This window comes from Condylostylus longicornis, unplaced genomic scaffold (assembly GCF_029603195.1).
Source record: "Condylostylus longicornis isolate FDR11 unplaced genomic scaffold, ASM2960319v2 ptg000031l, whole genome shotgun sequence".
NCBI lineage: Eukaryota > Metazoa > Arthropoda > Insecta > Diptera > Dolichopodidae > Condylostylus > Condylostylus longicornis.
Genome location: NW_026578000.1, coordinates 2,738,304 through 2,810,392, shown reverse-complemented (window position 1 = coordinate 2,810,392; position 72,089 = coordinate 2,738,304). Strand labels below are relative to the sequence as shown.

General features: G+C 25.6%; 5 protein-coding genes across 8 annotated transcripts in view; 1 reads left to right on the top strand and 4 right to left on the bottom strand.

Annotated features, from left to right (window-relative positions):
• Positions 1–15,547, top strand: part of LOC129608385 (uncharacterized) — a 15,772-nt gene extending 225 nt beyond the window's left edge. Inside the window, exons 2-12 of the mRNA XM_055519869.1 lie at positions 1–185; positions 285–415; positions 477–817; positions 906–1,318; positions 1,395–1,589; positions 2,324–2,447; positions 13,851–14,083; positions 14,142–14,272; positions 14,331–14,668; positions 14,738–15,150; positions 15,278–15,547. The exon at positions 1–185 is cut by the window's left edge and continues 48 nt beyond it. Of these exons, the coding sequence (XP_055375844.1) occupies positions 1–185; positions 285–415; positions 477–817; positions 906–1,318; positions 1,395–1,589; positions 2,324–2,447; positions 13,851–14,083; positions 14,142–14,272; positions 14,331–14,668; positions 14,738–15,150; positions 15,278–15,490 (2,717 nt within the window). The 3' untranslated portion in view covers positions 15,491–15,547. The remainder of the gene's footprint in view (positions 186–284; positions 416–476; positions 818–905; positions 1,319–1,394; positions 1,590–2,323; positions 2,448–13,850; positions 14,084–14,141; positions 14,273–14,330; positions 14,669–14,737; positions 15,151–15,277) is intronic.
• Positions 15,548–16,977: 1,430 nt separating this feature from the next.
• Positions 16,978–19,375, bottom strand: LOC129608274 (facilitated trehalose transporter Tret1-like). Its single transcript, XM_055519673.1, has 6 exons — positions 19,177–19,375; positions 18,880–19,109; positions 18,689–18,819; positions 18,287–18,627; positions 17,473–17,885; positions 16,978–17,411 (listed from the first exon to the last, which is right to left on the bottom strand). Exons 1-6 carry the CDS (start codon positions 19,229–19,231, stop codon positions 17,181–17,183), a joined length of 1,401 nt encoding a protein of 466 aa, XP_055375648.1. The 5' UTR covers positions 19,232–19,375; the 3' UTR covers positions 16,978–17,180.
• A 3,054-nt stretch (positions 19,376–22,429) lies between these two features.
• LOC129608384 (uncharacterized) lies at positions 22,430–35,545 on the bottom strand. The gene is made up of 20 exons (XM_055519867.1): positions 35,313–35,545; positions 34,469–34,701; positions 32,446–32,576; positions 32,174–32,366; positions 31,939–32,110; positions 31,640–31,854; positions 31,309–31,575; positions 31,090–31,234; positions 28,490–28,722; positions 28,112–28,242; positions 27,974–28,052; positions 27,638–27,713; positions 27,359–27,573; positions 27,008–27,277; positions 26,835–26,952; positions 23,918–24,147; positions 23,721–23,851; positions 23,317–23,660; positions 22,763–23,175; positions 22,430–22,708 (listed from the first exon to the last, which is right to left on the bottom strand). The coding sequence occupies exons 1-20, from the start codon at positions 35,356–35,358 to the stop codon at positions 22,478–22,480; spliced, it is 3,873 nt and encodes a 1,290-aa protein (XP_055375842.1). The 5' UTR covers positions 35,359–35,545; the 3' UTR covers positions 22,430–22,477.
• LOC129608275 (facilitated trehalose transporter Tret1-like) lies at positions 26,592–28,945 on the bottom strand. Its single transcript, XM_055519675.1, has 8 exons — positions 28,787–28,945; positions 28,490–28,722; positions 28,112–28,242; positions 27,860–28,052; positions 27,638–27,797; positions 27,359–27,573; positions 27,008–27,277; positions 26,592–26,952 (listed from the first exon to the last, which is right to left on the bottom strand). The coding sequence occupies exons 1-8, from the start codon at positions 28,830–28,832 to the stop codon at positions 26,803–26,805; spliced, it is 1,398 nt and encodes a 465-aa protein (XP_055375650.1). The 5' UTR covers positions 28,833–28,945; the 3' UTR covers positions 26,592–26,802.
• A 5,171-nt stretch (positions 35,546–40,716) lies between the features above and the next one.
• On the bottom strand, positions 40,717–65,939 carry LOC129608498 (facilitated trehalose transporter Tret1-like). 4 transcript variants are annotated; one of them, XM_055520028.1, is made up of 9 exons: positions 65,917–65,939; positions 46,986–47,353; positions 46,690–46,922; positions 45,963–46,093; positions 45,578–45,770; positions 44,687–44,861; positions 44,280–44,494; positions 42,807–43,073; positions 40,717–41,267 (listed from the first exon to the last, which is right to left on the bottom strand). In XM_055520028.1, exons 2-9 carry the CDS (start codon positions 47,032–47,034, stop codon positions 41,115–41,117), a joined length of 1,416 nt encoding a protein of 471 aa, XP_055376003.1. In that variant the 5' UTR covers positions 47,035–47,353; positions 65,917–65,939; the 3' UTR covers positions 40,717–41,114. The 4 variants fall into 4 exon arrangements, with proteins under 4 accessions (XP_055376003.1, XP_055376001.1, XP_055376004.1 ...); XM_055520026.1 differs by lacking the exon at positions 65,917–65,939 and adding an exon at positions 65,491–65,804; XM_055520029.1 differs by lacking the exon at positions 65,917–65,939 and adding an exon at positions 51,411–51,431.
• Between the last annotated feature and the right edge of the window lie 6,150 nt (positions 65,940–72,089).

The window sequence follows — 72,089 nt, the reverse complement described above, 5'->3', positions numbered from 1 at the left end:
CATCATTAAATTTTCTTCAATCCAATAATTCACCATTAAATGGTGGCCCAGTAACAATAACTGAAGGATCATGGATTGGTTCAACATTTAGTATTGGAAGTTGTTTTGGTGTATTATTTTTTGGTTATATATTTGAAAGAATTGGTAGAAAATGGACCATTTATATGTTATCCTTACCACATTTGGTATAAAAAAAAAAAAAATTTTTTTAAAGTTATCAAGTGAAACAATTTGGTGTAATAAAATTTAATATTATAATTTATTTATAATTTTTTTTACTATAGTCATTCTGGTTTACAGTGTTTTATGCTTATGACGTAAATTATTTATATGTTGCAAGATTTTTTGCTGGATTTGCTGGTGGCGGATCTTTTATAACAGTACCAATTTTTGTCGCTGAAATTGTTGATAACAAGTAAATTCATTTTATTATAACAATAATTTTTGAATTTTACGAAAATTTTAATTCACTATAGCATTAGAGGACGACTGGCATCCTTTTTCCAAATGATTTTGAATTCAGGAATTGTTATTGGTTACGTTTTAGCATCATATTTACCATATAGAATTGTACCAATTATTGGAATAATATGTCCATTAGTATTTATGGCAACAATGATATTTATGCCGGAAACACCATATTATTTAATAAAAAAACATAAAGATAAAGAAGCTGAAAAATCAATAAAATTTTATCGTTGTCTAACAAGTAAATCAGTTAGAGAAGAACTTGAAATTCGACAATATTTATTAGATCTGAAATTAACAATACATGGAGAGGAACAAAATCGTACAAAAATTACCAAAGATGATTTATGTAAGATGAATAATTTTTAATCTCTAATTGTAAAATTTTTTTTTTTTTTAATTATTTTTCAAATATTTTTTTTATTTTATTATTATAGTTAATCGAAATACAATAAAAACCATTTGTATTGGACTTTTTCTATTAATGTTAAATCAATTTAGTGGAGCATTCGCTATTATTAATTATGGAACAAATATTTTTGAAGCAACTGGTTCAACATTTGATAAAAATATAAGTACGATATTAGTTGGTATTACACAAGCTATTGGAACAATATTATCAGCTGTTTTTATTGATCAATATGGACGTAAAGTACTTCTATTACTATCAACGGGTACAATGTGTTTAGGTTTATTTACAGCTGGAACATATTCTTATATTGCAACATTAAATGACTTAAGTGATTATAGTTGGGTACCAGTAACAAGTATATGTTTAGTAATATTTGTAGCTTCAATTGGTGTTACACCAGTACCTTTTGTTATTTTAGTTGAAATTTTACCAGCTAAAGTAAGTCAAACTAACGTATATGTATGTACAATGGTAAAAAATTTATTAAACATTTTTCTTCCTTTAAATAATATAGATTCGTTCGGTTGGCTCTGTATTTTGTTTAGTTTGTTTAAATATAATGGCATTTATAGTGTTAAAATCATTTCCGCCACTGGTACAATTAATTAATATATCGGGTGTTCTCTGGTGTTGCGGAATTTTTTGTGGTATATCAACTTTTATAATTTATTTAATTGTACCGGAAACAAAAGGAAAACAATTGGAAAAGGCTGATCAAAATCAAATTTAAATACCTATTATAAAAATAAATAATTTTGTATAAAATTTTATTTTTTGTTGTTTTAATTTTAATGTTCATAAAATGGGTCATTTTTCATTATTATGGTAATTTTCATTCTTTCTATACAAAATGAAAATGTCACCATGTGAAATATCACCTAATATTTAACAATTTTAGGGCTAAAAGATTATGTAGAACAAGAATTTTAAAATAAAATTAATGTTAAATATTTAATAGTCGTAGAAATTGTCTAGTGTTATCTTTAATTACTATACAAGTGTGTAATTTAATGTAAAATATAAATAATTTTAAAAAAATTAGCGACAATACTTCAGGCCTACAGAACTAAAGTACATAAAAACAAAAAAAGACTTAATGATAGTCTTAAAGTTTTAAAGTTTTGCAAAAGATTTTTTTAAATATCTCCAAAAATATTTTTGCTACAGCCTATTATCATACATTGGCGGACTCTGTGGATTCCCAGTGATCACAAGAAACACTTAACCCTCCTTTATACCTTGTGTAGAAACCTACACAAAAAGTTTTTTATTTATGAATTTTGCGGCAACTATTGTCACCAAAATCAAGAAACTTCATGACTTTGTTAGTTTCTCTATTTAATACCAGAAACACATAATTTTAAAGACTTTAAGGTAGATGTCACTGCTTAATTTAAAAATATCTCTTTTTGTCCCGTGTGTGTAGATTTCTACACATATGAGATTTTTGGTTATTTGATGTCATCATCACCGCTTCAAAATATAACAGAACAGGATTCTGATTTTGAAAACGAAGCCCCAGCTTTAAAACGCCTAAAAACCATTCCAGAACAGCTCAAAGGAAGAGGTAAATGCCACATTTGCTACGAAGAAGATTCAAAGAAAAAAAATAACGTACATGAGACAATCTGCTGTTGTTGCAAAAAACCATGTTGTAAAGCGGAGCACAATAGATATGTTTGCACAAAATGTTTTTCAAATAAATTAATTTAATATATTTTCACCTTTTTCTACATTTTCATTTGAATAAAGTATAAAACAAGTAAAAACGTTTCAGTCGGTATAAACCGATTGAATTATACCCTGCACCTTTCGTTATTGTGTAGCTGTTACTCGAACCTGTGAAGTCATTCTATAGAAACTTCACGGATATGGCTGACCTATAATTGGGCATCCGACTGCCAAGTTTCATGAATCTGACTTTATAATTTTTCCAAATATTTAAAATTAGCTTTTGGAGTTGTATGGCAAGTCCCCGAACTTGTCAAGCAATTCCACTAAAACTTCACAAATATATCTGATCTATAATCGGACACACAACTGCCAAGTTTCATGGATCTGACTTTATTATTTTTCCAAATATTAAGAATAAGCTTTAAGACTTGTATGGGAGCTACTCGAACCTGTCAAGCAATCCCATTAAAACTTTAGAAATATGTCTTACCTATAATTGGACACACGACTGCCAAGTCTCATGAATCTGACTTTATTATTTTTCCAAATTTTTAAAATAAGCTTTTAGACTTGTATGAGAGCTACTCGAACCTGTCAAGCAATACCACTAAAACTTCAGAAATATATCTAACCTATAACTCGACACAAAACTGCCAAATTTCATGAATCTGACTTTATTATTTTTCCAAATATTTAAAATTAGCTTCTGGAGTTGTATGGCAGGTACCCGAACCTGTCAAGCAATTCCTCTAAAACTTCAAAAATATATCTGATCTATAATCGGACATCCAACTGCCAAGTTTCATGAATCTGACTTTATTATTTTCCCAAATATTTAAAATTAGCTTCTGGAGTTGTATGGCAGGTACCCGAACCTGTAAAGCAATTCCTCTAAAACTTCAGAAGTATATTTGACCTATAATTGGACACATGACTGCCAAGTTTCATGAATCTGACTTTATTATTTTGCCGAATATAAAAAATTTGCTGTTGGAGTTGTATGGCAGCCACCCGAACCGGTGCAGCTATCCCATTATAATTCTTAGAGCATATGTAGAATATAATTGGACACACGTATACAAAATTTTATATTTACAGCTTTATTAGTTTTTGAAATATTTAAAATAAACTCTTTGAGTTGTATGGCAGCTACCCGAACCCGTTGTCCGAATTAGTCCAATAACAATAGGGCTCGTCCTTGGCACAAAAGAAAAAACTTGTGAAAGTTTGGTGTCGATTGCATTATTCGTTTTTGAGTTATCGTGCGATCGGACGGACGGACGGACGGACGGACGGACGGACGGACGGACGGACGGACGGACGGACGGACGGACGGACGGACGGACGGACAGACGGACATGTCTAAATCGACGCAGAATTTTACGCTGAGCAAGAATATATATATATGTCCATACCGCAGATGACTCCTTCAAGTAGTTACAAACTCCATACCAAAGTTAATATACCCTTCACGAAGTGCAGGGTATAAAAATAATAGATATTTCATATGTGTAGAAATCTACACATGAAGTATAAAAAAATAGTTTTTTTATACCCTGCACTTCGCGAAGGGTATATTAACTTTGGTATGGAGTTTGTAACTACTTGAAGGAGTCATCTGCGGTATGGACATATATATATATTCTTGCTCAGCGTAAAATTCTGCGTCGATTTAGACATGTCCGTCTGTCCGTCCGTCCGTCCGTCCGTCCGTCCGTCCGTCCGTTCGCACGATAACTCAAAAACGAATAATGCAATCGACACCAAACTTTCACAAGTTTTTTCGTTTGTGCCAAGGACGAGCCCTATTGTTATTGGACTAATTCAGACAACGGGTTCGGGTAGCTGCCATACAACTCAAAGAGTTTATTTTAAATATTTCAAAAACTACTAAAGCTATAAATATAAAACTTTGTATACATGTGTCCAATTATATTCTACACATGCTCTAAAAATTATAACGGGATAGCTGCACCGGTTCGGGTGGCTGCTATACAACTTCAACAGCAAATTTTTTATATTCGACAAAATAATAAAGTCAGATTCATGAAACTTGGCAGTCATGTGTCCAATTATAGGTAAAATATACTTCTGAAGTTTTAGAGGAATTGCTTTACAGGTTCGGGTACCTGCCATACAACTCCAGAAGCTAATTTTAAATATTTGGAAAAATAATAAAGTCAGATTGATGAAACTTGGCAGTTGTGTGTCCAATTATAGGTCAGACATATTTCTAAAGTTTTAATGGTATTGCTTGACAGATTCGAGTAGCTCCCATACAAGTCTTAAAGCTTATTCTTAATATTTGGAAAAATAATAAAGTCAGATCCATGAAACTTCGCAGTTGTGTGTCCGATTATAGATCATATATATTTGTGAAGTTTTAGTGGAATTGCTTGACAGGTTCGGGGACTTGCCAAACAACTCCAAAAGCATATTTTAATTATTTGGAAAAATAATAAAGTCAGATTCATGATACTTGGCAGTTGTGTGTCCGATTGTAGATCAGATATATTTGTGAAGTTTTGATGGAATTGTTTGACAGGTTCAGGTACTTGCCATACAACTCCAAAAGCTAATTTTAAATATTTGGAAAAATTATAAAGTCAGATTGATGAAACTTGGCAGTCGGATGTCCAATTATAGGTCAGACATATCCGTGAAGTTTCTATAGAATGACTTCACAGATTCGAGTAATTGCTACACAATAACGAAAGGTGCAGGGTATTATTCAATCGGTTTATACCGACTGAAACGTTTTTACTTGTTTTAAGAACAAAGGAGGGTTAAAATCGCTCTATTTCTTCTAGTTTAGCCAGAAAACGCGTTTAAAGTTTTGCAAAAGATTTTTTTAAATATCTCCAAAACTATTTTTGCTACAGCCTATTATCATATATTGGCGGACTCTGTGGATTCCCCGTGATCACAAAAAACACTTAGAATCGCTCTATCTCTTCTAGTTTAGTCAGAAAACGCGTTTAAAGTTTTGCAAAAGATTTTTTAAATATTTCTAAAAATATTTTTCCTACAGCCTATTATCATATATTGGCGGACTCTGTGGATTCCCCGTGATCACAAAAAACACTTAAAATCGCTCTATCTCTTCTAGTTTAGCCAGAAAACGCGTTTAAAGTTTTGCAAACGATTTTTTTAAATATCTCCAAAAATATTTTTGCTACAGCCTATTATCATATATTAGCGGACTCTGTGGATTCCCCGTGATCACACTTAAAATCGCGATATCTCTTCTAGTTTAGCCAGAAAACGCGTTTAAAGTTTTGCAAACGATTTTTTTAAATATCTCCAAAAATATTTTTGCTACAGCCTATTATCATATATTAGCGGACTCTGTGGATTCCCCGTGATCACACTTAAAATCGCGATATCTCTTCTAGTTTAGCCAGAAAACGCGTTTAAAGTTTTGCAAAAGATTTTTTAAATATTTCTAAAAATATTTTTCCTACAGCCTATTATCATATATTGGCGGACTCTGTGGATTCCCCGTGATCACAAAAAACACTTAGAATCGCTCTATCTCTTCTAGTTTAGTCAGAAAACGCGTTTAAAGTTTTGCAAAAGATTTTTTAAATATTTCTAAAAATATTTTTCCTACAGCCTATTATCATATATTGGCGGACTCTGTGGATTCCCCGTGATCACAAAAAACACTTAGAATCGCTCTATCTCTTCTAGTTTAGTCAGAAAACGCGTTTAAAGTTTTGCAAAAGATTTTTTAAATATTTCTAAAAATATTTTTCCTACAGCCTATTATCATATATTGGCGGACTCTGTGGATTCCCCGTGATCACAAAAAACACTTAAAATCGCTCTATCTCTTCTAGTTTAGTCAGAAAACGCGTTTAAAGTTTTGCAAAAGATTTTTTAAATATTTCTAAAAATATTTTTCCTACAGCCTATTATCATATATTGGCGGACTCTGTGGATTCCCCGTGATCACAAAAAACACTTAAAATCGCTCTATCTTTTCTAGTTTAGCCAGAAAACGCGTTTAAAGTTTTGCAAAAGATTTTTTTAAATATCTCCAAAACCATTTTTGCTACAGAATATTATCATATATTGGCGGACTCTGTGGATTCCCCGTGATCACAAAAAACACTTAAAATCGCTCTATCTCTTCTAGTTTAGCCAGAAAACGCGGTTAAAATTTTGCAAAAGATTTTTTTAAATATCTCCAAAACCATTTTTGCTACAGAATATTATCATATATTGGCGGACTCTGTGGATTCCCCGTGATCACAAAAAACACTTAAAATCGCTCTATCTCTTCTAGTTTAGCCAGAAAACGCGTTTAAAATTTTGCAAAAGATTTTTTTAAATATCTCCAAAACTATTTTTTCTACAGCCTATTATCATATATTGGCGGACTCTGTGGATTCCCCGTGATCACAAAAAACACTTAAAATCGCTCTATCTCTTCTAGTTTAACCAGAAAACGCGTTTAAAATTTTGCAAAAGATTTTTTTAAATATCTCCAAAACCATTTTTGCTACAGAATATTATCATATATTGGCGGACTCTGTGGATTCCCCGTGATCACAAAAAACACTTAAAATCGCTCTATCTCTTCTAGTTTAGCCAGAAAACGCGTTTAAAATTTTGCAAAAGATTTTTTTAAATATCTCCAAAACTATTTTTTCTACAGCCTATTATCATATATTGGCGGACTCTGTGGATTCCCCGTGATCACAAAAAACACTTAAAATCGCTCTATCTCTTCTAGTTTAGCCAGAAAACGCGTTTAAAGTTTTGCAAAAGATTTTTTTAAATATCTCCAAAAATATTTTTGCTACAGCCTATTATCATATATTTGCGGACTCTGTGCATTCCCCGTGATCACAAAAAACACTTAAAATTGCTCTATCTCTTCTAGTTTAGCCAGAAAATGCGTTTAAAGTTTTGCAAAAGATTTTTTTAAATATCTCCAAAACTATTTTTGCTACAACCTATTATCATATATTGGCGGACTCTGTGCACTCCCCGTGATCACAAAAAATACTTAAAATCGCTCTATCTCTTCTAGTTTAACCAGAAAATGCGTTTAAAGTTTTGCAAAAGATTTTTTTAAATATCTCTAAAACTATTTTTGGTACAGCCTATTATCATATATTGGCGGACTCTGTGCACTCCCCGTGATTACAAAAAACACTTAAAATCGCTCTATCTCTTCTAGTTTAGCCAGAAAATGCGTTTAAAGTTGTGCAAAAGATTTTTTTAAATATCTCCAAAACTATTTTTGCTACAGCCTATTATCATATATTGGCGGACTCTGTGGATTCCCCGTCATCACAAAAAACACTTAAAATCGCTCTATCTCTTCTAGTTTAGCCAGAAAATGCGTTTAAAGTTTTACAAAAGATTTTTTTAAATATCTCCAAAAATATTTTTGCTACAACCTATTATCATATATTGGCGGACTCTGTGCACTCCCCGTGATCACAAAAAATACTTAAAATCGCTCTATCTCTTCTAGTTTAGCCAGAAAATGCGTTTAAAGTTTTGCAAAAGATTTTTTTAAATATCTCCAAAACTATTTTTGCTACAGCCTATTATCATATATTGGCGGACTCTGTGCACTCCCCGTGATCACAAAAAATACTTAAAATCGCTCTATCTCTGCTAGTTTAGGCAGAAAATGCGTTTAAAGTTGTGCAAAAGATTTTTTTAAATATCTCCAAAACTATTTTTGCTACAACCTATTATCATATATTGGCGGACTCTGTGCACTCCCCGTGATCACAAAAAATACTTAAAATCGCTCTATCTCTTCTAGTTTAGGCAGAAAATGCGTTTAAAGTTTTGCAAAAGATTTTTTTAAATATCTCCAAAACTATTTTTGCTACAGCCTATTATCATATATTGGCGGACTCTGTGGATTCCCCGTGATCACAAAAAACACTTAAAATCGCTCTATCTCTTCTAGTTTAGCCAGAAAACGCGTTAAAAATTTTGCAAAAAATTTTTTTAAATATCTCCAAAACTATTTTTGCTACAGCCTATTATCATATATTTGCGGACTCTGTGCATTCCCCGTGATCACAAAAAACACTTAAAATCGCTCTTTCTCTTCTAGTTTAGCCAGAAAATGCGTTTAAAGTTGTGCAAAAGATTTTTTTAAATATCTCCAAAACTATTTTTGCTACAACCTATTATCATATATTGGCGGACTCTGTGCACTCCCCGTGATCACAAAAAATACTTAAAATCGCTCTATCTCTTCTAGTTTAGGCAGAAAATGCGTTTAAAGTTTTGAAAAAGATTTTTTTAAATATCTCCAAAACTATTTTTGCTACAACCTATTATCATATATTTGCGGACTCTGTGCATTCCCCGTGATCACAAAAACCACTTAAAATCGCTCTATCTCTTCTAGTTTAGCCAGAAAACGCGTTTAAAGTTTTGCAAAAGATTTTTTTAAATATCTCCAAAACTATTTTTGCTACAGCCTATTATCGTATATTGGCGGACTCTGTGGATTCCCCGTGATCACAAAAAACACTTAAAATCGCTCTATCTCTTCTAGTTTAGCCAAAAAACGCGTTTAAAGTTTTGCAAAAGATTTTTTTAAATATCTCCAAAACTATTTTTGCTAAAGAATATTATCATATATTGGCGGACTATGTTAATTCCCCGTGATCACAAAAAACACTTAAAATCGCTCTATCTCTTCTAGTTTAGCCAGAAAACGCGTTTAAAGTTTTGCAAAAGATTTTTTTAAATATCTCCAAAAATATTTTTGCTACAGCCTATTACATATATTTGCGGACTCTGTGGATTCCCCGTGACACAAGAAACACTTAAAATCGCTCTATCTCTTCTAGTTTAGCCAGAAAACGCGTTTAAAGTTTTGCAAAAGATTTTTTTAAATATCTCCGAAACTATTTTTACTATTTTTATTATCATATATTGGCGGACTCTGTGGATTCCCCGTGACACAAGAAACACTTAAAATTGCTTTATCTCTTCTAGTTTAGCCAGAAAATGCGTTTAAAGTTTTGCAAAAGATTTTTTTAAATATCTCCGAAATTATTTTTACTACAGCCTATTATCATATATTGGCGGACTCTGTGGATTCCCCGTGACACAAGAAACACTTAAAATCGCTCTATCTCTTCTAGTTTAGCCACAAAACGCGTTTAAAGTTTTGCAAAAGATTTTTTTAAATATCTCCAAAAATATTTTTGCTACAGCCTATTACATATATTTGCGGACTCTGTGGATTCCCCGTGACACAAGAAACACTTAAAATCGCTCTATCTCTTCTAGTTTAGCCAGAAAACGCTTTTAAAGTTTTGCAAAAGATTTTTTTAAATATCTCCGAAACTATTTTTACTATTTTTATTATCATATATTGGCGGACTATGTTAATTCCCCGTGATCACAAAAAACACTTAAAATCGCTCTATCTCTTCTAGTTTAGCCAGAAAACGCGTTTAAAGTTTTGCAAAAGATTTTTTTAAATATCTCCAAAAATATTTTTGCTACAGCCTATTATCATATATTTGCGGACTCTGTGCATTCCCCGTGATCACAAAAAACACTTAAAATTGCTCTATCTCTTCTAGTTTAGCCAGAAAACGCGTTTAAAGTTTTGCAAAAGATTTTTTTAAATATCTCCGAAACTATTTTTACTACAGCCTATTATCATATATTGGCGGACTCTGTGGATTCCCCGTGACACAAGAAACACTTAAAATCGCGATATCTCTTCTAGTTTAGCCAGAAAATCCAAAACTATTTTTGCTACAGCCTATTATCATATATTGGCGGACTCTGTTAATTCCCCGTGATCACAAAAAACACTTAAAATCGCTCTATCTCTTTTAGTTTAGCCAGAAAACGCGTTTAAAGTTTTGCAAAAGATTTTTTTAAATATCTCCAAAAATATTTTTACTACAGCCTATTATCATATATTGGCGGACTCTGTGGATTCCCCGTGATCACAAAAAACACTTAAAATCGCTCTATCTCTTCTAGTTTAGCCAGAAAACGCATTTAAAGTTTTGCAAAAGATTTTTTTAAATATCTCCAAAACTATTTTTGCTACAGAATATTATCATATATTGGCCGACTATGTTAATTCCCCGTGATCACAAAAAACACTTAAAATCGCTCTATCTCTTCTAGTTTAGCCAGAAAACGCGTTTAAAGTTTTGCAAAAGATTTTTTTAAATATCTCCAAAAATATTTTTACTACAGCCTATTATCATATATTGGCGGACTCTGTGGATTCCCCGTGATCACAAAAAAACACTTAAAATCGCTCTATCTCTTCTAGTTTAGCCAGAAAACGCGTTTAAAGTTTTGCAAAAGATTTTTTTAAATATCTCCAAAAATATTTTTGCTACAGCCTATTACATATATTGGTGGACTCTGTGGATTCCCCGTGACACAAGAAACACTTAAAATCGCTCTATCTCTTCTAGTTTAGCCAGAAAACGCTTTTAAAGTTTTGCAAAAGATTTTTTTAAATATCTCCGAAACTATTTTTACTACAGCCTATTATTATATATTGGCGGACTCTGTGGATTCCCCATGACACAAGAAACACTTAAAATCGCTCTATCTCTTCTAGTTTAGCCAGAAAACGCGTTTAAAGTTTTGCAAAAGATTTTTTTAAATATCTCCGAAACTATTTTTACTACAGCCTATTATCATATATTGGCGGACTCTGTGGATTCCCCGTGACACAAGAAACACTTAAAATCGCTCTATCTCTTCTAGTGTAGCCAGAAAACGCGTTTAAAGTTTTGCAAAAGATTTTTTTAAATATCTCCAAAAATATTTTTGCTACAGTCTATTATCATATATTGGCGGACTTTGTGGATTCCCCGTGATCACAAAACACACTTAAAACCACTCTATCTCTTCTAGTTTAGCCAGAAAACGCGTTTAAAGTTTTGCAAAAGATTTTTTTAAATATCTCCAAAACTATTTTTGCTACAGCCTATTATCATATATTGGCGGACTCTGTTAATTCCCCGTGATCACAAAAAACACTTAAAATCGCTCTATCTCTTCTAGTTTAGCCAGAAAACGCGTTTAAAGTTTTGCAAAAGATTTTTTTAAATATCTCCAAAACTATTTTTGCTACAGCCTATTATCATATATTGGCGGACTCTGTTAATTCCCTGTGATCACAAAAAACATTTAAAATCGCTCTATCTCTTCTAGTTTAGCCAGAAAACACGTTTAAAGTTTTTCAAAAGATTTTTTTAAATATCTCCAAAACTATTTTTGCTACAGCCTATTATCATAATTATCCAAAAGATAACAATATTAATTACGCACTTTCTAAAATTAAACCAGCTTAAATTAGGACATATTTATAACAACTAAATTACAGATAGAAAATTATTTGAGATTTGTTCGTGTTGTGATTTCTTCATTGAGAATTCGGCTCTAACTATGCTGTAGAAGAAATTGTGTGTTACAAAAGTTTATATATTGGAATGTACTTCTAAATTACAATTGCTAGAGCGATGTGGGAATACGAGTGTAATGAGTTAGATACGCTGAAAAATTCATTCTCTTCGGAATTTGACTCTACCGGATCTGGTCCGCGATTTAATTGTATTCTTACTCATCTATTTAGAATTAAATTGAAACTAAACGTAAATTCAATAAAGCTTACTGGTACACTCCAAAACTAAAACTCCAAAAATAAAATAACAATATGAGCAAAACTATAACGTCACAAACAGAATTTTAGCTGCACAGATTTTTTATTAGCGGCATTGTTATCATCAGTTCAGGTTCGGATATCTGGCCGATGTCATTACCGCTTCCGATGTGACGCGTTTTTTTATATTTGAAAAATATATTTTTGCATTAAAGGAATATTTTTATTCTGAAAGCCAATATTTTACCACTTTCCAACAATATATTTAACCCTTGCACTCCGTTGTCGCCGTATTTGCGACGTTAAAAAGCTAAAAGTAAATAGAGGCGACATGGTTGTTTTTTCTGCCTCGCACTCTCAACTGTTAAGCAAGCAAAATAGTGTGTGCTTATTTTATAGTCTTTATGGTACGTTTATTATGCTTACATTATAACAAGAGTAAAAAGTGCTCTATTTAAATTTATTTTATTATACTCATAACGGTTGTAACCCGTCGTGTAGTGAAGATGGAAAGCGAAAATTTACTGTGTAATTCCAGGTAAATCACGATATAGGCAATTGTTTCACAAGATATCACACTTTAGGAAATTTTAGTCCTAAAATTTATGTTTTTCTTTTATAATATAAATTAGAATATGCTCTATAGCTAAGAAATAAAAATTTTGTTTTATTGAAACGACTCTATTGTTCTGGAACTGGATTTGCTGGCAGCCTCTATGCATTACTAGGCTGGAGTACAAAGGGTTAACTACAAAATATCAAATAAAATATGTAGGAAACAATAAAATAATTGTGTAAATTGATTTAACGCAAACATTAAACATTATAAGTAAGTAAAGTGCCTGCATTGATATTTCCCCATTATAAATTTTCATTTATTCAATGCCTTCTCATTATACGGCAAACTTATTTCCTAACCTTTAAAACAATAAAATTAGTTTTAACACAGTAAGCATATACATAGTAATTTTAACAAATAAATAAGCATTATTTAAATATTTATTATTAAATTTTAAATAGCTCTACATATGTACGAGTATATGAAAGTTAAATAAATAAATATTCACAATTTCTTTACAATAATATTAGTAGTACGCGGCTATAAAAAACACACAACCGTTATTACATGGAATAAAATAGGCGTGATGCTAAAATTATTGCACAATTTACAAATATCTCTACACATGTGTATGTATATATTTACAAATATGAACAAAACCTAAAGTAAGTATGACTTCTTATCAAAAAGTAAATTATTTAAGAAAAAATAAAAAAAAAGAATAAAACCTCTTTGCAAATAAAAACAAAATCTCATTTTAATGAAACGCCAAGCAACTAGAATATGAAAACCTTAACAAACGTACAAAGAAAAAATTTTCTCTCATAATTTAGAAAAATTTTCATTTAATTTATATTCAGTTTAAAAATAGTTTCACTGATTAAAATAACCGGGTAAAATTAGTTATTAAAAATTAGAAAAAAAATATAAATAAAATACAAGCCAACAGAAAAAGGTCGAAAAAATGATTAATTTTTCAATAAACTGGAAAAGATATAAAAATCAAATTTTGGCCACATTCATTGGTGAATATTAAATTCAACCATAAATTTTTTAAATTAATAAAATTCATAAATTTTTTCTTAAATTAAAAATAGCAAACATATTTGCATTATCGCATGGTGTTGCATTAGGATGGTTATCACCAACATTAAATTATTTACAATCAGATCAATCTCCATTAGATTCAGGTAAAGTTACAGTTGAAGAAGGTTCATGGATTGGTTCAACATTAAGTTTAGGTAGTGCTGTAGGAAATTTATTTTATGGATTTTTATTAGAGAAAATCGGACGAAAATGGACAATTTATTCATTATCAATACCACATTTGGTAATTTTAAAATTTTATTTAAAATAATTTAATTTTAATATTAATTATAATTTTATAGGCATTTTGGTTTATTGTTCTTTTTGCCGAACATGTTAATTATCTTTATATTGCAAGATTTTTAGCTGGTGCTGCTGGTGGTGGTTCATTTGCTACTGTACCAATTTTTGTTGCTGAAATTGTTGAAAATAAGTTTGTATTTTTATAATATTCATATTAATTAATTATATAATATTTGTATATATTTTAGTATTCGTGGACGATTGGCATCATTCTTTCAAATTACATTAAATTTTGGTACAGTTATGGGTTATATAATAACATCTTATCTGCCATATTCAACAGTACCATTAGTTGGTATTATATGTCCATTATTTTTTATGATAAGTATGGCATTTATGCCAGAAACACCACATTATCATATTAAAAATAATCATGAAGATAAAGCTGAAAGATCACTTCGTTTTTATAGAAATTATAAAGGAACGGAACGTGAAGATATTGAATTAGCACAATTTGTTAAAGATTTAAAATTATCAATATTGGGTGATGAACAAATACGAGAAAAAGTTTCATTTGTTGATTTTCGTAAGAAATTGAAATTTTTTTTTCAGTTCCAGTGTATCTATAATAAAAATAATTGATATTTCTTTTCAGTTAATCGTCCAGCATTGAAAGCAATTTTTATTGCATTATTTTTATTACTTTTAAATCAATTTAGTGGTGCATTTGCAATTATTAATTATGGTACAAATATATTTGAACAAACAAATTCAAAATTTGATAAAAAAATTTCAACAATACTTGTTGGTCTTTTACAATTCCTTGGAACTTGTTTATCAGCATTATTTATTGATAATGTCGGCCGTAAATTATTACTTTTGATTTCATCGATTAGTATGAGTTTAGGTCTTATAGTAGCTTCAACATATTCATATATATCGGATTATCAAAATTTAGATGAATATAGCTGGATACCAGTAACAAGTATATGTTTAGTTATATTTTTCGCTTCTATTGGAATTACACCTATACCATTTGTGGTTTTAGTTGAAATTCTACCGGGAAAGGTATATTTTATGTTTTACGTAATATATTTCTCCTTTAAAAAAAAAATATTTAATCTAATACAAATGACTAACATTTTATTATTATGATAATAAATCTTCTTTTTTTTTCTATTTGTATATTTTGTAGATAAGATCACCTGGCTCCACATTTTGTTTAATATGTTTAAGTTTAATGGCATTTACAGTATTAAAAATTTTTCCACCATTAGTTGAATTAATAGATATTTCAGGTGTTTTAGGATGTTGTGCTGCAATTTGTGCAATTTCTGGTTTTATCATATTTTTCTTTGTACCAGAAACAAAAGGGAAATTACTAGAAAAAGCAGAAATTTGTAGATAAAACTTATGAGATTTTATTTTTTAAATTGTACAAATAAATTTAATATGCGGTTTTTAAGTTTTGGATCTATTCTTTTTTTTCTTATATTTTTAGTAAACTGCAATAATTATGAAAAAGTCTAGCATTTTCAATGATAAGCAATCAATCCGAAGGATTATTGAAGTAAGGCTACACTGGCGGAATACTCTCTGATGAGACAATAGAATTTTGTAAATGCTAGATACTCTCAACGTTAGAATTATTTAAGAAAATTAAGTAGAATATTTAAGAGAAAAGTTTTATTATCCTATTGCCTCTTACTACTGCAACTATATAACTTAGATGAAAACTCATACGCTTCTACATCAAAATATACTTTGAATATTTTTAAAAGGAGATTCTTAAATTCGACTACCAGTTTTGTTATTATTTTGTTATGGTTTATGGTGTAGCAGCATTAACGGCCTGCAAATATTCTAATCGAACATTGTAGGTTGTAAAGAAACGGTAACAGTACAACGTAACCACATAATATAGATCTCTTGTGCCCCCCAACTAGGTACGGAAGAATGCCCTACAACACCCCTTCGAAACCCACCCTTCTGATGAATTCAAGTAACTTTGAAGGTCCGGTAGACCGCAGTTCCACTGAAGTGAACAAGATATAATGAAGTAATCAAACTTATCAAAGGTGGCTAAAATTTTAACTGTCAACAATATTTGATATTTAAATATAATCTTTAAAAATTCACAATAATACTCACTTATTTTTTATTCATTTTTAAAAGCTTTGCGGGGAAAAAAATTTAAAAAAGCTTCCAAGCGAATTTAAACTGTTACCAATGCGTTGTCGTTTTATTTTGCTTGTAGTGATGTTACTTCATTTTTTATTTTCTAAATTTCATTGATTTTCTCTTTTAAAAATTCCTTTTACGTAGTAGATTTAAATATTTTGATTTATTTATTAGAATGTTTGCTATTAAACAAAACCGATGTGGTTCTAAACTGAACTTTTCAATGTTGACTAACCTTATTCTGAGAAGCGCCTCACTATCATATTATAGTGTTTACAATTCTTATATCAAATCGGTTTCAAATTTGTTCTGAGTTCATATGCCAACTAATCGAACTAGTATTTCGATTGTTCGCTGTAAATTGTAAAACATTCGCAGAAACGTTATAAACTCGGATCTAATCACACCCAGCCAGTTCTTGAGTCAACTTTCGAAAGAAGAAATGAACGGGTCCACTGTATATATGTAAATACCTCAAACTATTGCTTTTCGACCTCTGAATTTCAGAATAAGAATCCAAAATCACAGAAAATCGGTAAAGTTTTTGTTTTTTCAAATCTCAATAGATGAATTTTAAGAAAATTTAATAAAATTTTTAATTAAAATTTTTTATATAGGAAGATCTCCGATTGATCTCCTGATTTTTGGTTAGAAATAAAAATATTACAAGACTATTTAATTTTATTGCAATTTTATTTTATTATTTCCAGCTATTACCAAGTGAATAAAAAATTAATTTTTTTTTATAAAATAATAAATATTTTTATTTAATAAATTTAACAAAAAAAAATTGTAATAACTAATTTTTAAAATTTTATCACTTAATTTTTAAAATATTTTTAATTGCTGTAAATATCACGATTATAGCATAGTAGACATTTGAATTTTAACTAAAAATTTTCATCACTTCATTAAAATTAACATTTATTTTCCTCTACAATTTCTTCATCACCCTCTTGTAATACCTTTCCTCTTGTTTCTGGTATAGCAAGTGTTATAAAAATGATTCCAGTGAAACAAAAACCAGCACATAGCCACATCACGCCATAAAGATTAAGTAGATCCATTAAAATCGGAAAAACTTTTAATGAAATAAAAGCAAAAGAACTTAAAATCAATAAACAGCCCATTGAAGCAATTGATCGAATCTAAAATTAAATTGAAAATTTATAGAATGTTTTCAGTTCCAAAAACAAAAAAAAAATTTACCTTGCCAGGCAATAATTCAACAATAATTAGAACTACTAATGGATTAACACCAAATGATGCTGAAAATATTACAAATGACACACTTATAATTGGTATCCAAGAATAATTATCCAAATTTATAGTGCCACTAAAATAATCATAGACTCCAGTTGTAACTAACCCTAATAACATTCCAAATAATGATAAATTGAATAATGGTTTACGACCAAAATGATCAACTAAAATTGTTGCACAATATGTTCCTATAATTTGTGTAATACCCATTACAATTGTACATAAATTCGGATCTAAAGAAGTTCCAGCTGCAGCGAATATTTTTGCTGAATAATTTAATATAACAAATGAACCGGTCACTTGATTATGTATTACAATGACTATACATGCAAGAATTGCTTTAATTGCAACTGGATTACCTGGAAAGATTCAAATATAAATTATTAAAATTGATATTTGGGTTCTCTAAAACGTATTCAAATATTAAAAGGTTATTTATTTTCACGTCATATGTTTATTTAATTTGCTGATTTATAAAAGGCGCTTCTTGAAATCACGAAAACATTTTAAATATTAGATCATATTGTAAATCACATGTTAACAAATTGAATTTATAGCGTTAATCCTTGTGCTAAGACTTTTCTTTTTTCTAAATAGAATGTCATAATAAATTTTGATAAATTTTATCGTTATCACTTTAAAAAACACAAATGCGCCCAATTGCAATTAAGATTTATTTTTCTTCAGTCTTATCAAAATTTTTTGTATGAAATTAGTTCTTTTTTTTTTAATTAGAAAATATTATTTTAAAGAAACTTACAAAAATCTTTTAATTTACGTTTTGATTCATTTGCAATGGAACTTTTTAATGAGTCTCTTAATTCTTGAAATCCCTTGTTAAATTTTTGAAATTCTTCTTTAGTATTTCCATTCAAATTTGTATAAAATTTATATGATATTTCAGCATCATTCTCTCTACCATTCAATAAATAAAATCTTGGAGTCTCTGGTAAATAGGCAACCATTAAAGTAAAAATAATTGGTATCCACATTGTTATTACGGGAACTATTCTATATGGTAGATAAGCAGTTAATGAATAACCAAATGTTAAGCCAATATTTGCAATGAAAACTAGCATTGAACCAAGTGACCCACGAATACTATTAATTAGAATATTTTTATAAAATTACACAAATTAATATTAATTTTATTTATACATACTTATTATTAGCAATTTCAGCAATAAATATAGGAACTGTTACATAAAGTCCACCTCCAGTTAAACCACTTAAATAACGTGCAATATATAAATGATAAACTTCAGTTGAAAAATAAATTGTTATCCAACCGCACTATTCAAAAATGATATTTTATTAAATGCTATTCAAATTTCATTTTTTATATATACTTACAAAATTTGGAATCCCAAGTAATAATAAAGTATATTTTCTTCCAATTCGATCTAATAGTGATCCGTATATTAAAGTACCCGTAAAACCGCCAATACTTATACATGAACCAATCCATGATTCTTCTTCAGTTGTAATACCATCTTTCAATGGTGAATCTGCGGTATGAAGTAAATTTAATGTAGGTGACATCCAGCCAAGCATTGTTCCATGAGCCAGTGCAATCATATTAGCTATAAATGTAATCGGAAATGGAAAAAATTACTATTTAATATCAAAAATAAAATTGAATTGATTTACCAGCTATTGCGGCCAAAATCTGATTTTTATATTGTACTAAATTTGATTTCGTCATATTTCCAATTTCTATTTCCTTCTTCTTTTTCTAATATTAATATCCTTTCGAAATTTATCTCTTCTTTTCAAGGATGTCTCCCTTACAGTATTCGCGGAATATTTCACGGATTTATTATTCCAAATTTAAATTTTGCTTCTAACATCTCTCGCATTCTAATTAAAATTAAAATTTTTTTTTACCAAATCATCTTATTTATGCCCATGTTTATGTAAATATTCACAAATTTAATTTACACACATTGTCAGATTTTAGTTAAGAGTGATTCTATTTGTATTTATAGAGCTACTGTTATCACAAATATCAGGAGGTATTCTGATTTTTTTTTTAATTTTATTCTATGAACTTAATATTTATAATTAATTTTTTGTCAGTCCTGCTCATGTTCATTCTAGTAGTCATGTTCTTTACTATTAGTTGCTTTTGCTCTGATAGTGTAGATGCAACGAAAACTTCTTTAAAGTACAGCAGCTTACTAAAATCGTTTTGACTCTTAATCAATCCTATTTTACTGTATAACAATCCCTATAAATACATTTTCTATGCCATCTCAGTTTCCTTCCGTACCCTGGAAATGTTACACACTAAGTTAAAAATCCATACCGTAGACCCCTATAGTTTGTAATAATAATTATCTGTTATCAATTTTCATTTAAATCACATTCATACTTTTATATTGTATAAAAGCTTTAAGAAAAATATTGAAGACACTGAACTAATTGTTATTATCTAAAAATAATCTGATGCAACCAAATAATTAATATAAAAATTTACTTAAGTTAAAATAAAAGTCCGACCATTTGATTAGTATAATAAAGAGAGCCAAAAATTTAGAAATTTTAAAATGTTTCTGAGAAATTTTATTGATAGGTGGGACTGATTTGGAATTAAATTTAAAAACAAAAATTAATTCATTATCTTGTAATATTTGTCTTCGGCCTAGTCATGATCCAAACTTGCTTTTAATTTGTAGATTCGGAAAATTTACAAACTGAGCAGTAATAATAGTATAAATTGCTGATGCCCAGCAATTAATGCAAAATGATCACTCATAATACGATTAAGAATTTTCATTAATTTGATTTTCAACACTCACTTCTAATCTGTAAAATTAGTATTTATTTAACTGACGACGTTAATTATTTGAGAGCAGGTGATAAGTGAAATTTATATTTAAGAGACAGTTTAATTATTTTTAATATTTCGTTCTTAAAATGCGAATTTACACAAATGATGACAATTTACACTATGTATATTTTAAAAAATGTTCAAAATATTTGCTTTAGTGTACCAAAAATTAAATAACAGCCTATTTTATTAGAAAACTTAAAAGCATTTTTATTATAAGTTCAGTGATCTTCAAAGAGACGGCGTCTTTATATAAAATTTGCTAAAATAAAATTTATTCCGGTTGTTTATATAAATATATATTTAAATTTGGAAGAGCTGGAAAATATTATGGATAATTCAAAACCAAACAAGAATTCAAAATTTGGTAAAGAATTGAAAAAATAATCAATTTTTCAATTATTGGACCAACTTTTCAAGATTTTCTGTAGCATAATTAAAATTTAGAATTCGAATCACAAATTAAACACACTGATCAATTAATAATTAATTGATTTATAGGTCGAATGCTTCAAGATCATTAAGTTCATCCAAGAAAATACTCAAACAAGCTCAAAAATTACAAACAAACAAATTTTTGAAAATTAAATGCTTTATGCACATTATTTATACATGTAAGAACTTTAACAGTGACGATGACTATAAGAACTTCGAAATTTTATTTCAACATTATAAACGAACGTTCAGCAGTACACAATAATAATTATCTCTACTGAATACAATCTATAGAAATAAAAGGAACGAGATAAAACAAAACAAAATTATAAAAGAAAAATTTTAGAGTAAACATTTTTTTTTTAATTGCACCCTCTGTTATGAATGAAAATGAATTATCAAATACTGCAATTATTAATTTGTTAAGGTTAAATTATGGCCTATATTTTATAGTGTTCCAGTTATATACATACATAAATAAATTATGCAATTAAAATATGTGATGCAATTTTACATATCCGTACATACTAACAAATACTTCTTTTATGCATTCTGTTCGCGGCATGTGAATTAAGTTCTTAATAATTTAAAATTCTTTACTGTCGGAAGGTCTGTTTGGAAAACCTGCATTTTATAATAGCTACTTTAAGTGAAAATTTAAAGAAATAGCTGCTCTTGCAGAAATTTACATTTAATTCTTGTTAATTCGAGTAAAATGCAAAAAAAGTATAACAGAATAAGTGTTGTTATCATAGTATAGATATAGCCACGATAAAAAAGGAAAAGTCATTCTCACACTGATAATCATATGATAATAGGATTTCTATAAGTATATTTCAATCATGAACTAATAAACAACATTAATTTCGTAATCATTGTTATATTTTATGACGTCACTTTCATTTAAAGTTTAGTATAATTACATTTTATTGTGAAATAGGATACAAAAATAATAAGATAAAACACAAAAAATATGTAAATTTTGAGTAGATCTTTAGAAACAGTATTTTCAAAGAAAATGCTACATCGCATCTGATAAAACTTTCTGTTCTCCTATAAATATGCAATCATTATTGAAAAATCCGAAACTACATAATTAAATTATTTACGAAACCAGTTTATCGTAATCAAAAAAAAAAAAGTTTTGAAAAGCTTTAAACTTTGAATGATTAGAACTTTTTAGTTCAATTCAATGAATTAATTGTTTTATATTCATTAAACAAAACTGTTATAATTCAATTGTTAACTGTTATTATACACTTAAATTGAACCGAAGAACGAGCTGTTATTTGTTTATTTTTCTGCGTTTAGAATTTAGTTTTAATGCATTTAGAATGCTTAAGTGTTTTCTGTTATAATTTATGATATATATATATATATATGTATATATAAAATTAGTATACAAAAGTGTGCTATTAGATATTCAGCACAATTAAAAATTGGCTAATTGCCATTCAATTTCAAATATTAAAATTAAAGTAAAACCTTCATAAATTTCATTCTTAATATTACTAAGGAATGATCATCATTAAGCGATTTGTCCCTGACTATTATAACAAATTAATCCCATATTCTATAATAATTAAATCTATATTACCACAATATTTTCAGTAAAAATCATAAATATTTATTATACTTAAAATTAAAGTCTTAAATCTATTTATTAATATTTTTCATATAAATTTAACAATTATTTTCAACAGTTCTCTGCTCTGAATTTTCTGCTAATGCCTTCCCTCGAGTTTCTGGTACAAACAATGTTACAAGAATAATTCCGCTTACACAAAATCCCGAACATAACCACATTAAACCATAAAGATTAATTATATCCAATAAAATTGGAAATATTTTCAATGTTATAAAAGTAAGTCCATTCAATATCAACATACTGCCTAATGAAGCAACTGAACGAATCTAAAAAAAAAACTTTAAATAATATTTATAATTACATTATAGTCTATTAATTACCTTTCCAGGAAATACTTCGATAATCATTAAGCCTAATAATGCCGTAACACCAATTGATGTTGAAAATATAATAATTGAAACACTTAAAATTGGAATCCAAGAATAAATATCTGTATTTATGCTACCACTGTAATAATCATACAGTCCAGTTGTTAACAAGCCCACTAACATTCCCAATAATGATATATTAAATAATGGTTTTCGACCGAAACGATCGACTAATGTTGTGGCACAACAATTACCAAAAATTTGTGTTATTCCTAATATTATAGTACATAAATTTGGATCTAAAGATGTTCCAGCCATATCAAATACTTTTGAAGCATAATTTATGATAAATGCATAACCGGTCATTTGGCTATGTACCATAATAATCATACTAGCTAAAAATGCTTTTCCTGCAACTGGGTTCCCTAAAATTTTCAATTGTAAATACTTTTAGAATGATTCATAACTATTACAATTACACAATATTATTACATATGTATGAATTCTTTGATATTAAGTACTTGTATGCTTTCAAATATAATACGAAATATAATTTTAATACTTACAGAAATCTTTTATTTTAAGTTTTGAATCAATTTCAACTGAGCCACCCTTTAGTGAATCTTTCAGATCTTGAAAATCTTTATTAAATTTTTCTAATTCTTCTACTGTATTCCCTTCAAAGTTCTTATAGAATTTAAGTGATTTTTCGGCTTCAATCTCTTTACCCCTCAACAAATAATATTTTGGTGTATCTGGCAAAAAAATTAATAGTCCAATAAAAATAAGTGATGTCCATATTGTTATTAAAGGAACTGTCCTAAATGGAAGATAAGCTGCCAATGAAAATCCACATGTTAATCCAAAATTTACCATGAACATTAACATTGAACCGAGAATTCCACGAATGCTACAATTAAAAAAATCAATTATATTTTTTTGATTTTTTTTAATGAATATGAACACATACTTATTGTCAGCTATTTCAGCAATAAATATAGGAACAGTTATATAAATGGCACCACCAGTTAAACCAGCGAAAAACCGTGCAATATATAAATGTTCAACTTCACTTGAGAAATAAATTGTTATCCAACCGCACTAAAATATTTATGTTTATGTTATGAAATATATTTTATATAATAAAATTTAGTAAATTTCATTTACAAAATCTGGAACTGCAAGTAGGAGCACACCATATTTTCTTCCCATTTTCTCAAATAATGTACCAAATAATAAAGTACCCACAAATCCACCAATATTTACCATTGAACCAATCCATGATTCCTCATCAGTTGTTATATCATTTGGAAATGGTGAATTGTGAGAATGAAGTAGAAGTATTGTCGGTGACATCCAACCTAATGTAGTACCATGAGCCAATCCGATTATATTTACTTAAAAAAAATTCAAATATGTAAATTTAGAGATAAAAAATAAAATGTAATGTACAGGTTGAATTTACTTACTGACTATTGCTGCTAAAATTTGATTTTTATATTTTTTTAAACTTGATTTGATCATATTGAGTATTTCGTTCTAACCTTCTACAAGTTTAGCAAATACCGTTATCAAAGATTCTACGAATTGATTTTTTTTTTTGAAAAGTATTTTGTTACAGTAGAGCTTTCCTCAAAATTATTTTAATTATTATTTTAAATTATTTTATTTTTTCCAATTTTCATTCCAGTACCGTCGGCATTCTAATTGCAAATAAAATTCTTTTGCCGTAAATTTTCTTTTACCATCAATAAACTGGTTATATATGAGCTTTAAATTTATACGTCCGTATTTTATAATATACAATCATATAGAAAATTAATTTTTATTTCAAAGAGAATCCTTACTTACGACTAAACAATACAAATCACAATTAGTTAAGCTCAATTAGCAAGATAAGTGAATGTTATCATTCAATTCTATAATAATGTTTATAATAAATGCAAGTTCAATTTCAAAAGTTCTATATAAGATATGTACGTAAAATAAATATTCATTATCAATAATATTCTATTATAGAATCGCATTCATTTATTTTTAATAAATAATATATAAAAAGTTTTTAAGATAAAAGACTATTGAATAAAAACTATCTAGTACTCTTGTTTTTTCTACGTTGTGTTATAATGTGATTAATTACATTGAAGCAATTTATTAAAATAATATGATAGTATTTATAGAAAGATAGGCTATTTAGGTTTGAAATAAATGTCTGACAGTCACAACTCTAAAAATGCCCAGTAAATAATATTACAGAATGATTTTAAAAATATCAATTTATTAAACTTACTACTATATTAAAGATTTTCTGCATTTTGATTCGGACACAGCATTTTAATTCGGTTAGAAAGTAATTTAAAAAAAATTTAAAATGATAGAAAGACTAGCTAATTTATTCTCAATATTATAGTCAACTGGAGATGCGGTTAAATTATTTACTCAACATTTTCTAAATAGAATTCATTTGCCAATGCAGCACATATAATTTTTTTTTTTTTTGCTACAGTTTTAATCTAATATTGGAGTATTTATTTAGATGATGACGATTTATTAGATGATAAGTTTTATCGACGTTACGCAGAAAATTAAAAATTTTTAGGTGTATTACTCAATTTACCAACATTAGTCAAAAGTTTATTGAATTTCGTTTTAATATTTTAACTAGTCTACTCTCGCAACTCTTTCTTACTTTAAATTTTCCATTAAAATATTTGAATTTCCAATTCAACTGGCGTTTATTCCTTTTCAGAAAAGAAATTCAACACAAGCAAAATTTTTTTTTATTTTTGTTTGAATTACATTCTCCTAAAAATATGCAATTATTTTGAAATATCTTATTAAAATTACAAAAAAAAATTTTTTGACGCATTCGAAGACACAATAATTATTAATTATCGCAAAAAATAGGGTAAGTAAGGCGATGGTTTTAGATATTCGGGTAGCAATCATTGCTATTGCAGGATGTGAAGAAAATACAATCATCCCATTCTGGGGCACCGTGTTTTTGCAAATATTTCAAAAACGCAAGAGCTGAACAATCAAACAATTCAGCTATCGTGAAGAATGCAGCCAACAGAAAACATTTTGTGGACTATCAAGATGCTTTGGAAGGTTTTTCAGGGGAAAAGGTGATTCTTTCAAACGGTACGGAGTAGTTACTTAAAGGGAAGAGGCAAAAGAGGTAGAAATGGTAGTTGTTTTAGGCGCTTGAAAGCGCTTACCCTCTTCTCATTTGTACCTTCAAAGAGAGGGGGCTGGTCGACATTAGGTTTTCTCAATAGCGCATAGATTTTGTCCCGTCGAATAGGAGACGACGGAGAACGTTTTGTGCAACTACGAGACGGTAAGTCATGGGCGTCTTCTGTGGTTAGTTGAGTGTACTCTTTTACGACTTATAAAGTCTCTGACTTGTAGAATTTTGCGGGCCGCCTGCCTGATGAACTTACTTTTGCTTTATGAGACATTACAACATGTCTTTATGGTATCGATCATCTGGCCAATGGGTCGACATCCACTTCCATGTATCTGTACATCTACGAGATCTATTTCTCTAAATGTTTATTATGTTTAAGAGAAAACGTTTCTTTCATATGGTCGGTGAAACCAAATTTTTTTATCAAACACTGAAAGAGAGGATTCGTGTTTCCTTGAGCTAATCCCGTGTATTAAACACGTTTTTTACATTTCCAATTTCTTTTCTCAAAGTATAATTTTATAAAAAAAATTATATAGTAAATATTTACCAATTATAAGGTCTTTTTTTTATTTGTATTATGTATAAGTCTTAGAAATGCTAATTAACTTGACATTTTAATAAATAAATTTAATTTGTTATACAAACACAATTTTTTATTTTTCTTATCAGGAAAATTTCCTGTACAATAAATTATTTTCTTTTTTTTTTTCTTATTTAAAATATATAAATTCATTCTAACGTTAATTATATATATATATATATATATCGAATTAGTAAGACGTCAAATAAAATACGCCGTCTATTCAACTTTCATAAAATATACACAAAAATTTTTCACTAATTTAAAATTTCGAAATTATTCTAACATTGCAATAATTTCATCAATACTTTTTCCTTTTGTTTCAGGAACAAATGCTAAAACAAATATTCCTCCAGTAAATGAACAAGCCGAAAATATGAATAATGCTCCATGTAAACCCATGGCATCAACAATGACCGATAAATACTGGAAAAATGTAAAAAGTTGTGAAATAGTTAAAATCATAATTTACAATTCCTACCTTAATTATGAAAAACGCGAAAAACCATAATACTGAAATACAAACACTTAAAACTATTTCACGAATTTTTGGAGGACAAAGTTCAGACACTAGTAAAAATGGTAATGTTGATACACCCCATGATACTATAAATATTATAAATGAAAAGCATGCAAGAGGTACCCATCTATAGCCGGACACATCATATCCTGGCATGTTATCTAATAATATAAAAGTTCCCATACACAAATGTCCGATTCCAGTACCAAATGCAGAACCAGCAATTAATAACTGAAATAGAATAAGTGAACAATACAACAAAAATTTTTTTAAGTTTTGAGAAAAAAAAAACAAAATTCAAAGAAATTTTACTTTTCTTCCAGCTCTTTCAACTAAAATAACCGAGAAATATGATCCAATAAGTTGAATTAATGCAACAATAATTGATGAAATATTTGGAGATAATGTTGAACCAGCCTTAACAAATATCGTTGCTGTATAATTAATCATTGCAAAACAACCACAAAATTGATTTAAAGCCATTAGAGCTACTCCAATAACAAAAGCCTTTAAAGCTGGTTTTGTTGCTGCAATTGAAAAATTTAAATTATTTGAAATATTTTATAAATTTATTAAACAAAAATCATTTACTAAAATCTTTCCAAGATAACTGATTTTCATCCCCTTTACTCTTATGAGGATCATCCAAATAATCATGTTTTAATTTCTCTAATTCAGATTTAAAATATTCTGGTGGTTCTTTAGAAATTTTTCTTAAATTTCTAAAATATCTTAAGGATATCTCAGCTTCCTACAATTTTATTCAAAATAAAAACTTAGACATTAAAAAATAAAATTTTAAAAATTGTAGACCTTAATTTTTTTAACTTTAAGTAACTGAGGTGGAGTTTCCGGTAAAAATGCAAATAAAATTATGAATAAAATTGGAAAAATTGTTAATATATAAGGAAAGATATCATAATCTACATAGCATCCTAAAACGTATGCAACAAGTAATCCAAAATTTGCTGAAAGAACCAAATAAGATCCAAGTTGACCGCGAATTCTTAAAGAATCAAAGATTTATAATTAACAGAAATTGTATATTATAAATGTATTAATTACCTATCTTCTGATATTTCTGTAATATATAATGGAACTATACAAAAAGTTGCGCCGCCAGCTAATCCACCTAGAAATCTTGAAACATAAAGATATTCTACACTTGAAGCCAGTATTATTAAAGCCAAACTCATCTGAAAAATTAAATAATATTATAGATATTTAAAAAAAAAATCTACTTGCAAATCACTCGAATTCAAGTTAGAATTTTAAATATTTCCTATAAAATTTGTAAATTTGTATTATAAAAACTGTAGTTTCCCTAAAAATATGCAAAATTTTTAATATTTTTCCTATAAATTGTATATTTTAGGCCGCGATCTTACAAAATCACTGTACCAAAAACAATCAAATGAGAATTTTTCTTAAATTTTAACTCACCAATGTTGGTATTACAATTAGCATCATTGAAATTTTTCTTCCATAAAAATTTGCTAACCATCCAAACAAATAATTTCCAACAAAACCACCAACACATAATAAAGATCCTACCCAAGATGCTTGTTCATCAGTCATTGGACCACCATCTAATGGACTATCTTTTGATTGTAAAACTAAGAAACTTGATGATGGCCAACCACAAAATGCTCCATATGACATTGACAATATGTTTGCTGTTAAATTATAATAATTAATTAAAAATTTAAATTTTCAACAAAATTTTTTATATATAGGTACCACATAATGTAGCATAGTACTGATATTTTGCACTACTCTTCGCCATCTTTTATTTTTTCAATAAAATTTTCTTTTAATATTAAAAATAAAATTTTACAAAATTTTTTTCTCCTCTTTATTCAAACATTCCTTCCAACTGTAAAGTCTCAAATGTATTTTAATACTAAAATGTTTAAAGTTTTTAAATTTGTAAGGAAATTGTAATCTACATACAGTCACTGACACTAACGCTGACACTGACACTGATCGTGAAAATTCATTAAACAAATATTCCCACAATAAAAATTTTCTTCCTCTTTACAACAATTGATAAGAATTTACATTAATGATTTGCAAAAAAAAAAAAAATAAAATAAAATTACTAATTAAATATTGAATAAAAAAGGATAAACTCTGCAATGTTTTAATAAACTCAGTGATTGCTAACTAATATTTTCACTTGCATATTAGCTAAATAATACAACTAAGAGAGAAATTTGCTTTTAATGTGACTGATATGAACGGTTTTTGATATCTGACGGCATATTTCCCCTTTCGCTCCCCCCTCATACATAAATTGAGAGTAAAATTTTATTTTATTTACATATACAAATTTTATAATAAACATTTGATATTAAGCATGCCTTCTCTTAATGTATACACCCCTTCTTGCTTAGTAAATATAATAATAATGTATATCATTCTCTATTTCTTGATAATATTTTAACTTGTATACCTAGACAAAATCAAATAGTGAATAATTAATTATTGTTATAATGGCATACTATAGGATTAATCTCGGACACAAAATTCGTCAATTAAATATTGTACGTCAACTGAATTATCCGAATCGTCACATATTGAGACAATTACATTCTCCTCTGGCTTTAGAATGAATTCAAAATTTGATCACTTTATTTGTCCACTACAGTTTTTGTATCATTTAGATGCTCAAAACCTGCTCAATAAAGTAATTACAATTACAGAATCTGGTCTCAGTCTATAAACTCTTACCACACAAAAATAAAATAAGGATTTTATTAAATTGTTTTAGTAATAAAAATTTCAGTTGACATCAACTTTACCTTGACGCTAAGAAATTCACCATGTCAATACACTACAGTGGAAATAAAAACGGTCCATATTCTAAAATTTTCAAGACCTTTAGAATGTAAATTACAAATTATTTTGAGCTATAGTGTTAAACAAACACTTCTATATAAATTAATATTAATTACCGTAAAAGGGGGGGGGGGGGGGACTAAAGGTTATTACAAGTGAATTTTCGAAACTATAATAATTCTTAAAGATAAACATAGTTATCAACAAATCATTTAACACTACTTACCACAGTAGCTACAACTTCTATAACTAATATAATGAAATATAATGAAAAAAAAAATTGTTTGTTCTTTAATTTTATTATTTAGTAGATATTCTAAGAATCTTATCTGGAACAGGAGAGTAGCATGCTAATAAGATAACATTATTGTAATTAAATGCCTCGGAGAAATCTTTACCATTAACAGAAGGCACATTTTCCAACGAAATATTCCGAAAAGATCAGACAGATAAAGATCCTAAAAATGTGGATACATGCGAATTTTGGTTTGCTGAATTTTATTGAAAACTAAGGCAATCTTAGATTTGCCTTTCCGTTTTGCAGTTTTGAAAATTCTTTAAAAGACAATCCTAATCGATTATTTAAGTACATTAAAGACCAATAAAACAGGGTTTCGCCAAATGTGATCTGATAATTTTTGTTTATGTTTTGATTAGATAGATTGACTAAAAACAAGTGATAACCCAGTTTTGCATTGAATGATTAAATTTTAAAGTGCAATTATAATATTCAAAGAGCCGCATAAAATCATAAAATATTTTTGCATAATATGCCACCAAAAACGTTTCTTGTTGTCAAAACCATGAGTTCGAAAGCACAAATAATTCAAAAAAAATAAATTATCTGTGTTACCAGCAATAATAGCCAGGCCAATATAAAAGTCAGTCTTCGGGAATTTAATTCAAAACTTTAATACGAGGCTGAGACGAAAATTTTAATCTTATATTATATTGTCTATGTAACAACTACAGTAATTACTGAAATTTTTTGAACAATGCTTGTTTTATTTATTACATATATATATATAAATAATATACATAGTATATTAATATATTATTAATAAATTAATTTTTTAACATTATTTATACTACATAAGTACATAACAATCGTAACCCTAAACTTTCCTAGATAATTAAAAAATTTTAAGTATATTTTTAAAAAAATATTCCGAAACTGAGTAAATTTCCTTTAAATTTTTAACTTAAAATTTTCATTATTTCTTCTATACTTCGACCTTTTGTTTCTGGTACCCAAATAAGTACAAGTAATCCGCTTAAAACAGAACATGCTGCAAAGAAAAACATTGTACCATGTAATCCAGAAGTTTCAACCATAAGTGGCAATGACTAAAATATAAAAAAAAAAATCAAAATTTTTAAATACGTTCCCTTGAAAATAGTCATGAAAAATAATAACTTACTTTAACCATAAGGAATGCAAAAATCCATGACAATGATGTTGCAAACATAACATTAAGACTTCGAATTTTTGGTGGTGTCAATTCAGCAATTATTATAAATGGTACAGTTAATACACCCAATGACCCAACAAATAAAATTTCTGAAAAACTAACAATTGGAATCCATTTAAATGATGATACATCATAGCCCATATTATCAAGCATTGTGAATAACCCTAATGCTAATAAACCAATACAACCACCGAATGTTGAAAGCAATAAAAGTATCTAAAAAAACAAAATGATTTTTTTTCAGTGTTAAATTGTTTCTTATTTAAATTCAAAAAATTACTTTTCTTCCTAATTTTTCAATTAAAACTGTTGCACAAAATGCTCCTAAAAATTGTACAGCACCAACAATAGCTGCTGAAGCATTTGGTGATAATGTTGAACCAGCTTTCAAAAATATTGTTGCAGTATAATTGAGCATTGCAAAAGATCCAGTAAATTGATTTATAAACATTAGAATAACACCAATTAAAATTGATTTATAAGCTGGTTTCGTTTCTAAAATTTTCAAAATTATTTTTAATATACTCAAACATACTCATAAATAAATATTTATAAAAAATTTTCCAATTTTTAACTTACTAAAATCATCCCAAGTAATTGATAGAGAATCTTCAATATTTTCATTTTTTTCTTGTACTTTCTCTTGTAAAAAATCATCTTTTAATTTCTCTAATTCATATTTAAAACGATCTGGAAGATCTTGTGACATACGTCTTAAATTTCTAAAATAACGTAAAGCTTTTTCAGCTTCCTATAAAAATTTTTTTAAATTAATAAAATACAAGAGCATTATGTACTTAATACGAAAACTTACTTGAACTTTTTGTGATTTTAAAAGTTGTTGTGGTGTTTCGGGTAAAAATACAAAAAGTGCAAAGAATACAATTGGTATAATCATTAAAAGATATGGTAATAAATAATAACTAACAGCCCAGCCAAGTATAAATGAAATTTGTACACCTAAAAATACTGAACAAACTAGATATGAACCAAGTGTTCCTCGAACTCTATTAAAAAAAAAAGGAAAATTTGAGAATTACGCATATAAGAATTTTATAAATTTCAAAATCATAAAAATTTGCATACCTATCCTCTGCAATTTCTGTTACATATAGTGGAACAACTACATAAGCACCTCCACCAGCTAATCCACCCAAAAATCTTGACCACAGTAGATATGTCACATTTGTACCAATTATAATTAAGATCCAGCTTGTCTAAAATTTCATAAAATAAGAATTTATCAATAATTCAAAATTTTAATAAAAAATGCAATAATTTTTTGAATATAATTTCTAAATTACAATTATTTCTCATTTATAATACCTACTATATTGCTCTATATAATATATTCTACATGTATAGAATCGAATAAAAATGTATAAGAGAAATTTTAATTTTTTACACATTTACTGAAATTTAAATATTCGTCACGGCAAAAGTATATTTTAATAATTCAAAAACGTGACTTAATTAGTAAAATAAATTAATGACGAATTAGATGATTATAATATTACGTTTTATTAAATATTTGCTTATGCTAATTGAAATCTAATTCTACGTAAAATATAGAAAACGCTTCTCTACTGAATTAAAATTTTATAATTTGATAATTTGAATTAAAAACAAGGTAACATAATTTATAACAACAAAAATTAATTTTTTGATAAAGAGGTGCTTAAGAATATTGAGACTGAAATTGTAATAAATTTTAATACGTACGCCTAAACGTATGCAATTTTAAATAATATTCAATGAATATGAAAATTTTTATTATAAATTTACTTATAGCGAGATCTTTTACAATCATATAATTTTATTCAATTATTATGTCTATTAATATTTTATATATATATATATATATATATATATATATATATATATTACAATATTACAGCTTTGTGATTGAACATGAATATTTTTGTAACAAACAATGAACAGAAATTCATTTTTGAAAAATTTTTTTCAATTAAATCAGGATTTTCTTCAATATTAAAGTAGTGTTTCATAAGAGTGGAATATGCAAACGATCAATGCCGCTCAACAAAAATTTTAAAGGAAATAGTTAAATCAAATCACTTATGAAGAAATCTGACGATATAATAGAACTTTTGTTTTTATTTATGTTATGTTTTTAAATATCAAAACTTAACTGAAAGCCATGGTCTTAATTATAAACTATTTGTAGTACCAATAACAATTGTAGAAACAATAACAATCAGTGAATAATTCTTCTAAATATAGTTGGAAAAAATTCATGATTCTAACATCGAAATTCCGAAATTTATTGTATCTGTATATGAATTAAAAGTGTATATGAAAAAATTTTAAAACAAAAAATAATAAACGTGACTATGAAAGCATTTCATTACAATGATTCCTGAGTGTGTAGAAAATGCACTCTTAATTTTTTGATAATTTTGAATCTTTTATAAATTTTAAACGATCATTGTTCAACAACCTTTATATTTATAATTAAAACTGATGTTTACATTTAACTGATTAAAATTACAAAGGCAATTATTATTGATGAGTCATGAATTTAATTATTTAAATATTGTAGTTAATTTGTGACTTTCTTATTTAATTAAAAATTATTCATTTAATGAAATTTGAATACCATACTATTCAAAGCTATAATAATAAAAAATATGGAATACATGACACACAACGTGTGTATGTATGTATATAAAAAATAAAATTATCAATTAAATTTGAACTTGCTTCCACTTTTTTTTTATAATTAGATCGCTCGCTTTAATCTTAAATATGCTTAATAAATTCATGAAACTAAATCTAACAATTTTTACATGGTGTATGGGGAGAAGCTTTTAAGAAATTTTTAATCTTTTCATTTCTCTCATTCATTAAGTATTCGATTTTTTTTTTTTGTTAGTTTCCTAATTGATTTATTGTTAAATTATATTTTTAACAAATTCGACTATATTTAGAAATATTTTAATTTGAATAAAAAAAAAAACAAAAAAATTTCCAAAACTATTTATAGTACATGGAATTGATGCTAACCAAGATTTTGATTTTTTTTTTCTTGTAATAATTATTATACAAAAATTTAGAAAATATTTTATATAAGAATTTATATACTTACCATAATTGGTATTAATACCATTAACATTGATGCTTTTCTACCAAAACGATCAGCTAACCAACCAAATAAAAAATTACCAATTAAACCACCAATACATGATATTGAACCAATCCATGATGTTTCATCTGGTGTTATTGGTCCACTTTCAAGTGGACTTTCATCTGATTCTAATATTAAGAAACTAGGTGATGACCATCCGGCTACAGTACCATAAGCCATTGACATTATATTTACTATAATTATTTTTAAATAAAAAATTTATTTTTTTATTTTATAGAATTCGAAAATTTTAAATGTTAAAATGGTTGTTTTAGTTTGTAGCCATAATTTCCTATATAATTTGAATCTCTTTTAATAAGTTTTTTGAAAAATTTAATTCAGTGAGTTACAACTACATTTCTCGCCTCACATTCAAATATTTAAATCATATAAAATTTCATAAGAATTTTTAAAAGTATTTGCATATTTTATCAAACGATAAGCTTTTTATTTGTGTATTTCTATACTTGTTTTCAAATTCTTATGTTACTTCTGAAAAACCGTACGATCTTAACCAAGATTATAATTTTTAAAATTTATAACAATTATTTAATTTTAAAGAAATTTTCTTATTACTTTACTTATGTCACAGCATTTAGCAGATCTTACAATAATTAAATTAGGTTTCATTACAACCAATTAGTTCTACATAAAATCATCACTTCTTTAAATCTTAATCCTTGACACAACTGCCAAATTTGTCTTAAAATTTTCTTGTAACCAATTCACATTTCAAAATTATTGTCACTTTAAAGAAGATGCCCTCATTTTAAGATTAAACTATCAGTTTCACATTAAAACTTACCACAAACAGCTGCATATCGCTGATATTTTAAAGAATTTTCCGGCATTTCAATTATTTTAATTTTATTTTATTAATTAAATGAATAATTTTATTTCTAATTTTATTCAATTTATATAAATTTTGTAATATTATAAAAAAAAAAAAAACGAAATGTTGTAGAAAAAAAACTTTTTTCTTCTACAATTTTTTTATTCTTTAAAATTTTTAATTAAACCGGCTAAAGCATTGATGTGACTAACGTGACCGTGAATTATAAAATAAAATGAGAACCATGACTTTACGTACTATATAACACTTCTATTTATGTGTATTAATTTCGCAAAGATAATGTGACATTATAATATTATTATTTAATTTAAAAAAAAAAAGAATACATTTCTAATTGCATACACACTTCAACTAACATACATACATGTACATAATAAGCATTTGTTATCAGTCTTATATTCGTACATATATATATATATACATATTTTTCTATTGTTATTACATATTATCAAAATTTCGCTACTCAATTATAACCATGTACATATGTTATTATTTTGATTATTATATAGATTTTAAGTTTACCACTTGACAGCTGATGATTATACATGTTATGACTTTAAATTATATGCGATTAAAAAATGTATGACACCATAAATTTATGTTTGTGCGACAATACGCACATATTATGTATGTATACTATTTGTATGTATAAATATACTTAAAAAATAACATCTTATTCGCGTGATTTTGTTGTTATCTACAGTTCATTAGAGAAACTAATTTATTTTGCATTATAAAGCACGGTATTTAAAAAGAAGGAATTAATTTAATTCTTATATACAAAAATGTTAAGGAATATGCTAAAGAAACTTTGAGAGCCTTATTTTATAAAAAGAGACTGAGAAATATTATTTTATAATATTTGTTTTTAATAGAACATTCATTAAACTGTAAACTAATACAAATCATATACATAATTTGATTGTCAAATAGGGAGAAACGAGAAAGAGAGCCAATTTTTAATAATAACATAATATAAACAAAAAATATTTAATCCTCTCTTTGATCAGTTATAATCTATAGCTATACAAATTGAGATATTTAATAATATTAAAGCTTTTGAATGTTCTTTAGCATTCATTCATCTAATTTGCTTATACTACTTACCACAATTTTAAGTTCTTTCAAGTAAATTCTTTTTCAAACGAAAAATTCAAATATCACCAGCAAAATCCAAACATCCATAATTTTTAAAGCATAAAAAACAATATTTTTATATAAAATGTAAATAATCCAAAATTGTTTACGTAAAATGTAAAAAATTCAAAATTTTCATATAAAACGTAAAAAACTTTAAATTTTTTATTTAAAATATAAAAAAATCAATATTTTTATATAAAACGTAAACAATCCAAAATTGTTTACGTAAAATGTAAAAAATTCAATATTTTTATATAAAACGTAAAAAACTTAACATTTTTTATTTAAAGCATAGAAAATTCAATATTTTCAAGCAAAACGTAAATAACCCGAAATTGTTTACGTAAAATGTAAAAAACTCAATATTTTCATATAAAACGTAAAAAACTTAACATTTTTTATTTAAAACATAAAAACTCTCAATATTTTCATATAAAACGTAAATTACCCAAAATTGTTTACGTAAAATGTAAAAAATTCAATATTTTCATATAAAACGTAAAAAACTCTATTTATCCTTTAAAATTTAAGATTGCTAGCTGCATCCTTGATAATAAAGATTTAAAAAATTGACAAAAGTGACGTTTATTAAATGCGCTGGCAAACTCCGTAATTATGTGCACATTTTTAACATCTTATTGGGAAAATGTAAGCCACAGGTCATATAGTAGACAATGAACACTAAATTCGCTATCCTTGTCTTTTGTTCATTAATTGATTTGTAACTTGAATCTATAAAAGTAAACTCAATATAATCAAATTTAGTTTAATGGTCCTAAAATGTTTTATAGAAAATCGATGTTTAATTGTGGTTTTAGTATAGAAATGGTTTTATTCGAATGGTTTTAGTAGAAAATTGATTTTAAGTGTAAAACTCATTTTCGTAGGAAAACATAGTCAAATTTTTTAGATTTGCTGAGAAAAAGCAATCGAATAATAAAATGTTTTAATGACATTATGCAATTAAAATAAATGAGATTGAATTTTATATGAAATTTACCTTTTAATTATATTTTTCTAGTAGTTCATGTTTAATTATACATTTCTAGTAAATTATTCTTGAATTAAATATGACGGCCAAAAGTATTTAATTAAAAAAATATTTACAATTTTCTTTGATATTTTTTATTTGTAACTGAGTGACTTGATACAAAAATATTGCTGCAAAATTTTTTTAATTTTATAATATTTATTAACTAAACTACAAACCTAAATTAAATATTTAAATTCTTATATTAAAAATATAAATATTTAATATTAATATTAATATATTAAATATTTACAATCAAAATATTTAATTTAAACAGCACAACGAATACAATAACAAAAGGATTAAAACATAACATACGTGTGATTGTGTGTACGTATACAAATTTTGTAAATTTATTTTTCTACTAACTTATCTGAATAATTCTTAATGATTTTCTATTAGCCTAGTCAACTTTAGGATATAATGTCCATTTCATCTCACTTAAATTACATCATCTTTGAAGCTCTTTAGAAAATTAATTGTTTACTGAATTCTACGTCTCGTACTAAACACTGTAACATTACAATTCACTACTTTTTACTACTAAAAATTGTTATTATTCCTTTATTAACTGTTTCAATTGTTATTAATTGTAATATAATATTAAAAATCACTGAATGTACTCAAAAGTACCTGTAAATTCATAAATTTTCGAGTTTAAAGAAAAGAAGTACATGTATTACGAAATCTATAATTCACTGTTGAATTTGTATACTAAAACTAAAAACGATTTCATTGTAATAACAATAAAATAATTGTTAGCATTATTTAAGTAAATATACCATACAGTTTTATTTAATATTTGATTTGTTGTATATAGCTGTCATGTTTATTGTCTTGCTACTACAAAAAGAAAAGATAAGAAAACTAATGATAATAAAGCTATTAAAATGAAAGAAATTCCTAAGGCAAGCCTCGACACTCAAAAATGTGAAATTATTATTTAATCTTAACTGCTTTTACTGTTGTAATTATTTAAAAACAGGAAAAATAATTCATTGTAATACTAATCGGCAAAAATAACACTTCAAATAATTAGAAAACAAAAGAAAATCCTAAAGTACACTTTATTAGCTATATGCGTCCTTTAAATCCCTAAACAGAAATAAAAAAAAATGAATTAAATAGTAAAATCTGCAGTTTAAACAGAAAACACTTTTTCAAAAATTTCTCATATACAATGTAATATTTGTGCATATTAGAGATTTTATAACTGGCTTATTTAAATTTTTAAAAATTCACGCAAAAAACCTATAGTTTTGACCAAAAAAAAAATTTAAAGTTTTTTAAAATTTCTCATACTTCATTGAATGCTTTCCATTTGATGAGTATATTGTAGTCGTTTCGCCTAAACTTTTCGTTCGCTCAAAAATTCGCCTTACTTACAATTAAGTGAAAAAAGCACTTAGCGGAAACCAGTTCTAAGGTTCCAATATAAATATTTATAACATTTTTTATAACTACTAGTTTCCTAATTTAATTTTTAAAAATTCTTATTTCTTGCAATTTAGTCAAAAAATGTACTCAAAAAGCATTTTTCAAAAAATATTCGCTCAAAACATTCGCTCAAAACATTCGCTGAAAAAATTCGCTCAAAACATATACAATTTAGCTAAAATGAATAAATGTAACAAATCGTCTGTCCCATAAATTTTACTAAGAACTCATATTATGAGTTTTTTAATTATTAAAAACTATTGTTGCCCAAATCGCTAACAATTTTAATTTCTTATTGATTTCCATATCAACATTATCGACAAAATTGATTTTCATTATTTAATCTCTCAGCATTCTTATACTATTCTAATGTTTACTTAATGCGATAACTTATCCGGTCTGTAATGACGTAAAAATTTTGTCTATTTTCTTCACTTAAAGTCAAGGGTAAAATGATATCTGTTATAAAATAGTTATTTATTTGAAGAAATTTTGTAAATTTCCAATAATAATTACCATTGATATACGCAATAATTTTGTGATCATCGTACCAATTGTACTTTAAGTGATTTGGCTCTCAAGAAATTCATGTAGTACTCAATGATAATAACAATTAAATGTGTAATAACATAATGTACTTGAAAAAATTTTAATTTGTTCTATAATTTTTTTAATAATAAACAATTATTATACAATTAGGCAATTAATAACCAAAAAGAATTGATAAATAACTCTTGGTGATAATTGAAAAAAAAAATTTTGGTAGTTATATTGTTATACAATATTAGGCACATAATAATTAACTTGTAATGAATATCAAATTTACCAAATTTGAAAAAAGTGTGCTGCTCTACATAAATTTGATAATATTGTTGGTTTAATATACTTAGTTAGATAATTTGACTATTTAAAAGTGCAATGAACGAAATGTAGATGAAGGACAAATATTTCAAGTGTCAAGAATAATTTTAAAGAGGGATAGGTCAGAAATTTTTGATACTGTACATATATTAAGTGTAATATTCACAATATATTAAGTGTTATAAATTTATAATGTTCGAAAATTTTCAAATATTTTTTTATTGAAATGTTGTTGATATATTTACGAAAGACAATCGATAATTAAAAGAAATAATTATAAGATTATTTGTCTAACCTAACTACAAGAATTTTAATTGTTTTAACACTGTAAGCGTAAGTCTACACTCTCTGAATAGGCCGAAGACCTCTTCGGAAATAGATGCAATCGGAAAGAGTTAAAATGAGAAAGCAAAATACTTGATTTGGATTAGAAATCTTAAAGTCCTGCAACAAACTAAAAAGGTGTCTATTGTTGAGCGGTTCAAAAAAATTATCGTGACGGGTCTCCTGCTAAGTCAATTAGGTAACCAACGAATTGTGGCCGTCTGATTCCCGAGAAATAAACACTTTTATCAATGCATATAATCTCTGTAAGAGTGCTCTCGGTGAATAGCTAAGCATGTAGTCGGATGGCTCAATAAATTCCCTGGATTCGTATTGTATTGTAGTCTCGACCCTAATTAACTAATTATAAGGAAAATTTCAAAAATTTCTAAATAGCAAATACCTTCAATAATTTAATAAACAAAACCTTATTATTCTTTTTTTTCACTTATTTTATTTAAATATTTATATATTTACATAACAATTACAATTTATTTAAAAAAAATAAAATAAAACAATAATAATCATAATTATACTTCTCCACTTTAATTGCATAATTATACATATACTTGTGTGTATATGTTTATACATAAACATAAATATATTTTTCAACTATTTCTACAATATAAGCTCAATATTACTCGTATACGAATTTTTAATTACAATATAATTGTACTATATATGTATATACGATGCAATAAAATTAAACATAAGTAATATTTTACTATATAAATTACAAAAATTCGCCGAAAATTTATTAAAATTTATAAAATTAAACTTTACAATTTATGTATAACAATATAAAAGTTATACAAAATAAAATAATTGAATTACTAAAATAATATTATAATTTTCTCTATATTGAAATATTTAACAATATTGTTATCTTAGTTATTATTAAATTCTAGGTACATTTCATATACATACATTTATATACTTATATGTATATATTTAATATTCATTTATTTACTCAAAATATCTAAAATTTCATTAATACTTTTACCTTTAGTCTCTGGCAAATATAAAATAATAAAAATTCCACCTAAAAAGGAGCATATTGAAAATATAAACATTGATACATGTAATCCAAAAGCTTCATTAAATACAGGTAAACCCTAAAGCATATGTTATATTATAAAAAGAAAAATATTAATATTCGAATTAGTATAACAATAATGTTAGATTATTATATTATTATGTCAATATATTATTTACATATGTATGTATATAATATTATGAATATACCGAAGAAACTATTATATTATGTATAACAATAATTAATATTTCACCTTATTCAGTTAATATACAGGGTTTACTTGTAATCTGGTATAATATCTCGGAAACAGAAATATGAGATAATTTTATGAAAAGAAATGGTTCCTGGTAGAGGGGAGAATGGAGAGACCAAATGGTTATTCAACCTTTAAAGTTCCATTTGAGAATTTTTTGGTTCAACAAAAAGGTGTATCGACTTAAATAACTTTAACTTGCATAATTATTACCAGATTTAAAAAAAAATAATTCTGTAATGGAAAGCTGGCATGTAGCTCTTTATTTAAAACAAATGCAAATATGTCATCTGAAACATTACTTAAAAAAATATTGAGGAAATACATCAAAAGAAAAAAGTTCAAAATTTTCACAAAATGACCAATTACAAAAATATTTACCCTATTCAAATTTTTCTTTTTTTTTTGCATTACTTGAAAGGATTTGAGTTGTTCTTCAAATTAAAAAATTTAAAATGGACGGCGTCCGGTAATAAAAAAATTGTATTTCGCAAAATTGTCCCCATTTTTCTGCCCGCGAGAGATTATACCACGTTACAGGTTCACCCTATACGTATGTCTATAACAATAGCAAAACGATTATTACAAATATTTTGGTACAGGGTCATGATTTTTTAAGAAAATAATTAAAAAAAATATCATTATCACTCGAAAAAGATTTGTTGAAGCAAAAATGAACACAATTTTTCATTAAACTCGATTATCTTCTTCCATGGTTCTGAAACTGATGATCGTTTTTGAAAACTCAATAGATACGCGATTTTTTTGGGCACCGAAAATTTTGTTCAATTTTCTATTGTGACAATAGCAAATATTCTATTGTTTGCGTGACAATATTTTGGCTAAAATAAAAATCGTATTCTATAAATTTCCACAGAAATATTTCACAGTCTCATCGCTCAAATTATTCGAACTAGGGTGCTCAACTTTGAAATACAAGGCATATATGCTATTGAAACAAATATCTCCATATATTGTATAAGTAAATACTTAAAATTTTTATTCCTAACTCAAATATTAAGTACTAATAATACCTATGATAAGATTCACAAATTACACATTCTACAATCTTGTCTATACCACATTTATTCGAGTTTAAAAATCAAGCTTTTTAATTTCTATAATGTAAGTAGATACTAACGATTCCCTCATAATATTCTCATTTCTCTAAAAAAAAAAATATTGAAAATAACCTTGTTTAATACAATCTCATTAGAAAAAAGGATAAAATCAAATATGTAATTTGTATAATCATATTTTATAAATTTCGAAACAGTTGTTACATTAATTTGTATTGTATTATAAATATGTATATATTTTGTATAAAATATTTAATATTATATACACAAAGAAAAAAATACTCACTTTTACTGTAACAAAACCAAAAAAAAACATTGCTGCAACACATATCGGTGATATTACATTTATAATTTTTGGTGGTGTTATTTCTGACATTACCAAAAAATGAATTGCTAAAACACCCCAGGCCGCAATGAATATTACAAATGATAGACTAAATATTGGTATCCATTCATATCCTTGCATATTAACATTATATGATTTTATTAATGTATATATACCTAATGTAAATGTACCAAAACAGCAACCAAACGCTGATACGATCAATAACATCTAAAACAAAATAAAAATGTAATATTAAAATTCCGATATAAACCGAATTAATATTATTGTTTGGAGAATTAAAATTTTATTTTATTTTTTTTCTAATTAATTTTCAAATATCAAAAATATTATATAATATGGCAGAAAATTATATTTTTTAGATATCAATACTATATACTGTCATAATTATTACTATTATAATATTATTATCATAAATTTTACATGATTATATCAATTTTAGTCAATCTACGTTCACTAAACTATAATAATAATAATTGTATAAAACGGATATTATAATTAGATTTTTCAATATTATAATTTCATTGACCCCAACAATAGAGATTTATAGAGGAAAATCATATAAAATACTAATATTATAAATATTGTTTCAAGCGACAAATTAATTAATTAAGTTCAAAAAATTGATAATTTCAAATTAATAACAAAAAATAGAAAATATAGTATATTTAATTATAGGTAGTAGTATTGAATGCTGTTATGACAGTAACGTTTTATATAATAATTATTATTGTTATAATAAATGACAAATTCAATTAATTTAAAAAATAATTTTTGACAATTTATATAGATAGTGAGGAATCATTATAAATTGACTATTTTTTCTCACAACTAATATTATGAGCATATTAAACTTCCTATTATAATTCTCCAACTCTAAACTAGTTGGTTTATGCTAGTATATAAGCTATTTAGAATATTGAAGACTACTAAATAACAAATTTTTTAAGAAATCATTTAGTGGATCGTTCGACGTATCAAGGTTTTTCGATTATATGTGTGAGTTTCGATTGTAAATTTTTCTCAGAGTATGTAATCGTACCATCATGCTAAATTAAGTACATTTAGTTAATTAGGCAGTTTTTTGTAAAAATTTTAATAGGAATATTTTACAAAATTTTTTAAAATATTCAAAATTAGCAAAGTGTCTTGCCCCGGTTTCATTATAAATGAATAATGTTCAAAATATTAATTATCCAGTTAGTTGTTAACCTAATGAAATTTTGAAATATCGTTGGGACTGTTGGATTAGATTTTCTAACACACACTCATCAATAAGAATTGTACTAGTAGCAAAGGAAAACAAACATTGTTATACTACAATATATTAAGGAATATTCAATTTTTTTTTCAAATTGCAGGAACTTTTATAAGAAAAAAGAAAACCTATAAAATTGTTATATGTATATTAGATACCTTTCTACCGGAACGTTCAATTAAAATAATTGAAAAATATGATCCAATAACTTGTATACCAGCTACAACCATTGCAGCTAATTCTGGTGGCATACTTGATCCAGATTCATAAAAAATTAATGCTGTATAATTAATCATTGCAAATGCACCACAAAATTGACTCAAAAACATTAAAAATAAACTGATGATAATTGATTTTCTGGCAGCACGATTAGCTAACAAAATAACCAAAAAAAAGAAAACAAAAATTAAAATTAATAAAAAATAATGAATTTAAAATTTAAAAAAAAAAATCACTATTTTTCAATAACAAGTAATTTAAATGAGAAAATTTTCAAAATAAAAATTTATTGTACATAATTCAATTAATCAGATAAAAATCGGATGTAAACTTACAATATACTTACTGAAATCGCTCAATTTTAATGGTGCATTCATTTGATCTGAATCATCATCGGTATTTTTTGTTGTTTCCGTACAATTATTATCTTTTAAACATTGCATTTCTGATATAAATTGCTGATTTACTTCCTTACTTAAATATTTATAATTACGATAAAATAAATATGATTTTTCAGCTTTCTAAAAATTAAATTAGAAGAAAAACTCAAAGAAATTAATAATCTAGTTTTGCTGTTTACAAAATTTTATAATATTGATTGAAATACAGTGAAACTTCTATGTAACGAACATGAATATTTAACAAAGAATTATTGTGGCACCAGGAAATTAACAACTTAACTTAAATTTATATTTCGCAGACTTCTCTAGATTATAAATAAAAAATTTGAGCTTAGGTAGTTCGTTTTATACAATTTTTACTGTATTAATTATTTTTTTAGAATATTTCTTTACAGTTAATTAAAAGAATTAATATTGTTTTGTATTTTACACAAAAATTTCATCCTAAAATAATATACAGTAATAATAATATACAGTATAAAATAATATTTTGCTAATTTTTGTGAATATCTGAATTTCCACTCTCAAACAATTCATTAATTTTCACACATACATGTAAAAAAAAATTTAACTCTATTAAATATAATCTGCATATATACATTATGTATCTGCTACCGATTAACTGTGAAATGATAACATACATACATTTATTTACATTGCATTTAATGGTATGTGAAATAAATAAAAAAATTTTCTTTTAAAATCAAAACATTTAAAATTTAAATAAAATTTCATTTACTCCCTTTCTCTCTATCTCTGTCTCTCTAAATTTTCGTACATTTATATTTTATTTATACAAATCCTATAGCAGAATATAACAAAAACAAAACACTTACCCGATCAGCTTTAACTTTTAAAAGATGTTGCGGTGTTTCTGGTATAAATGCAAATACTAAAACAAAAACTAATACTGGTACTGATAGCATATATGGATTTGTACGGTATGTCATGTATGTTCCAGTTACAAATGCTATTAATATGCCTGCATTTATTGCCATAATAAAATATGAGCCTAAAGCACCTCTTATCCTAAAAATCAAAAAAAAAATTACAATGAAAGAAAAAAACATTTTATAATATAAATTTCATGAAATGAAATTAACAAAATCAAATCATTCAAATATCAAAATAGAAAGGATAAAATAATTACTGCGAAATTTAATAGTATTCCTCTAACTATTTTACATATATAAAAATATAACTGTACTAATGTATACTAACCTATCTTGTGATATTTCTGTTACATAAACAGGAACAAGAGAAAATACACCGCTAGCAGCGAAACCACCAAGAAATCTTGCTACACATAAATGTATTATACGTCTACCAAATATGACTGCAGTCCAACTAAACTGTTATATTGGAAAAAAAAAATTTAAAAAAATAGAGAATTATCATTAGTTTTTAAGTAGAAAAATTTTAGAAATAGTTAAAATAGTGAAAATGTATGTGTGTTTAATTTAGAATTTAAGTAGATAATCTATTCAAATTTGAATATTGCATATGAAATAGGCGAATTCATATTACACATTTAAAATTTATTGAAAGCAATAACGGTACATATAAATAAAATATTTGTAAAGAAAATAATGCCTACTTATAGGCGAATATTTATTTATTTTCACAGAGCAAAATTTATAATAAATTTGCATTGAAATTTTTATTACTTAAATTTATGCCCAATTAAATATCAATAATTTTAATTGGAATTTTTAAATTATTAAAAAAATTTTTTCAAAAATTCAAAACACACTCAAAATGATTGATTAAGAACTGCTTTTTAGATCGACAGACAGCTTCTCCATCATATTCCAAACTTATTTTCTCTTTAAAAACGTATACCGTTATAATATTATAGTACGCAATAAATTCAAAATTTGGAGTAAATTGGAAATATTGGAATCATAAAAAAAATGTTCACTTTAAGAAACTTTCAAAATATACTTACAAAAAGTGGAGCTGCTGTTATTAATAAGCATGCTTTTCTTCCAAATCTTCGATTTAACCAACCATATACAAAATTACCAAAAAATCCACCAATACATAATGATGCACCAATCCATGAAATATCTTCATTATTAATTGGGCCTGTTTCCATTGCTGATGCTGGAGATGTTAAACGTGCTATTGCTGGTGATAACCAACCACAAAATAATCCATATGAGAATGTTAAAATATTGACTGCGTAAAAACCGAAATAATCAAAAAAAATATTATGATATTACGCAATTTAAATAATATTACCAGCTATTGTTGCCAAATATTGATTTTTTGCTGAACTTTCCTGAAGCATTTTTGTTTTGTTTATTTTTTTTTTCTTGTTTTTTTCTAATAAATTTAAATGTTGTTGCTAGAAATTATAATTCGGTAAATTTAAAATTTATTTATAAATTTTTTCTTTGTCTTTTTTTTTTATTTTTTTTTTTTTTGGTTAAATGACAAGCGCGGTATTCCACCGCGTTATCCAAGAGTAATCAAGTTATAAAGCCGCTATTAAAAGATTTCTATTGTACGTTGTGATGCTTAGTCAATCATCTTAATTATTCTACTTTTCTTGTTCAATTTCTCCTCGAATTAAAGATAACAAAATATAAAAAGTACGGCAACAGGTTCTGAAATTGAAATTATTAAAAAATAAATAATGCAATTTAATTTTTATATTTATACTTTGCTATTTATATATTTGTATTTAAAATATAAATAATTAGTAATTTAAAGGTATGTTCACACTTTGATTCTTATGTGAATACAAGTTATCTCTAACATGTTTTACTTGGGCAAGCAGTTTTACGAATTTAAATTTGTGAGTTGTTGAGAACAGACTATGGTTATTGTTTGTTTGTTCCGATAAAAATTTCATTAAAATTATTGCGATTGGTACGAATAATGTGGTAAAGATTAGTTTTTCTTTTCACACAGGCTTCTGTCTCTGCAAACAGAAGAGAAAAAAAGGAGACTTTCCATCACTTTTCTTATGAATGCCTATTGGAATTCGGCTGAAAATTTTTTGGACAATCGAATTCTGAGAATGAAAAGTTTAGTGTCAACCTGCAACATCAGGACTCGGTAACATGGACTCTGTAAGTTATAATGTACGTAACTGATTTTTTATGAGTCTTAATATGAATTCAAAATTTTAGTATCCTGTTACTTCTGTGATCTAGGAATACATATGCCTATAAACCAATCAAATTTAGTCTATGGAGTTTAACTAAAACGTTTAACTCTGAAGTGCAAACCTACCATTTAAAATAATATTTATATAAAAATAATTTAAAATCTAATAAAAATAAGTTATTTTTATCCAATATTTATTTTCTAAGTCAAATAAAAACAATTTAAAATTATAATATTTAACAATATTAAGTAGGCAAAATGTTGTTAAATATGAAGATAAGAATAAGCATTTTAAAAATTTTCACAAATTAAATGCCACCAACACTCCAATACATACATACTTACGTGTATTACAAAGTGTGATGATAAGCTTGTATATAAGAGCAAACATTGAAATTTTCCAAACCCGTTATCATTACTATATGAATTATAATTTATAGCTATGATTAGAAATCTTAAAAATGTCATACAGGATTTTGAAGAATATTTTTTTTTATATAAACTGGTTAAAAATAAAGTTCAAGCCTCTTTTCAGTTTTCCAAGGTCACTAAATTTATATATAAACATAATATTATGCACGTATATTTATATTTTAAATAATTCTGTATCTCTCATGCATATGTGTAGATTTATAAAATGGAAAGTAGGTAACCCTGAAGGTTATGTTTTTTTGTTTTTTTTTTTAATGTTTGTCAAATTCAAATTTGATTTATATACAGATCGGGTATAGGAACAAAAAATAAATCTATTGAGGAAGGAAGAAAATCTGAATTAATATGTTTGTATTATGAAAATAGAAAAAACATGAACAGTTTTTTAGGAATCGGTAACTTATACTTTGCAATTCAACTTTGCACCAAAAATGAACAGAATATCAGTCTCTTAAGACTTCTGGAAATTAAATATAAAAACAAATCAATCTTAGTAATTTGGAGTGATTGATAAAAATGTCGACTATAGTTTGCTAAATAAAAATTTAAATTCAACGAAAATTTTAACACAAATTTAATAATAATTATTTTTTATTTAAATTCTTTTTACCTATTGAAGCGCTATCTATTTTAGCTTCATTAAAACTTTAAATCAAGAATAAAAATATTTAAAGGTTGTTGTCATAGAAAATAATTGTAGAAATTTGAAAATTTCCTTTTTCAAATACATATGGGACTAAAAATTATTATGTACAAAAACCTTTTTATATACAAAAAAAGAATATTTTAAATTCAGTACCACTAATTCCAAGGGAGAGTCCACTTTCTTTTATTATTATTATTGATAACATTAAATAGGTAAGTTTACCAATATTAAATTTTTTTAAATTTCTTTTTTTTTTTAAATTTTGGTGATTTTGCATTTTAAATATTGGTGCTTTTTGGATGAAATTTAATGTTACTTTTTTCCATATCTAAAATTTAAAGGATTTTTTTTTTCAAAGCCACAGAAAAATCTGAATTTGGTACCAAATAAAAATCTAAATAAATAACTAAATTCTTTATCGTAAAAAAAAATTTCTGACGAAAAACAACATTTGAATTCCGAATCACTTATAAATTTTTAATTCTTCTAATAAAATCTTCTTCTAATTAAATAAAAAATAATAAATAAATTAAATTTACAAGTTCCATACTTATTAATTGAAATTTTTTGAATTTATCGAGATTCTTTCATCATTTAAATCCAATATCGTAAATAATATTTTTGAATTATCTGTTTAGAATTAACTATATAAGATTATTACTTAACTCATATATAGGAAAATTTTTCGAAAAAATCGGTGTAAAACATGTTTGATTCTTCACTAAAATTTCCAACTTACGATAACACCAATAAGATAAAGAAAACTTAAAAAAAATTATTTTTTTTCGATCAATATAAAAGTTTTAATAATTTGAAAAGTATAAAAATTACGATTTAAACTTACAAGTTAATTTGTCCTACAAACCAAATCCTTCTTAGAATTTAAAATATTAATTAATTATTGTGAAATTTAAAACACTTTAAATCATTCTATGTTCAATATCGAAACCTTTTGACAAAAAAACTAATTGACTTTAAAATTTATGGCATACAATTTTTATAAAACATTAACCATACCTTGGGTAATAATTTTAATTTATATAAAATTTTGAATATTTTAACACAATTAAAACTAAATTATTAAAAATTTACAATAAGCAATTCATATTCAAGAAAATATATTCAAAGGGAATAAAAATTCTTTAACTTAATGGAAATTTCTTCATGCAATTGCAGAACAGATGGATGACGTAATCAAAGGAACGATTTAAAGGCAGAAAAATTAATTAAAAAATTTTTCTCCTCGAACTGGACTCGCTTTCTAGGCGGACGCTCTACCAACTGAGCAAGAAATTGCCGACGAAATGTTCTCTACGTTGTGAAATGTCTTTATACTGTAATCCACATGATTACTAAGTATTTGTTTACATTGACTGTTACATACAATCTACTATTGAGACACACAATCACAAGAACATATATATTTATAGGTATTGTACCTATTACATGCCTAAAATTCTAGGCAAACTTTACAATATATTTTAAACATATTAAATTTTAAAAATTATTTTATTAAACTATTGCCCACAAATTTATTTATTACTATAATTATAACTTTTTTTTTATGGCTTCAAACACCTACATATTTCACTATTTTGAAGAACTTAAAATCAATCACGTACATATGTATTAGCAATAAATCACAATTTTAATTTATAAGTATATATAGTTAAAGTGTTATTAAAAATTATAAGATCCAATTGATAATAATATAGAGATTATAAAAGAATAATTAATATTAAAATCCTATATGTATATAATTGTGTACATATACAAACATTATTTAACAAAAAATCAATTATGAACTTTTGAAATTATTTTCAAGTACTATTATCTAAATCTTCTAATAACTAGTATTACTTAATATATTGCTTAAGAAACATTGAACACTAATAATATTTTATAACTTACAACGACAACACTATTACAAATTTAAAATTCACATTTCATATTTCTGATTACAAAAATAAATATTAAATTATAGAATTATAAATTATACGAGTATTTTTAGTTATTTGTACTCCGAATATACTCCCAATTGGTATTAGGTACTCGTACTCTTAATATTTTTGTACTCAATCCGTTTCAGATTATTAAGAAGAACTGACTTGAAATCGAAGTTTATGAACTTTTATTATAAAGAATTTCAATAATAATTATAAAACTCATTAAACTTTAATATTATTTTTCATATAATAATTTTATATTAAATTTAATATAATAATATAATTTATTAATTAAATTACACAATTAATATATTTATATATTATTATGTATACATTTCTATTTCCTAATATAAAAGTTTATAATATTTAAGTGATAAGATTGCTGATTAATCACAATTTTAATTAATATTTTTTAATTATTAAAATACAAAAAATATTTTTATTATCGTGTATAAACTAGAGTTTTTAATAAAGTCAATGTCAATGATTGCACTTACGTATTATATATGTATGTATGTATTTAAGTACCTTTATTTGCAAATAATTCATTTTTATTAATTTCTCTAATAAAATTTTTCCTTAATTTTCCAGTTGTATACAATATTAATATTGTTAGATTTAACGTGCGCGATTTTTAATTTTAAAAATTTATTAAAGATTTTATCAAAAAATTTTTAAAAATTTCAATTATTTCATAAATGTTCTCAATATTATAAGAGATTCTATAATAAATAAATTTTTTAATTAATTTATTCAATTTAATTTTGTTTTTGTTTTTTTGCTGTATAAAATTGGCGTCTTTAAATTTTAATTACACTCTGCGAATAAAATTTAAATGGAATGCATTAAAAACAACTCAATAATATGAGAAGTTTTTTTTTGCTGATTCTAAATAACTGAACTGATTAGTGATTATTTAATAGTATGTTTCTTTTATTTACTTTGATTATTTTGTTAAAAATTCTTAACAATAATAATATTTATGGTATACAATAAAATTATACGTGAATTCGATTTAGTTAACCATAACAAATTAAAATTTTTTAATATTCTAAAGTTTGAAATTTAGAGGAATGCAATAATTTTTACAAATCAATATATGCATAGTACATGTACATATACAAGGCGATTCAGTAAACAATGACATAATTAGATTTTTTCCAAAGTTCGAGCGCTTGGTACTTCGAAAGTACATAAAATACTAAATCAAATAATATCTTGCTTTATAGCCCTATACTAGCTCTCTCAAAAACTATTTATTTGAAGCTTCTTCTTTTTCGGGATGAGAGTTATAAGCTAAAAAACTTTGGCAAATGGAAATTTCGTGAGAATTCTTTAAAATCAGTGTGCCGCGGAAATAATTGAGGTATGACACCTAATTCTGAACAAAAATTTTACTCATTTTTGATACCTTAAATGGTAGTATATGTTATGTCACTGATTACTGAATCACATTGTATATACACTGTACACTACTCATGTATAAGTGTGTACATGTATATACATAATTATGTATAAGGTTGAAAACCGATGAATTAGTAATTTTTATTTCGTTTCTCTGTCTGACTTTTATTTTGCTTAAATTCGCACTTTAAAAAAAGTCAAATAAGCAAAAACGTCCAGTTGACCAGAGTTGTTGTAGACTCTTCAATGTGTAGTTGGAAAAGTTTTCAAAGCCACGGTAAAAAGTTTTAACTCACTCCCTTGTCATCGAAATGGCATTAATACTATTCAATTCATAATTCAGCTATTAACATGTAAAAGATGAATTGAGTTGTACAGTGTTACTGCCATTTCGATTACACGTATTATAGCACAAAAAGTGATTCCGTCTTTAAAACTGCATTTAGATATATACCGCATTTGTACGAGTATCTTCTACAAATTGGAGCAACTCAGCAATTTTTCATAAAAATTTGTTTAAAAAAAAAAAACAACTAACAATTAAAAAATATAAAAGTTTGTCAAATGGAATTTTTCAATATTTTCATTGGAAAGCGTTCTACAAAGGAAAAAAAAAAAGTTAAAAATATCTGTCACATAAATCATACGCTCTCTCACTTGTGTGTGTGTGTGTGTGTGCACGTGTATATATTATATTACACAAAGTATAGTATTCATACTAACGTGAATATTTTGTGCATAGCTCAAATGAAAATGAAAATTGCACCGCAATATGATCTGGAGCGTATCTAATTTTAGTATTGACTGCTAGAAATTTATGACATTTTTTTTACTTTTTATGTGTTTAAAACTCAAGTTTATTTAATTTACTTTTAATGTGCATATATAGAGTTATGAGATACGCTTAAAATTTTTAAAGTATAGTTAAAAAAAATAATTATGCATTTTGAAAAAAACCGATAAGTAAAAAGCACTAAAATATACGCGATCAAAATAAATTTTCATAAAATTGAAATTGATTGTTTTGCTACGCACCTAATCTCACAACTCCACAAATTATTAACGCAGTTGTTATGATAAAACTAATTAATTTTTGAATATAATAATTTTGTAGTAAATATAAATTTCTTTGTGAGTTTAAGTTTTGTACTATGATATCCATATTTCGTCAATTACGACTTACAAAACGTGAGTATGATTTTTGAGAGTAAAGCATATCTAAAATTTTGATGTCACCAAGCAACATACGGCAACATTATATAAAATAGTACGTAATAGAACAAATATTGTAATAGACAACATAAAAAAAAACTTAATAGAAAAATTTTCTAGTGAGATAGAACATGATCTCTATGGAAACCTGTAGTAGGTTTAGAACATGCTAAGAAACAGAAAAATCAGGTGAATGAACATCTGTCATTCTACATACCAATCGAAACATGGGACGAATGCTTTTGTCACTATCTCTATATTTAAGAAAAATTACAAAAGTGCAGCTAAAAACTATAGGGATATCACTTTATTGATTTACAAAAATTTACGAAAATAGTTTCTTTTAAAATTGCAGATACAAGTACAGTAGAAGCAAGATTTTATAACGAATAAGTCCACGACTGATGCTATATTTATTCTGAGACAAGTGATTGAAATGGTAATAGAATTTAGCTCACCCACATCTCTTTGTTTTGTAGATCTTACAAAAACATTCGGCACAATACAACTTCAAGATGCTATAAAACTGGGGAAGAGGTGAAATATCTAAGCACTCAAAGTAATACCGTTATTAAAATTGAGAACATAATATCGGGCCAGATTCCAACAAAATAATCATCTGACAAGAGGATAGTCTGATCCCAATACTATTTAACATCATTATGAATGAGATTATAAACACTCTGAATGTGACTGAATGCTGTTAAAAAATTAATTATCTCGAACTGAAATGGATCTGCCATGACGATGAATATTGTGATATCTACTAGTAAAAGCACAATCAATGAGGATATTCAAATATGCATACTTAATTGTAAGACCAACTTGTAGCAAGGAATAGAATTTGATAGAACCTATGGAGTAAATATCTAGCAAGGCACAAAATAAAATGTAAGTCGTTGCCGGAATGGTTATGCCGGAATCGCAAGAATGATGAAAGGCAGAATGAATCCAAAAGCAACCATGACAGTAAGGTCAAGTTGTCGAAGAAGGCTCATTAGTCGATTTAAAAATAATTTTTTTAAAACTTTATTTATAAAAATAAGAACTTAAAATCACTCTGTTAACACTTTCATATTTCTAACAAGTTCCGATTCTACAAAAGATATAATCGTACTTTTTACAAAAACACATTTAATATAAAAGCAAATAAAAATAAAATATATATTTTGTATCTGTATGTCACATGGTCTATTAATATAATATAATGAATTTGCAAAGATTGAAAATGATTGGTTAGTTAAAACAGTACTCAATATAATTAAATAAATTAGTACTATATGCTATAAGTACTTTCGCAATTTTACAATTATAATTACAAGTCGTGAAACAAAAACGAATATTCATTATGATAATGAAAAATTCAATAAATTCTATGAGAATTAAAATTAAAACTCCTACATAAATATTTTACACATTATCTCATCTAATAATTTATTATTATTATGTTACCGTTTTTAAATAACAGAAAATCCGTTATCTAAAATATCCTTTGACTAATAATAAAAAAAAAATTGATATGATCATGAATAAAATTTCATTGATTATGATGTAATTTCAAAATTATTTACGACAATCCAGAAACATATTGAAATATAAAATGAAGTAATTAAAAAGAGTAAATCGCAAATAATTATTTAAAAAAAATATTTTCAATAATATTTTGATAAATTATTTAAATTTTTGAATGGCATTTTATTAAATAGAATTATTTCGAAATTATATAAAAGATTACATTTTAATAAAATATACGACAAAATGAAATTATTAAAAAATTAATGACATAACACACTTAATCCCGTTAGAATTAAAATCCTCAAAAATGTTCCTTTTACAAAATTTAGATTTTAAATACGAGTACTCGTATAAAAAGTGATTTATATTTCGGGATTCTATTGAATTTTTGCAATATCGTATTTTCAAAAAATTTCAACAATGCAAAATTTCAAAAAATTAATAAGAATTTTAAATTTGTATAAACGAATCAATTAAATTTAATATTAATTCAATACAAGTGACTTTAATTTGACCCAAAATGAAGCTTAATATTGTTGATTAAGGTATGTAAGAGAATAAGCCTTTATAAATACTAAAATTTATTAATTGTAGCAATTAAAAAAAGGGTATAACAAATTTTTTATGTAAAATCAATTTAGCCTAACAAATAATGCATCCCTTGAGGAGAAGAGAAGATTTCACAAACACATGAGATTTAAATCGTATCGATACTGCCATCAGGACGCTGAAATAGCTTAACGAATCGTGTTAACTAATATTACATATGCAGGCAATGGAAGAGATTAAAGTACCCGATGGTATTGACCAAAACTGAGGCAGCAACTCTTCGGCAATCTAGAGCCTTTCTGTGCAATCAGACCATATATAGTGAACGCAAAATCTTCTAGGGTATCTACTTTCTAAAACAAAAACAGGTCTAAATATAGTATAGTGTCAAATTTTATGGGGTAAAAAAGGAAGACTTTAATAAATCTTCTGGAATAATGTAGATCATTGCTCCAAGAAAGAAGCGAAACTCTTGGAGATTATATCCCTGTGGCGACGAAACTACATTCTCTCTCGCCTAACAAAAATATGTGAATTCCTTAGGAATATTTGACTGGAGCTATAAGGAAATACCTTTCCATTAATTTAGTTAAATATAATAATTTAAATCTTAAAAATAATGAAAATTATATAATTATAATATGAAAAAAATCTAAAATACCAAATTGAATTTTAAATGTCAACCTAATTTTAAATTGCGGCAAAGAAAATAATAATAACTTTATGTCATAATTGAATCAAATGAATAATTAAAGAAAATCATTCGTGATATTTTCCATCTACATTTTCACTATACACTTAATAATTGGTGATTGAATTCACAATATACAAAATGTCATCAAATTTTATTATATACATGCCATAAAAACTAATTTATTTTTAATTAACATAATTTATAACACTAATTAAATAAATGCATGTGATTCAACAACACGTTTTATGCCATCATATTCTCACTCGCATCCTATACATACCAATTTATTGTACATTTTATCAAATATACCTTAAAACAATTTATAATATTTACTTTTTAATTAAAATAATATAATAAAATTTCTCAATTACAATATTCTATATATTTTTATATAATGTACATTCTCGTACCATTTATATTGTAGCAGGCTAGAGATATAAAATTTATATAAAGAAGTAACAGGCCAGAGATCTCTTTTATTAAATCGAATGCAATTGGACAATAAATTTTCTAAGTGATTCTAAATTAAGCATTTGTGTTTAAATATAATTACCCCTTTGTAATTTTAACAAATGGTAATAAATCAATTAAAATTTTCATTTGATTAAGTATATAAGTATATTATATACAACCCACAAATTTCCTTTACGTTTTTCCACCATCATAAATTCATTAAAAGAAACTCTTATTACTTTATATATACATTTTTAAATTTTAACAATGTCAATTGTTTGCTTTACCTTTTTAAAACCGCGAATTAATTATGTTTACACTTTATAAAAAAAAAAAGAAGTATATAATTGCCATTTACTTGTAATACAAATTAAAATATATTTTAATCATAGTGTGTGAATGTAGTACTATATATATGTATTTCATATCAAAAGAAATTAAGAAACACAAACGGAAGATCCTCTTTAAAAATTCTCAATTTAATGAATTATCTCATCTTATATACAATACATTTATGTCATACACTGTTGCTAATAATATATGCTCAACATTTATATGATAATTACATTTGGCACATTTACTTCTACTATATTATAGAATATTACTATTATGATGGATACAACATGTATGATATTATAGTAAATGAAAGCAGATGTATGACAGCCATACTTGTTGTATACGTACAAAGTACAATAATTTGCAATATGGTTAACATTTTTATAACATCATTGAATTATTATAAGTAATACTTATATTAAATATAAGAAAATGTAAAAATGTAAAATTTCTATGAGTGCACATACAAAATGATAAAATTAAAAGTCGACAATATAAGGCCGACAATAAAAGCGTTTTAATAAAAAATTAAATTAAGTGTGTATTATAAAATATGGTAATTATTATTACTATCGCTTATAAATAAAATAGCCTGACATCTTAGGTTATCATCATTTAATTTAATAAAATTTACATGTATAAATGTATGTTTATAATAATGTGTACATAATAAATATAGCAAACACATATTTCAATTATAAATTTACAAAAGACGGATAGTGCAGTAGAAAAAATAATAATTATTATTGGTGATGAAAGTTTTAAGACAAATTTGTAAGAGGAAAAAATTTTTTAAATTATATTTAGCAAGTGGATATATGAACAATGTTCATTCATAATATAATTTTGTATTCGTATATATAATAATATACAAGCACCTACATAAATTTTTACTGGTATAATAATAATTATATTACATATGTGGGGCGTTTTATTATGACATTCGGATTACTTCGGGTAAACGAAAATTAAGTAAACAAATTTTTAATTCAAAAGAAATGTATGTATATATGTAAATTAAATTTATGAAACATTCATTATGAAAGATATATGTAAAATTGTTTTCAATTGATTGCAATTAAAATTTAATCTGATTGCAATTTAAAATTTTTGATCTCTTCATTTTTATAATAATAATAATTATGTATGTATGTGCAATACATACATATGTGAAATAGCGAACTAGTTGAACTTTCCCTCATTGTATATATATTATATGAATAAATTAAATTTCAATATCAATATCAAGTACAAGATATTGAAAGAAAATTGTATTTAAATTAATATGAATTGGGAAATTAAATTCGGGAAATTGGTAATTTATATAAAAACGGGAAAAGTGTAATTTAATAGAAATTGAAATATAATTTTAATTGAAATATTGATGTCTATGTGATTATGAACTAGAGGAAGACAAATTATTGTTATTATGATTTGAATGTCAAATTATGAATTTGAGTTATCAATATATCATTGATTAATGACTTAATGTAAATAAGGAAATGTGGCAGGAATACTTACATAAATAATAACATGAATAATAAATGTGAATACTTACAGCTTATTTTGGAAATACATGAAGATCCAAGTTGCATTTGATATTAAAATGTAAATTAGAAGAAAAAAAAAAGTGTAATCAAATTTTTAAATTATATTGTCTAGAACAGCGAGTATTGGGTTTTTTTTTTTTGAGGATCATTTAAATAATATGATAGCTGAAGAAGGTGAATTCTAATTTGGAGCTTATGATGAAATGGGCCCTAAAGAATTTGCTAATTTGCTAATGGGTAAACATCCCGAACCGTCATATTTCATAATATGAAGTCTTATACGTCGTCTTTTCATAAAATGAATCCTAATATAACTTACATAAACACATTATATATTTTCTTTTAACATTGTCTAACAGAAGGAATGGTTCAGTTCCTTCTTTTTTTTTATTACAGTAAATGATTATTAAAGTTCTTTCATTACAGCATTAAATTATGTTATTTCAGACACTAAATACCTATAGTAAGTCAACCTATAAAATACCATAATACATATGTTTAAAATTGCTGCATAAAATTTATAACAGTTGCGATCAGAATTCAACATATTAATGTTGAGTTTCTTTGTTAAGTCTAATCTCTCCAATATACATACAATACTTGTGATACGCAAATATTGTAAAAATATACATGTACTTCAATCTCATATGTTGAATTTTATTAAAATTTCAATTAATTTAAAACAACCATATTTTATAACATTATATTTAACACGAAATCAAATAGTTCATTATAACACATGTTTAACATTATTCTAGAGCAAAATAAATGGCTGATAATTAGAATATCAACTGAATAATCGAAATATTGCAATGCTATTTAGAATTTTATAATAGAATTCAATTCAATGATAAGGAATTTTTCTTGTTTGTAACCTTGGAAATTAGTAGCACTCCATTAATCGTTATGCGTTTTAATTTCCAACTACATTTTTTTCCATTTCAATAAATGAGTTTATTGAATTTGTTTTAATATTTATTTTACTTGAATTTTTCTCAGTTCTTTTTCTATTTAATCAATGATATACTTAAATATTATAAATATTCTTGATTGAACTTTTATTTGGTAAAAGTTAAACAAATCAATTAGTTCACATATTATAAAGCATAAAAATTATAATAAAAATCTCTCATAGGATAGACACTTAAAAAAAAAAATATTTCTGTGTTTTTTTTCTGTTAAATCTAGTCAGCTCAACATTAATAATTACAATTTACCAAGAGTTACATACAGATGCATATATAATATGGTAATTTATAATTATTTAAGTATAGCAAAGCATTGATTATAGTATTTACATTAAAGTTAAAAACCTACTAGTTTAATAACTAGGTGAATGAACTAAAATGCTGCAAATATAATGACAGTGGCATTATAGTTGCAACATAGCATAGCATTATTAGGCATGAAAGTTATAATATGCACAAGTTATTAGTTATAAAAAAAATTTGTATATTTTTAAGTAGACCATTATCAAAATTACCTACTATATATGAACTCAATATAAATTTTTTAAAAATTGTTAATTTATTTAAAGTAATTTCAATTACAGCCTAATTTCATTCTAGGCAAATTTTATAAAAGAACATATAGTATATGTAAATAAATATACTTAAAATACTTTTAAAAATTCTTTTTCAATGTGATTCAAAACTGGTTTCACGTTTGAAATTTGTTGAACTTTGTAAATAATATTTTGTTTTTTATCATTTAAACAAATTTTAGTCAATCATTCCCGGATATATTTGGAAAATCGGTAAAATATGAGCTTTATTTTGACTGTAGGACAAATCCATTTAAAAAGAATGAAGTTGAAATGATTCAGAACACGATCAAAATCATTTTATAGAGAAGATTTCGCTTCAGACGCTCTCCAGAACTGATCTTGTATGGAGATATAGTTTCGAGAAAAAATGTTCATCATTGCTAAACACAAGGAATTCAGGAAGTGAGTAAGCATAATGGAGTCGTACCTAAGTTGGGTCAAGTAAACATAATGGGGTCGTAACTAAATGGGATAGTGGGAGTATTTCGGCCAAGAACCAAATTAATTGAACGTGGGACGCCATATTCTCGAGATACTCTCGCCTCCGGTGAGCACCATTAAAAAGCGAATGCAGTTAAACCTTTAAAGAGAGTATTGATGGCAAGAGATAATGATCTGCCGAGTTGCCATTGGAGCGCAGAATTAATTCTTTTGGAGGAGTAGAGAACGTCTTTGCGAAATCGGCCCTTATATACTGTTCGTAGAGAACTCAAGAATGGATCTTGAGTAAAATATTCTCAAGATTATAAATAGAGAGCCTATAGTAATTTTGGGTATTTCGAAGATTGTCGGAGCACTGCAAACTCAGTGGACACCTCATTTGCCTAAACCTATCATTTGCAGACTTTGTGGGGAAAATTAGGAGATACAAGTTCACATCCTGCAAGAGCGTGTTGCTCGCTTTCGCTGTGGAGGGGTATTACTGATAAACTATACACCAACAGTGGCAGAACTTCACTTATCCGAGTTTCTAGTAATTATTCTAGTAGTTATTGTAATTCGATTATACCTGTTAAAGCTAATTTCAAATGTTCAAATCACAAAAAAAAATTTTCCCAGTTTCGCTTTCATGATTTTCTTTAAAATTTCTACTAAAATTCAAATCAATTTTGACCCAAATACTACTTTAATTTCAAAAACCACTGAATGACATAATCCTTCAGATATAATATAATTGTATAACAGTTGTATAACAGTTTATAATCACAAATAATACGTTATAATATATATAATATGTAATTCCCATATGGTATATGATTACTGTATCAATTTTCATAATTATACAAACAGAAATTATTAATTTGACACAAAGTTTATTTTAGAAGGTATCTTAATTTTTTTACTTAAATAATTCATCCATTGCGGTTATTCTTTTTATATACAAAAGCGTATTCATAATAGGTATAAGAGAATTCCCCAAAATTCAAATTAATTGAAAACAAAAATAAGTATAACAACAAATATAACAACAACAATAATAATAACCTAAACGACTTTTAAACAATATTTTGTTTTCCCTTTCAATTAATTTAACGTTAATTCATTTAATTATTGTAATAATAGGTTTATGAATGAATTCGTAAAAAAAAAAATTTGACAAACTAAATTTTTTTCTTTTCATATTTTTTAAAAATAAAATAAAAAGTAAAGTAGTCTTGTTAACAAATCGAAATCAAAGTTAAACTAAACAATTAAAGGATTCTTAATGCATTCTTAAACTAGAAATAAAGTCAGGTTATCGCGTAGGAAGAAAATTATGTTGTTGCTCACCCTTAAATATGTAGCATTTAAAGCTTTGCAGGATAGAAGTAGTTTCTGGCCTTACGACGTTCGCACTCCCTTACAAACTGCTATCAGTTGGAACAAAGAAAATTATTTAAAATATAAACTTTCACGATTTTGAGAAGTTATAACTCGGTAGGAAGAGGGCACACTTATTCTGGACATTCATATTTCATTCAATTCAAGTAAATCATACCATGAGTTTTCATCCCCGTTGTGCATTAAAACAATATTAAATAGATACTAGTACGGAATACTACTATAATAGCGCCATCTATAGTATCGTATTACAAACCAAATAATAATTTCATAATATTTTCAAAATTTATGCATTATAGGGGGCCCAATTACATATTTCAAATACAAATATAATAAAAATCCAAATTAAAAATAAAAATTTTAATAACAATTTGTCAAGGTCATTAACATTTTCTCGCATTTTATACACAACAATTACCGTACATATGAAATTATTAAAAAAAAAAATGATAACAATAACAGATACAATAAAAAAACAAGAGACAAATATCTTCTATATAACAATAAAAATATGTAAATCAGTTAAGCCTGACCCCCTTTCACATGCAAATTATTGTCTCCTACAATTTCTCAATATGTATTTTAGTATTTAAGCAAGCTTGTTTATTAATTGTATATGAGCACACGCATTCATTTGTTTGTCAATGAAAAGAGTTGTAGAGGTAAAGTGAAATTGGAGTTCACTCTTTTGTCATTTTGAATTTGTTTTTTTTTTTTGTAATACTACGATATTTTCTATACAATTTTTCTATTTATTGAATGTAATTAAAAAAATTATTAAACATTTTCTTATTATTTGAAAATTATAGATTTTATAGTAGAAAATTATATACCATAGAGTTGAATCCGGGATAACAAAAGATTGATGACAGTTTCTCGTTAGATTCACTGAATATTAAAATCCCCATCGAATAAAAACAAAAATTATTTATTTTTTTTTATTGTTTCTCCCTTTCTAATATTATGGAGTGGATATACGGAAACGTTTTATTCATATGTGAATTTTTAATTGGGTTAATGAGCTGTAAATCTATATATGTACATTATATACCTATACATTTTAAATAAAAAATTTGAATAGATATAGTTAACAATATGAGTACTACACATAGCTTTATTAAATCATAGTTATTATTGGAATGTTGAAATAGATTTGAAATGATTGTATATAGAAATTTTCAAATTTATGTCAAATTATCAGATATAATTATATTATTATAAAGATTATTATTTAATTTTAATCAACACGCTTTTATGTATAGATGTAATCATGACATTTATACAATTATATATTTCATTTTCCGAAGTCTTTGTGAAAATTTATTATTCATTTAAATTATTATGTACAAGTACAGCATAATGTTGTAAATAAATTATAAAATTTGATTGTTACGAAAGAGAAAGACCAACCATTGTGATACGGCTGGATGCTCTATCTTCAGTTTAACTCACAAAATTATGCGAACTTAGCCCAGGTTTTCCCAGATACGGTTAATGTCCCTCTACAATATAAGATTAAAATCTATATATCCTGCAAAAAAAAATCACCCGCAAGAAAGGAAAGCTCCGAAAGGACGCAAGTCATAACACGAAATACGGCAGTAGATATTAATGAAGCGAGTATTCCAATATCTCAGCGTATTCGACAATGTCCGGCTATATTTGTTTCTATTTCTGCATTAATATTCTTATTTCTCCATTTGTAGTTGAAAAGACAATCAAATTAGAAGAATTTATATTTTTTCGTTTTCCTGCACGTTTTTTTGCTCACAAATCAGTGATTGATTTGTTCATTTGCCATTGTATTCCAACAGGATTGGAAATTAAAGAATCCAAGGCAGAGCATTAGAATTCTATAGTAACATTCTAAAATTTATGAGCACATTTTAATAAGTATTTGATAAAATTTTAAGAACAATAATTTTCATTCATCACAAGAAATTGTTCAATAAATTTTAAATTATATATGAGAATTCACTGAATTTTTATAACACGTGCACAAAATAAGTCACATATAATTTATAGTATTTTATTTGAATTAAATATATTAACATTTTTGCTTTTTTTTTTTATTTAAATCGTAATGTGAGATTTTAAATTGATTAGTGATCCGAATCAATAATTTTTATTTTCATAATTCTTGTACGTAATTGAACTAACAATAACACTCCTTCATAAATAGCTTAATGTAAAAGCAACTGAACTTAATTTCTTAACATACTCATTCCACTTTAAAATTAAATAAATAATATTTAATTTCATTATAGTGTAATTTTTCTTTATAAAAATTATATAAAGCTCTTTTAACTACTAGTAGCTACTCAAGTATAAATTATTATAGTTTTCACAAGAAATTAAGTCACATCCAATGCATAAGTTTAAGACATTTCTTTCATTTAATGTTCTAACTCAAGTTCTAAAATTAAAATATAAATTTTATAATTACACACTTGAATTTATTGAAATTATGAGCAATTGCACTGCGATCTATCGTAATGTTATTATTCTGGTGTATATTCTGCAATAAAAGACTTATTCATAATGCAAAATTAATTTATTGCAATATTAATTTATTTACTTGTATACACTATTGTTATTGGCGATATCATGTGTTTAATGGAACAAATGAATTAAATGCATTATCATAAAGAAGTGTAGAGAATTTAAGAAAAATATCCGCTCTTTTGAAATTATGTTCCCCTAAATATATGCAATTGGTTAGATTTTGAAAATATAAAACTCTTAAAAAATTAGTACAAAATCTTGATTCGCCATATTAAAATTAGAACAAATACCTTTAAATTTGAGCAGTCAAAAGTAGGTTCAGTTTTTAAAATTCGTATAGATTTACAGACATTGACAATAAATGTCACCCCTCTTAAATGTTCTACACAAAACAATAGCAAATATAGTTCTTTATGGTAAAGTTCAACTCATTACCATAACAATCTATATCACAAACGAATAGTACCACAGTAATAGTTATTGGACTATCCAGCGTTGTGAAGTAATTAAGAGTAATCATTGATTAGTTAAATAATCTTAATTCAAAAAAAAAGTCTTAATGTATTCTCAAGACATTACTAACTCGCATCTTATCACAGTATATCACTCGCATATTATAATGGGGATAAAATCATAGGGGTCGAAGTATGAATACCTCTATGTTATAAAACAGGATTAACAAATTTTTTTTTTCGGAATTTTCTTTGAAACAAATAAATTATATAAATAACTACAACATATTAATAAACATATATTTCCTTACAATCATAACCTTCAATGAGTCAAGCTGTACGTGTATATAAAATTTTATAAATCATTGCGATTTTTGATGACTGAAATATTTAAATTAAAATGACAATGGCATACTTTATCGCATTATTCAACGCAAAGTATTACAAGCCCAAAAAAAAATTAATGGGAAAATAATTTTAAATCACATAATTCAATATTATTAAGTGGTTAATTAATAGTACAAACAATTCAAAAAAAAAAAAAAACTAAAAAAACAAATGCTGTACATACCCAAAAGAATAAATTATGGTGTCACACTCTCAATAAAATTTAATTTAATTATATTGAAATTATTATTATCCTTACCGAATCGAAATTAGAAATTTCGAAAAAAAAAATTGATATTCTAGTATTAAAAAAAAAATTAAATATTCACTTTTTATTTATTTTTCTTCTTTTTTCGGAGTTCTAAAAATATTCGGACAAAATTTCAAATTTCGGACAAAAATATATCACAAAGTATATTTATACGAATTTTTCATTTAATTTCGAATAACACATACTTTCTTACATAATTTTATTTCGAATTTATTTTCTTTTAATTAAAGTTCACTTTGAAAAAAAAAACTAAGTAAAATGTTAAACAAAATAAATATTCCGAAATTCGATATTACTAAAAAAAAAAATTCGGAATTAAAAAAGTTTTTTTTTACTCACTTTTTTAAATAACTTTCGATTTTATTTTTTTTTTTTTTAAAATATAAAATTGGAAAATATTCTAAAACTCGATATTACATTACATGATTATCGTTCGGAGCTCAAAAATCTAATGAAATTTTGAAATAAGAATTTTTGCAAAGAACAAAATTTTTGTTTTTTTATTTTTCTTCTTTTTTTATTTTAATTTTCCAATTTGACTTCTTTCTATCTTAAATCAACTTTTAAGAGTGAAGTAATATAATTTTTTTACAAAATATACTTTACTATTGAATTTAATTAAAGACAAAAAAAAAAAAGAAAACAAAAAAAAATTGACATAAAGTATAACAAGAAAAATCAAAACAAAAAGCAAAATAGAATAAAGTTGCGTGCGAAATACTTATGCCCGAATTGTCTATTTAATTTTATTTATATATGTACATATGCACATAATATATATTATATACCAGTATAACGGGATATATGTGTATATATACTTTTAGAATACACTTTATCATTATTAGTATTATTGTACCGTTATTTCAATATCTCTACATTCTATATTCGATATTGTTTACATTTTGTACATACCACTGTTATAATTACTATCAAAAGGCTCATTACTTTTAAACCTTTTATTTACATATACACAATAACATATACATAGTATATATATACAAATATTAACAATATTTTATGTATATATACATTGTATATTATATATAATAATAAACACGTGAAAATTTCCATAAAATCGAATTAAATTTATAAATAAATAGCCATGTATATATAAGCGCGAATTTCTAAATTACATTATTGCAATATACATACATATATACATACAAATAATAGATATCATATATATGTACTTATTTTTTAAGCTTTTCTTACAAGAACAACAAAAATACTAAAAAAAAAATAACAAAATAAAAAATTAAATTTTCATTAAACTTTTACTTATAAATGAGTACCGCTTTTTTTATAGTGCGACCGTCGTACATACATGATATTTTGTCGCGTAAATCGTTTAAAATTAAAATCAAAAACAATAATAATAACAATAAGAAGAATAAAAAATGAAAATATATTAGAAAAGCAGGTCATATAAGCGAAAAAATTAAATTTATAATCATTTTTCTATTTCTTCTTATTTAATTTAATCAAATTTTTGGATTAAAATTAAACAAAAAAAAAAAGGCGAATTACCAGCCATACATAGTTTTATTATACACCAACAGTATATACATAATATATCAAATTCTATATAATTTATAAATAATTTGTATAAGTATATATGTATGTTATGTAAATTTATATATGATATTAATTATGGACAAAAAAAACTTTTAACTGTTATATAATTACATAGAATTTTAACAACATTATTCACAATATTACTATACGTTACATATGTTTAGTATATACTTTTATTATATTATTAAGTATTATTTACACATTATGAATATAAAAATTCATATATGTATGTACATACTCGTACACAGTACACATGTGTATGATTATAATAATTATATACTTATAATAAATTTAATTTACTAAAAAAATCAAATCTAATATAAAAATTTATAATAAATTCTTAAAATATAATTCTTAAATAGAAAAATTCTCTATTTATACTATAGTATTAAAATGTATATGATATCAAGACGAGATCAAATTTAAAACTAAAATTTTAAGTATACAATAATCTAAAAATATTTGTTGAATGCCGTAAATATTGAAAAGAACTTATATAAAATAAAATAACTCATATTATGTATTATTATTGTATACATCATATATGTGCATGTGTGTATAGAGTATCAATTTAATTTAAGAAAAAAAAAATTTTTTTTTTTTTTAAATAACCTATATATTATGTAAATTATACCCTAAATTTAAGTTCTATACTCAAATTTAAATAAAATTTTATAAGGTACGTAAATTTTACATATTTCTTTAACAATAAAACCTATAAAATTATAACAATAAAAATAATATAGGAATCAGTGTTGGGTCAATGTTTCAATATTGTAACCCTGAATTGAAAAGAAATTTTATTTTCATTTGTTATTGCTTTGTTGTTGTTTTTTTTCTTTTTATAAATTTTCTTTTATTACCTTTTTTCTTTTTTTACAATTTATTATTATTAAATTCAATTAATAGAGAATAACAATATTCATACTGTCTTTTTCTCTCCCTCATAATTGTCCTCTGATTTTTCTCTTCTTATTACTATTTTTTATTTTTTGTTCTAATTTTTATTATTATTATGATACGAGTATTTGCTGTTCTTACTATCGCTTTTCTCTCTGTTTATTTGGTGATTTTTCTTTCTCTTCTTTTTATTGTTATTATTTTTTTTCCTGGTTGAATGGTGATGATCGTATATTCTCAAATATAATTTCATTTTAAAAAAGATTTGTTGAAATGTTGGAATCATAATGTATCAAAAAAAAAAAAAGAAAAATAAAACTAAAACGAAAAAAAATATACATATATTAAATTAAATTTATTGTAAAAAGTAAAAATATATGTACATATATGTATATATATAATATGAAATTACGTTTGCAATATATTATATTTTAAATTTATATATGAATCCAGTGCTCTCCTTTAAGTTTTGTGTGGAAAAGTTGTTACAGGTTTTGATTGGGATCATATGTAGAATAAAGTTTGAGGATCATATGTAGAATAAAATGTAAAGGCAGAATGACATATGGTGGTAGAAAGTCGGGCGACTACAGCGCTTTGCGTGCATTGGTATAATGGGTTCTTTAAAGAGATATCCAACGGCCTCGACGAAAGGCTCTCTTAGACATGGCTTCATGAAGAGGCTATAATGGAGTATTGCGAATAAAGTAACAATAGGGGTCGAAAGCCTGGTGACCTTAGAAGTCACAATGTATTGTGAGGAGAACAGCAGCAGTCAGGAAAACATAGTAAGGCTTCACAAAAACACTCTCCATCGAAATCATTATCCATTATCAGAAGACCTCTCGGACACTATCCATAAATATTTTATGGGGAATCCTTATTAAGGCAACGATGCAGAACCTTTATTATGTCAGCCAATAGACCCGTTCTTGAGGCCCTTGTAACGGGATCCAAATTGCTGAGGGAATGCGTTGATGCACTTAACATTCTAACAAGGATGTTAGGGTGTTGATAGGTATAACAAGGTAACTTTGATGTGTTTGCTGGGGCATTACGGCATAGACATAGGCCAAAGTGAGAAAACTGATGTGACAAGGACAATGATCCTGAATGGTTAGCAGAAAAAAACCATTCTCGATCCACTGAGGAATTGCCGCAAATGTCTCACTCAAAAAAATTTGTGCCTCTCTTGAAACTGATGGAGCGAATACTACCCACCCTCAAAAATTTTTCAATGATTCGAAAATTTCATAAGAGTTACGTTAAAGCTCAATTAATTTAATATCAGTAAAAAATATTTCACTATTTCTTTATCCAATTTAATTTCATACAATAGATTTTTTGTTAATTGAAATATTTTAAACTCATGACACACTGGATTAGCATATTATTTAAAAGTTTCTATTTAATATTAGAATGATTAGAACACCAATTCATTTTAATTATGAGAAACGATTCTCTTTTGATTAAATTTTATTTCGTTTTTAATTTTTCCTTGCCATATACTGTTAAATAATTTTGTTCGGTTTTTTCTACACGTACGTATATTATATAGCTCTACATACACGCAATATATTATATAGGTCCGAGCACTTATATACATGTGTCCACATTTTATAGATAAATTTTTTGGAAATTTATAATGCAATTATCTCATTTTACTCCTATTGCTTTAAATACATATATACGTTTATACATATACATATGTACAAGTAATGATATAATATGAGAATGTAGGTGAAAAATGAATAATAATAAGAACAAAAACAGAAAAAGTAACAAAATGAAATTTTAAATAGTAAACAATGATGATTCATTCATGTGTGAAGTTTTTATTACTATATTTTGTTTTATTTTTTTTATTTTTTTTGGCAGTATATCGTGTAGAAAATTTCATGAATATTTGAATGTTATATGAGTTTCTTGCATATTAAATATAAATTTAAGATTAATTTTCTTTATGTGTTATACTATTGTTACTGTCATCACATTCCTTTACAGTTAATATTGTTAATAAGAACCTGCAATTGAACAATTAATTTAAAATAGAATCTCAATATAAAAATAATTTCGATTACTAAAAGAAATACTATAAATTTAATAACAACTCAAAAATTTCAGACAAAGTCAATTTTCTGTAGGAGGTATGGGATATTATCCTCATTTTTCATAAATTTAAACCATAATTGTATATAAGTTTCAAGTATTATAAATTTAATAGAGAAAAATATACGTCATCATTACATTATACATAATTTTATTCTCATATACGCTTACCCACATATTGTAAGTATTATCTATATAGAAATTAAGTTATAAGTATATACATATATGTATAATAATCACAACCTAAAAATAACATAATATCGTTAGTACAATATTACATGGATTGTTAGTTTGTATATACAATATGCTTTGAGTAAATTAGGAAAACCTATAATTTGTTAAGGTTTTTGGCTTCTGTTTTTTTTTTTATATATGAAGTTTGTAATTGTTTAAAAGGTTGGAAATACGCTTTAACTTTATTACTACACTAAATAATATTATAATGTATGTATATATACAAAATTTTAATTAAAGGAAATAAATTTTGGAAATGTTTGCTATATAACATTTTAAGGGAATTATTTTATTTCTATTATTTTAAATGAAAAATTAAAGGTAGGGCTTACTTACCATAAAAAATTTGTATATAAATTTCAATAAATTTTATGGATGAATAAATTTTAAAATAATAATTATTAATTATATATGTATGTAGATCTAAACAAAATTAAAATATAACAAATTTACACTATAGCATTAAAAAAAGAGGGTCCGATTACATAAGCGTACACATAATATGTATAAATATTAAAGATTATGTTTTTGTAATAAAATAGCCAAATTAGATTATTCTAAAATTGGTGGTTTCAATGATATTATTCAAAACAACACAAAAAAAAAGTTATTGCTCAATAATTACTCGAGTTTACCATATTTATTGAATAGGAATTCATTGAATTTCAATTTTTGAGGCATTCAAATAATTTGCCTCTCTCATTATCATCCAAAATTATTAAAATTATAACAATCAGTTTTAAATTGAAAAGTTGATGATTATATTGCAGTATATAATCAACATCACACATATATTTACTTGGTCAAATTTTTTTGAAACCGTTTACAAATTTCCAATCGCAATGCTTACATTCTAAATTTAAATACTTAAAGAATAAATTTAACAATTAAATTTTATTTGAAAAAAATTTTCCCATTTCATAGCATTAAATACTTTAAATACATTCAATAAAAATTTCATATTATATCCATAAATAATTTTCAAGGATACTTTCTTTGTATAAAAAATAATGCTGAGCAACATTTTTTCAAAAACTTTGCTTAACTGGTATATTAAAAATTATTTTATCAACATTTTCTAAAATGAATTTTCAATTTTTATTATATTTCATTATAGTGAACCATTTTGCAGATACTATTTATTTTCCCCTTCAACCAAAAATGAACAAAATGAATTCTACAAAATAAATTTGTAATTCATTTGTACTCCAATGTTTGATTCTCTCAATTTATTTTACTTCTTTTTGTTTTCATTTTATATACTTTTTATCAAACCAAATCAAACGGACTTCTAGATTATAGTGTCATACAAGACTCTTATACAAAAATTTGCTTGCACAATTTGTTGAAGTATGATTGAAGAAGTATGATAGAACAAGTATGAAGTGATGAATTCAATTGTTCGATACAACAAGATTTAAGCCAATTCAAATTTACTATTGAAAAAATGCTGATATAGTAATAGTTTTGTTGAAAACAGCTTGGAACTTTTTCGATAACTAAAAATAAAATAAAAAATGTAAACAAAATAAAAAAATTCAATGTAATTTTAAATTGTTCTATTCGAGAAGCAAAAGCGTTAGGATTGGTTTTGTTATACGGATATTTTTAAAATAAAAATTTCGTTTTTTAAATTTCCAAAGAAAGGAAGTTTTTCTTATGATTAAAAACTATTGGTTTTGGATGATTTTTTG

Bases quoted from the DNA above. Each gene is read 5' to 3' on its own strand.
- LOC129608498 (XM_055520028.1), bottom strand. From the start codon at position 47,034: ATGCTTCAGGAAAGTTCAGCAAAAAATCAATATTTGGCAACAATAGCT. The intron at 45,771-45,962 runs GTTAGTATACAT...TTTGATTTTTAG, and splicing joins ACAGAAATATCACAAGATAG to GATAAGAGGTGCTTTAGGCT. The intron at 44,495-44,686 runs GTAAGTATATTG...TTATTTTGTTAG, and splicing joins ATTAAAATTGAGCGATTTCA to CTAATCGTGCTGCCAGAAAA.
- LOC129608384 (XM_055519867.1), bottom strand. From the start codon at position 35,358: ATGCCGGAAAATTCTTTAAAATATCAGCGATATGCAGCTGTTTGTG. The intron at 27,574-27,637 runs GTAAATGATTTT...TTTCAATTGCAG, and splicing joins GTTATCTTGGAAAGATTTTA to CAACAAAACCAGCTTTAAAG. The intron at 27,278-27,358 runs GTAAAATTTCTT...ATTCTATTTCAG, and splicing joins TTGAAAGAGCTGGAAGAAAA to TTATTAATTGCTGGTTCTGC.
- LOC129608275 (XM_055519675.1), bottom strand. From the start codon at position 28,832: ATGGCGAAGAGTAGTGCAAAATATCAGTACTATGCTACATTATGTG. The intron at 28,243-28,489 runs GTGAGTTAAAAT...TTAATTTTTCAG, and splicing joins TAATTGTAATACCAACATTG to ATGAGTTTGGCTTTAATAAT. The intron at 26,953-27,007 runs GTAGGAATTGTA...ACATTTTTCCAG, and splicing joins TCGCGTTTTTCATAATTAAG to TATTTATCGGTCATTGTTGA.
- LOC129608274 (XM_055519673.1), bottom strand. From the start codon at position 19,231: ATGACGAAATCAAATTTAGTACAATATAAAAATCAGATTTTGGCCGCA. The intron at 19,110-19,176 runs GTAAATCAATTC...TTACATTTATAG, and splicing joins GATTTTGGCCGCAATAGCTG to CTAATATGATTGCACTGGCT. The intron at 17,412-17,472 runs GTAAATTTTTTT...ATTTAATTTTAG, and splicing joins TTGAATTATTGCCTGGCAAG to ATTCGATCAATTGCTTCAAT.